Source organism: Scomber scombrus, chromosome 16, assembly GCF_963691925.1.
Source record: "Scomber scombrus chromosome 16, fScoSco1.1, whole genome shotgun sequence".
Lineage (NCBI taxonomy): Eukaryota > Metazoa > Chordata > Actinopteri > Scombriformes > Scombridae > Scomber > Scomber scombrus.
This window is the reverse complement of record NC_084985.1, coordinates 22,789,145-22,861,233: the sequence shown is the minus strand read 5'-3', so window position 1 is coordinate 22,861,233 and position 72,089 is coordinate 22,789,145. Positions and strand designations below refer to the sequence as shown.

Sequence of the window (72,089 nt, the reverse complement as noted above, 5' to 3'; positions counted from 1 at the left end):
TCTGACTGCTGCAGAGGCAGATCATTTCTGAGGGCAGGGGTTTTTTCTCCCCTGTCTGATGGAAAAGTATGAAGACAAGATATATAGAACTAATATAATAACTCTACCGCCTCTTTGGATATCTCAATGTTTACTCTTGGGGAGTTTATTGGCACAAATAAGTATTGACTTGAACATACATTGTTAAATAAGGACAATAATAAAACTGTGAACTTTTTTAAGAGTGCAAAGTGGTCTAAGACCTTTGGTTCCTACTGTAAATCTGCTTTATTGGATGATGGATATATAAACTTAGATAATAAAATAATAATTGCTGCTACAATAAATGGATTCTGCAAATAACACCACTGTAAAACAATGTTAGCAAAAGAAATCAATACATGCACGGTAGTTGAAAACATTACATAACCATGTGGGACATTATTGGATATACAGTATCTGCCCTCATATAAGGCAATTAGCGATGGAGGGAGGAAGAGGTGAGGGTCGAGGAATGTGGGATGGAAGATTGAGGGATGAAAGGACAGGGGAGGGTCGATGATGGATGTATGGTAGTTTATCACTGAGATGACTATGGTTGATGGTGGGTAGGTAGGGTGGGTGAAACTTGCAAACCGAGATAAGGTGTGCTTTTATAAATCTATAAACTTCATTAGGTGTAAAACATTTTTCAGTAGTCACATTTTCCCTTATAATTTAATGTGTGCTTTTAAGGGGCACATTTTGCAGAATAAATGACAATGTTCTTTGTCTCTAAGCAACACCTGGAGCCTTCCTCTTTCAGTTGATAGATGAAAAGCAGAAATGTTCGCTGTAGCAGTGGGTATACCTGACTTCAGTGAATTCACTGCAAGACAGCAGGCACTGAGGCTGACTCAGTTTAACCTGAAGGGAATATTGATTTTGAAGAACCAGATAAAGTCAGCGCACTGGAGCCCAGTACAAATCAGGAAAGGGTCAATGTTTTATTTTAAAAAATGTTCACCACTATAGCAAAAATTCATGCATCACTGTATCCAAGGATCACACTCTTTGCAAACGCAATGCAGAAGTAGTGTGCACTATATGTAGGGAGGCAGAGGGTAAAGGTGTTGTTAGGTCACAATCAAGATCATTGTCAGATGGCCAAGAACCTCTCCCGAAGCATCCTTCTGACATTGGAGATTATTTGCCATAGATAGATAATCTTTCCCAGTATGGTCAACAGTAGAGACAAGAGTCAAGGACCTGTCATTGTAGAAAGCAAGAATTTTAATACTCTAGTTTTAAGACCTTCATTATTTCAGTTTTATGGTTATATTATTCTTATGTTACATGGGTGCTGCTGAGGTCTGTGGCAGGTAGGTTTGAGACCTACAGTGAGGTTGAACCCATGGGAAGACATTCTGGGATAAGCTGAAAGAGGCTTATTTCAGTTAATCAAGACCAGTAGTGAGTCTGTGTCTGTTGGGAAAAAGGGAGTTTCCGTTTGCTTATGGCTTCAGAGGCGATTTACAGATTATGTACACATGATGAATACTTTGAGTTTTCTCTTGTTAAGTCTCATAGTACCAGCAGTTAGCATTCTATGTATTATATTTTCACTTTATTTTATTTTATGGTTTGTTAATATTATCAAGTGGGTTTTATTTCCATCTTACTATATGTGCCTTTACATGTTATGTTATGTCTTTTTTATGTAAAGCACTTTATTTATTTGTTGTGAACCACTTTGAGCTGCAATATTGTTTACGAAATATAAAATACAAATGTTATTAAGTTAAGTTAAGTTATCATAATAATCCAAAATGCATTTTAAATATCTAAGAGAGTTAATTGGGTCCCCACAGCTCAATTTTGGCCCAGTCCCCACTAGCAGGTTTATCAGGCCATGCTCTTTAGAGTTCAGAGCCCTTACCCTAAATTATTTCTTTGTAAAAGTGTTATTGTTGTTAAACAGATGTTTGTTTGTAAAATAATATAGTATAATTCTGTTAAATTAACTCGTCTTGACATGTAAATAGGTAGAAAAAATGAAGTCATAATATGTGATATTATATATGTGGAGATTATTAAACTATTTTATATAAATTAGATGAATTCGAGGTGAAAGGTTGGTGGCACTGAGAATAATGATGTCATATTAGTGAATTATGATATGTTTGTTTCAGTTTCGACTGGGGTTATTTTCTTATTTAGCTTTTTACTACACTGACGCCCTATCTCTCTCTCTCTATCTTTCTTTCTCTCTCCTTCTCCCTCTCGCGTGCGCGCTGTTGGCGCCGCCACAGAGGACGCGAGGGCACAGGCGCGCGCGTTTAGAGCTGGGGTCCTTTATGGACAAGCGGCTCCGTCCAATCAGAGGAAGAGGGTCCACCTTTTAACGGCACCCTGGCTAATCATCGCTCGAAGAAGGCGGTCCTTATGTAAATGTGTTGGCAAGGGAGACGCAGCGGTTCATTCATCTTCTTCCAGAGAGAGGTGAGTTAACACGAAGGTTATTTTACATGAGGAAGGAACTGTTTGGGACCAAAAACACTGCCGTGAGAGAATAGCTGGGAAACACAGAAGAGGCTTTTGTTTTATAGCTTGAAGAGGAGCTTATTCTTCTAGCAAACATTACAAGGTAGGTGGAGAGGAGCTTTGTTTTATTTGCAAATGGACTCTTTCACCATCATGTTAATGTGTACAAGTGTTTGTCAGTGTTTCAGATACTCCTTCACTTACCTTTAATTCCTAACTAACTGAAGCAATAAGTAATGAGAGCGGAAGCCATGGACATGATTTCACTGGTCTGTTATCCAAGGTGCACCATGAAGGAAGAACTGAACCCCTTAACCCTGTCAGTGTGATACACCTCTACAAATGAGGCAAGTTAAGGTTTCAATTATACTGAGCACTTAGGGTCTTGCTCAAGGACACTTGGGGCTGTAGAGGCAGTTGAACCTGGGATTATGTTTAATAGAAAAGAGGCAGGTTGGTACTATCAGCCATGGTGTCAGACAAATAATCCTGCCTGTGTTTGTTCTGGTATGTGTTACATTTGGTGAGTCATTTTGAATGAATGCTCTGTACATCTTGGATGGATTAAACAGGCGTTAAGTGTTTGCTTCCGCGTGGATCTGACAATGCAGCCGGGGGAAGCCGGCGCTAGAATGTCCTTCATGCTCTGGGAGAAATTAAAGGCTGAACAGAATAAGACTACCTGTGTGTGTCGCACCAGCAAAGCAAAACTCTGACTGTTTTGGGTTTTTTACAGAGAACAAATAAGCATCATTTGAGCATACAAAGCAAACCAAAGAAATGTGCTTATTTGTGCATGACTGTTACAAAAACACACGGGCGCCAGTGTCTAGAAAACAAATACAGCCGAAAGCTCTGAGTGGCCTCACAAGTGCATATAGATGAAGACTTTGCAGAAGGAGCCTATTGCTGCAACTCTCACTGTTTTGCCTTCAAAGTCATTTCAAGTTGACCTGCAAGAGTAAAGAGAGACAGACAGAAGAATACAGACTGCAGCCTGAACAAGTGGTTTAGTTCCATCTGCATAATCTGGTCCTCTGTGGATGACAGCAGGACCTGCACAATCAATAGGACCAGCTTTGAAATGTGCAGCATGTGTGCTGTGTGTGAGCACATTATTGGTGGCCTTCATGCGACTGTGCATCAAAGGCTTGCATCGGATGAGTTACTGCATCAGAGTAATGTACTTGCTGGGTCTATATAGTACGTGCTATATTGTTAATTGATTGTGTTCATACTGTGTATATATATAGGGGACAAAGCATAACAATGTTCCTATGTTCCGTAAAAACATATAGATGCAAACAAAACTCACATACATGTATGATGGGCACATGCATGACAGACAGCTGGTGACGGCTCAGTTTAATTGAACAGAAGCAGCTATTTAGTCCATGAAGGCTCTCAGAGCTAACGGGTAAACACAGGCTATTGTGTCGCATTTGATCTCTCCAGTGGTTTTGAAGCTGAGTCTGTGTCTCGTGTTCCTGTCATCAATCAAATAGAATTATAGCAATGTGACGAGCTGCTTTTTTATTTGTAGTTTTGACTTTTAATAAAATCATGAATCCATAAAAAAAAGTTTAAAGTCTTTACTTCTACTGCGACATACGTTTACTTTCTCAGTAGACATTGTAGAGTTCTCGAAAGCTAATTGCTTTATTGGCTTGAATATAACAAGACAATGCAAAATTGCCAAAGCGTCAACGAATAATGAGATTAAAATGAGAAAGGAAAAGGTTTCTCAAGTGCTGCTGAGCATCCCACAAAGGAGCTATTGTTATAGTGCCATAATTAGCATTAGGCACCTCATTCTCCTCCAAAATATCCCCAAAGACCATCACAATATAATACCCTCTGCTATTTTAATATCTTCTATTGTTGCTACCTTTAAATACCTTTAAATCAGTCCTTGGGGTTAAGTTTATAAGTTTGCCTATGGTTACCAACAGTACTGATGTAAGCCAACCTTTAACTGCATCTTAACAGTCCACGTCATTAGCTCGTGTATTAAAAGAGTTGTCAGTGTGTTTGGAAACGATGTCATATATCAACCTTGTGCTTTGAATTTTTCGGTGGCGGATCTACGCTTTGTTTACACTTGAATCAGGAACCGTGCCTCTTAAAGTGTTGAGAGCGCAGACTGCATAATCACCCCTGATTGTTATAGCTTTGGTGCTCCAATCCCCAAAAAAAAAAAAAACTGTGAATGTGCTCCGTCGAGTGATAACTGTAAATAAAGACGACTTTGTTTTCTTATGGAGACGGGTAAGTAAGAGTTTAAACGAGCGGGGTCTGCCGTTGCTGTTGTATACTTTCAATAAATCTGAGCGGCATTTACACAACTGCTAGACTGTGCTGTGTGTTGTTTAGTTTAAGCTGCTACAGATTGACTTCAGGCCCGAATCCTGCAACCCCACACGAAGACCCACATGCAGACGTTTCAAATGTAGGCTCAGCAACAGGTTATAGATGCTGTAAGTTGATAGCTTGGTCTCTGCAATGATTGCTGGTGTATCCCTGTTATTTACAACAGGAGGTGGAAAGACAGTGCCGTTACACATAACAGCTCACTGACAGATCAGTGGATCAGTGGATGGGAAAGCACATGATTACAGCTACTTCCTCTACACTGGAAAGACCTATTGATCCATATTCTGTAGAGTACAATAATATCAGGTTGGAACAACAATTTCCTGTCTGTGACTGTGCATATGTGTGATCTGTCTATTTTTCTATCTTTCTATTTTCCCTTTTTTTTTTATATCTCTCGGCAGCAATAGACAAATGATGCCATGACACTGCCGCGACCGCCGCACACTTTTCCTCCTCTCCCGTCATATCACTTCCATTTTGTCTTGAGCCCAGTGGCCAGGTGTACTATGCATCTGTCTCACGCATCGCTGCATCATTGTGAGCGTGTGTCTGTGTGTGTGAGTGTGTGTGTGTGTGTCTCTCTGCTGATTGATTCATCCATTCCTGTCACACGCTTTATTTCACAGGGAGACAGATGTTGGAATATAAAGATGTGTGTGTGTGTGTGTGTGTGGAGCTCTGATAGCGGTTGAGCAACAACAAAGGAATGTTGAGTGAAGGAGTTTGGCATCGCCGGCGGATAACTAATGAACACCCACAGTTATCAGTAGACGCCATTGACAGAGTGTCTTGGTGGATACAATTGAGTGCAGTGGGGAGGTTACACACTGTGGGTTGGTACTGATCTCAGAACTTAGAATAAATACCAAAATGATACTTTTTTTCCTAGTTCTCTCCAGTTTTATGAGACAAGAAACATTATTTTCCTTACAATATATTAGCACAATGATTCAGTGGTTTATTGGTTAGAATTGTCACTCCACAACAGGAAGGTCATGGGCTTCAATTTCCTCCTACACTCAAAAGAGATACAGGTTATGTGAACCAGTGGCTATAAATTATCCGTAGGTGTGAATGTTATATATATGTGTCAGCCTTGTATATCATATATGTGTCAGCCTTGTGATAGACGGCCAATTTATAATCTATCACACCTAACAAGTGTACCTTGCACCTCACTCAGTGATCTCTATGATAGGCTCCAGCCTCCCTTGCATAGGATACATGTTCTTTCTAGAGATATAGATCAATATTTCATTTTTACAGTCATTTAACTGATATTTTTTTGTATACTGGAGTTTCACCTGTTTCAGATGTTATCACTCAATTGAATGGGTGTTCTCAGTGGTTATCAGCCACACAGATGTGGGTTAGAAGGGGCCTGCTACATCTTCCAATTGGTGCATTTCAACCCAATGGAATAGGATTATAATTTATGTCATGGTGTCAGGAGCATGACCATATCGAGCCACATTGTCAGAAAGCAGGTGCCGGTGTAGATTAACGTTTTTCCGATGTCTGTATGCTGTTGATGGAAACTCAACCCTCGCTTCACAGCAAGCACTTCCTGGCAGATTTATTTTACTGTGAATTGGATGCAACAAGCAACAATGCTTAGTGTAGCTGTTTAACAGGTTTGAAATGATTCTAAATCTGTATTTGGTGAAATTTTTTGCCACTTTTTTTGTCAGCAGATCTTTATGCAAGTGAAGCAGTTTGAAAAGTTGGAACTTCATCTTTTCCTGTGTAATAATAGGTTTGTTTGTTTTTTACCTTTAAAGTACCAGCATGTATGATTAAGTGCCATCTTGTGGTGAGGTTGCATATTGCAATCAACTACCCCTAGTACCTCTCCCATCACCCTCCCCTTCCACAAATGCAAAATGCCCTCTTGGCCAGTGTAGGTTTGTCCATTCCGGGCTACTGTAGAAACATGGAGGTGTAACATGGCAGGCTCCGTGGAAGTAAGAATCCTACACACTTAAGTGCATTAAGTGGTTATTGACTAAGAGAAAGAGATTCCTAAACAAACTTATATAGCTATCATAGTAGTAAATAATTGCCTATTTAAACATGAAAAAGTGTTTTGAGCTTGTTTGGGCTCGTCTGTATGCTATATGGGGGCCAGGTTTGTCTTTTGTTCTTCATGTGTTTCTTTTGATTTGTTTTTATTAGAGCTGCAACGATTCATCAATTAGTTGTCCACTCTTAAATTAATGGCCAGCTAATCAATCAATCATTCCAGCTTCTCAAATGACAGTGAACTGAATATCTTTGTGTTGTGGAGTGTCAGTTGAGACAAAACCAGACATATTAGGATTCACTTTGGGTTCTTAGGAACAGTGATTGACATTTTATTTACCATTTTCTGGCATTTTATGGACCAAACAACCAATCGATAATGAAAATAGTCAATAGATAAGGCCCTCATTTTTACATTTTCATATTTTGAAAATGTCATATGCCTCTAGCTTTTTCCCCCCATCGCATTTGGCACAAACACCTTTATTTATCATGACCTAAACCATCTCAACACAGCTCTCTGTGCACAGTAGGCTAACAGCAGACTGTGAGGCTGACATCTGTTGCAGATGAGCGAAGTAGAGGTAGAAGGTCAGGGAAGTCAGCTGGAGCGGCTCGCAAGTGTGAAATAGTATCACAGTTCTGTTCTGCCAATATGAAATGACCAACTTTTTAATCATATAGGTTAAAGTCCATATAAGTCAAGCTAAGTCTGATGAATGCACATCAGTGTCAAAACCAAGTCCAAAACATAACTAGCAAAACCTCATGGCTGTAGACACTAAATACACAAATGTTTGAATGGAAAATAATGCTTGAAGGGTATATAATTGAAAAAAAGCTGTAATCTATCAAGTTCTGTGCTACAGGTTGATTAACATTCATCCAGTTAATGCACATATGTTTGTACAAGACACTTTAGGCTTCTACGTTTAACAACGTTTGGCTACAGTACCATTTGTTTAAATATGAATCTATTATAATAAACCATTTCCATTACATTATAAAACAGTATCCTTTAGTGCTTTGTACACATATTCCATATACAGCATAAAATGTACATTTTGATGTATTACAGACAATATTTCAAAGATATGGCAGTGTTTATGTCTGAAGTTCAAGTGATTAATTTTGAAGTGGTACACAGCATCTTTAAACACATTATTCTAATATTATTCTGTAGGTTTTTATTCTACCAGCCACCAGTCTTTGTTTCTTAAAACGTTACGCTCATGTTAACAAATGATGGTGATGAGAGGATAGCTTTCAGTACAGGAACAGGGTTAAATGCTGCAGGCCCATGCTCCGCTTCCTCTTGTTCCCCTTACGCTCCTTTCAGCACTACGTATTTGTGTGTGTGTGTGTGTGTGTGTGTGTGTGTGTGTGTGTGTGTGTGTGTGTGTGTGTGTGTGTGTGTGTGTGTGTGTGTGTTTGTGCGTGCGTGCGTGCGTGCGTGCATGCGTATGTGCGTGCTTACGGGACTTGGGTATAATATTTGTTCTTGGAACTGTTTTTGTCTGGTGCTGAAACACCTGAGCCTTACAACCAAACAACTCTCCACCAGGGCTTATGTAATATAGGAAGGTGTGTTTATGTGTGTGTGTGTGTGTGTGTGTGTGTGTGTGTGTGTGTGTGTGTGTGTGTGTGTGTGTGTGTGTGTGTTTGTGTGTTTATGTGCTCATGCTGGCATCTTTCCCCTTGTGTCTGAGTTTAAAAGGTGTCGCCTGAATATTATTAGCTACATTGTACAAGGCTGTGCAGGTTTGATAGGGTGCAGACAGAAACAATAGCTGACAATTAGAGCAGCACTCAGACATGAGTCACCCAGACTTCAGTAAATGTGTAACAACTGTGGCAATAAACAAATACTGAGACGAATAAATAATGCTTCGGAGATACGGGAGATAAAAAATTAGCTGAGAGGCTGACTCATAAGGGCACACACACACACGCACACATCCACACACACACACAGCCTTTATGTCTCCCCGGGCTCAACATGCTGCCTGGTCTTAAATTAGAGTTTGAACCGCGCCAAGGTGAGCTGCGTTTCTATAGCGATACATCTTTTCTGTTCCAGTCACTGGAGAGATTTATGTAGATTAGGATAATATGGAGATCACCCTGATAGGAAACAACACATCAGCACCAAACACATACTGTAATAACTCAATACAAATAAGTACATACATAACCATCGTCATATTAACTAGACTATCACTGTTTACTGACATTTTTTGGATTGAAGCTTCGAATTAAATTACACTTTAAATTATTTGAACATTCAAATCATGAGAACACAATCCTACAACTATCAACTATCACTCATACCACTACTAATGCTTCTGCTAATAGTTTTATACTACTAATTTAGATCTGCTACAACTACCAATTTAATACTGGGTGATATTTTTCTGGTAGCTGTGCTCATGATGTGTGGCATTGGCTAGACCATTTTAACTCTTTTGGGCCAAATCAAGTCCCAAGTCCTTAACAACACTAATAAATACAGACTTATTCACGTAAAGATTTTGATTCTAATACTAATAAGATTGTGAATTTATTTTCAACAAAGGACTTGATGAAGGTGGCTTAACTGAGACATATATAGATTTAATAAATGTAACTTTAGTGCTGACAGTGTGTGGGAGTCGATAGACTATAGAAAGAAAAAGGCAAGGTCTTCTTCCAGAAAGTGATTGAGCGCGATTTGGATTTAATAACTTTAACAATAAAACTAATCATTTATAAACACACATTACACCGCTTGCCAAAGTCTAATCAGGTAAGGAAAATAATTTGTCAATGACTTGTCGAGCATTGTCAAAAGTGATGGAATTCCCTGAGACTAGCGTTCCTGCAGAAATGGTCTTACACTGACATCCTTACACCCAGAACTTTTGATGCAGTGAATTACACTTTAATTTCATTATTCTGATACATTCAGAAGATTGTAAACATGCTTCCAAATGACTGCTAAGTATTTCAAATATAATAATATAATAATAATAGAATAGAATAAGTGCATACTCTCACATACCTTTCACTTTTTGTGTTTTCAGTGACCAGTTAGCTTAACTGTCAGTTATGTCTCATGTTGCATTTCATGGACTAAAAACAAGATTGAAGTGTTTGGCACAAAATTTCCCCTTGATTTTTTGAATCAAGTGATATCTTCCAGGTTGCAAACTATTACACTGACGATTAGAATGGCATAGCATCCTCACAAGGCTGCCTGTGTTCATTTGATTTAAATAATTGAGACCACTGAGACATTTTACTGAACAAGCCTGATGATTAAATATTCAAGTCGTGGTAATGCAGAGTCAGATTTTACCCAATCAAAACTTTAGACTTTCAAGTCTCAAGCGAATTGAAGTCTGTTGGTGGGTGAGGCTCAAGTGACGACTTACAGCATTCAAGGCTCAGTCGAGACTGAGGTTCTAATTTTTGTGACTCAACTGGACTCAAAACCAAGTATCACTCAATATAAATTATTATAACACCCAACCCAAATGGAAAATGGTAAAGTAATGTAATGACCTGTGTTCCACTGTTATAATTAAATCAGATAAAAACTGATATTATTGATCTTCAGTTACTGTAACATACATTAATACATATTAGTATACACAGGATGATACAATCATAATACAATCAATATTAAAATTGAATTAATGCTCACTCCTATTACTATCAGTGAAAACAATAATATGAAGCATACTCGTGCTTGTGGACATTGCCTTGCCATTGAATTAGATTGCAGGTTTCTAACAGACAACAAGTGTAACTGTCTGTTGTTAAATTCAACAATAAATATCTCATCTAAAACATGGCATTGTGTCAAATGAGAAAGACAGGGGCCGATATTTAGATTTCCAATAAAAAAACACCAGCATCAATCTCCTGTATCAGTAAGCCAATTGGTCAGGCCCAGTTGGCAGTGGGACAGTTTCGATTGGCTAAAAGCGTCATCTCCTGCCGCATAGCTTTTTGGCAGAGTGCCGGGCAACCGTTGTCAAGACGATGTATTGTTCTGTTTAACTTTTGATGGTTTGATGAGCTGCTGTGAAGACTGTTCAAGGTTTGATTTATCATTCATAACTCTCATCAGATTTCTTCTATACTCTTTTATGTCCCTCTCTAACACACACACACACACAAACATACACACACACAAACACAAACACAAACACACACACGCTTCACATTTGTAGTTCATGGAGAGGACTGGTATTGGACTGGTATCCTATTGATTGTTCCCCTATTGCTGCTACAGTCCATTGTACTTTTTCCACTCTCACAAAGGTTATTGCCACTGCAGACCCACAACACAAAGGCACACACACACACACACACACACACAGGAAATCACTACTGCATGGGTGGACCAGCTTCCCATTTCTGCGCTCTTTCCAACTCAATTACAGCTTTTGCCAGCTTATCATTTTCAGTCACGGGGACACCAACACATTTTCCCCTCCAGGCTACGTTCAGTTCAAGCCAGAATTCCTGAGCTTCATAATAATGACAGTCAGCCCGCTGCTTTCAAGCCTCATTCTACTCCTTTTGCAGTAGGTGTCCATAAAGGAACAGTGTATTTTTTATATCAGAAATATGGTAAATGATACCTGTTTTTGGTAATATCGTGAATTCACTGATTGTGTTACACAACTATACTATTTACCAGTTTTATCATATTATAATGTCCCTTAAATTCAATGTATGCTTCCAGTTAAGTTGTTGTATGTCCGTGAAGCAGCCAAACTTTAAAGCACCTCTCAGAAATGTGGTAATTAATGCAGGCCATTTAGTCTTTCGCAGCGCATTTCTCTCTTTATTCAGCTCTACATTTAAATTAGAAGTGTTGCACCAATGACCATTGATTAACAAATGTGCTGATAAATGTTTCCGTTAATTGAGCAATTAATTCACCAACTAATAATTTGAGCACAATTTTATTAATCGAAGCTTTGAATTGGATTAATGTCACCACGCAATACATCCCATTACTTTTTATTTCATTGGATGTATAATAAGAGCTGGATAGGGTGCCGCTGTTAAGCCTATAAGCCAATTTTCCCAGTGGCCACTCACGGTATTGCAGCTAAAAAGAATACTTGTGTGGCCCGTAGAGCATTTTCCCCATTGACCACAACTGTAAAAGTGTTGTCTGTAAAACTGTTGACAGGACACCTGGAACTGCAAAGAAGGTCAATTATGACTCTTTCAATTATGAATTGTTGACCCATTGAGGTTTTATATGTGTAAAACTTTCATCGAGCTGAGAAAAGCAATTTAAAAATCTGTGACGAATCACAATGTAAAGTCTGTGAGCCGAGTGGGGCCAGCAGGGGAAATACTAGTACACATTGGACTGTATGGGTGCCATTTATGGTCCAGTATCCAGCTCTTATAATACATCCATGCAACGGTCCAGCTGTTATGAAATGTTTGCAATATTACCAAAGAATATAGTGAATGTGACACATCTTCAAAGGCACTGTTACGACTTTCTCATAACATTCAATCCCGTGCCATGTGTTTGTTGATTGATAGTGACCAACAATCCACATTAAGCACCACCAGATTGCTGAATCCTGATTGGTGCACCACCTTTTCTAACTGAGCTGGAAAAAAGCAATTAAGAAATCCCTAATGTGAAAAAACAAAAAACGCTTAATTGTCAGCGAGCAGTGTGTTCATGTTAGAATCATCACTCATAGTAGGAGGTTGATTGAGAAATTATGTTTTGAGGGCCTTTAAAGAGCAACGTAAAACAAGTGGTTACATTTCTCCCCTTTTTGCTGTTATGTAGCGGTGTACAGTACAGCTTGTAAGAGTCAAATCAAACTGGTATTTGTCGTATTTGTTGTTGCCTTTTATGTAAAGCACTCAGGCCATTCATCAGCCTAATAACAAGTGTGTTGTGTGAGTTGGCAAAAATAGCCATCAAAACGTAAGCTTTATTACTGCTGACTGCGGCACGCAATCATGTTTAACTAGCTTATCCAACCAGCTAGATCGCCGTCAAGCCGGGTTGGCAAACACACAAACATGCACATCCACAGAGTCTCCTATGCATTCACAACTCAGATTATACTTTGTGTTTACTATCGGATTGACAGCTGGAATGAACACGCGTTAAGGCCCCTTCAGACTCAATAAGATACACGTCTTCCTCTATTGAACGCCTGTTGGGACAATTTTTCTACAAGCTCGGCTTATCTGCCCACCGCCTCCCATCTTTCCTCGTCCTTCCATCTTCATCGCCTTTTCGCTCTGCCTGTCCCCCCCCCCTCAAACGTGTGAATTCAGATTGAGTCATCCTCCCCCTCTTGTCTTTTTATTTATTTTTCTTCTACAACACAGCTTCTTCGTCATGTCTTGCTGTGTCTTTCCTCCTTTTTTTTATCACTTTTATTTCAGTGTATGAGTGTCTATATGTGTAAGAATGTCAGAGACAGCCTGTGTGTGATATAGGACTAATATGCTGGTTGAAGCTGGCATGTGTGTGCGTGCGAGTGTGTGTATCTGAATGTGCGTGCTGAGGCCTCCGCCGTGTGTTGACGTGAACGGACTGTCAAAGACGTCATCGTGCACAGCAGCAGCATGTTGCCACTGTTAATTGATCCCTATGGCAGGATGTGCTGTGCGTTGTACATTTGGGGGAAATTGCAGCATTTTGGGAATAAAAGCTATTCATATTAGCGCCAGAGGGAGTGACTTAAATGTGCCGGCATTAGAGCACATAAATGAGTGTCTCTTTGGATTTGATCCTTTGTTAGGCTGTTAAGGGTTTCTGAAAGCCAGAACTGATACTTGGATTAAGTGTTTAAATAGTAATGTGTGTGTCAAACAGTGATAGTGACAATGTGGCATCCTTTTCTGAGTATCTGTGGGTGGAACTACTTTCTTTGTCCGTTCAAACCTATCCTACAAATTATTCTTCTCTTCCTTCCAAACTCATCACTAACTGTGTACCACAACATTTTGATCATGATCTACATTTAATCAGCCTGGAGCTGGTTAATTATGTTTGGTCAGCGGGGTCATGTTTTATTTTTACACTCACAAGTCAGTAGCGAGTGACATAACACAGATTGGTTGCTACGAGCAGTTCACATATTTCATGACAATTCAAGAGCTTTTACAGCTGCACTTATTGATTTTGACTTTGGGGCCGTGAATCAAACCTAAAACCCAACACTGATAAATTATTGTTGTATAAAGTGGATAAAAAGTTGCCTATTCCCACATTCAGCAGACATAGACCAATTCAAGTCTTTGTAAAGCAATAATATATGTGTTCTGTCATCAAGTATTTAAAATTAGGTTTCAAAATCATGGAAAAACAAGCAGTATTTTGTGTTCTGAAACTCCCACACCTGAACAGTCTGAACACACATGCTTAACTCCATTGAAAGTAATGCTAGGAGATGCTGTTTAATTTGGCACCAATTTTGTCAGTTAATGTGGACTTATTTTTACTAAAAAATGTAACCTAAATAAGTAGTTAACAAGCGATCCTTAACTAATCATTATTATATGAAATTGTCATTTTGTCAATGAAGTGTCAATGTTATTTGCTTCTTTGAAAAACACTAGATGTAGCAGCCGCAGGAGCACATCTGTAGTGACCGAATGGAACTGCGGATGGGATGGTTAATTCTCTGTATGTTTGTCCATATGAGTGATTCCTTTCACATTACACATGTTCATTTGGATCAATTGTTAATAAAAAAAATATTTATATATATAAGTGCAACTTTAGAGTTGTTTCTTGTACAGGTGTAAGTTGACTTGTAACAACCCGTACAGCTTCGTCAATCACATCCACATTTTTTCTGTGACTATTTTTCATCGAGGCAGTTCTTTTTCTGGCTTAGGCACAGAAAGCTGATATCTGTTCACATACATAAGCATGTCACAGAAAGTGGAGCGGAGCAAGTTGACCCAAATGCAAGAGACGGGAGGAGAAGGCAGTGCTACAGAAAAAAGGTTTTTAATTTTCAGGCAAAAACAAAACTAGATAGACTTGACAAGACTAGGTAAAGGATCCAAAGAAGACTGAAGAGAAATCCAAGACAAACCAACCCAATCAAACAACAGGGAACAGGTGGTGCAACACAAGGGCAGGCTGGGAGCTGATGGGCTGGGGAAGACACAAGGAGCAGACAAGGGTTAATGAGGAAAATGAAGGGCAGGTGTGAAGTGGAGCACTAAAGGAAAACATGGCAGCAAACTGAAAATCAAAGCCAAGAAAACACACTAAGAAAACCCAAGTATAAATAAGCAAAACCAAAACGACTGAACACACACAAACATGAGGCCACGACAAAGCACATAAATGCACGTTTATGTACTCAAACAAGCATCACCTTTCTTCAAAGCAGCCAAAAGAAACTTGCATAAAGGCTGGTTCATCTGTATTATGGTATTAAAATGCCTCTCATTTAGCTCTGAAAGGCGTACTAAATAGAGATAGAGAAAGAAAAGAAAGAGTAAGGGTTATCTCCAGATAGCCTTTAACACCTGAATACTACAATAGAGTTCTGCCCTAGTAAGACATGCTGGCAGAGAACTGTGCACCTGACTGGAAGACAGCATCCGACCTGGGAACCAGTACAATGAACCCGATTATACCAAGTGCCTCTCCTGCCAGTGTGAGCAGTCTTTATTTTGGGATGGGATAAGTTTCCGATGTGTTTGCTCACCTGGTTAGTTGCGCATCTCGCTGTCTTCGGCAGGAAACTCTATTATCTGCTGCATTTGCTTCCCTAGCAGAGGGATAAAATCTCTTCTGCCTCAGTCAGAGGCAAGGAATGTTAAACCTCTGTGGAGTGTGTGTGTAGGCCTACGTGTTTGTGCCCAAGAGGGTAGAAGATGAAATAAACTGAATATTTGTGGCAGAGGTTGGTGTGTTTTTGGTGTGTTAGTTGGGCTACGTGACTCTAACATTTCTGTTTAATGGTGGTCTCTCCACACTGACCCTCTCTCCCTCAGGGGAAAATGGCACTACAGGTGTTGCTGCCACAACGAGACTCCCCTTATGCGATCCCTCTCGACACCGCCGTCTACAGCATCTGTCTGCATCCATCCTGCAGCAGTTAACCTTGTGAAACCGTGTGTTTTTCCCCGTGCATGTTTTTTGTGCCTGTGCAAAGACAAGTGCTGGTTTGTTTAAATAATGCATTGGATTCATCTTCAAAAAGGTTTGGAAAAATGTCGAATTGCTTCACAAAGCACGAGATGCCATTCTAACCCTAAAAAAAGTCACTTCTGAATGGATTCATTTGTGTTGCTGCATAAATACACTTTTATTGAAATGGTACATTTACAATTGGTCTTTTATGGCTGTCACATGCTGGGTTGTATTTTAACATGTTAAAGCTATTTTCCGGCAGCAACTGAAAAGAAGTTAAATATGTTCGAGTTTTGTTGTAGCAGGACTGCAGTGAACAGATTAATATCCAAATTTACCCACTGAGAGTTAACACATTGACCTTTGATAGCGCCTGCTTTTATATTTCTCATCTATTTTACAGGCACATTTCTTTTCATTTTCTTCTTGAACAGTGCCCTTTCTCTTCTCTGAGAAGGGAGAACATTCGTTTTTTCGTGTTTCAACTTGATAAGATCACTGGTGACCTTTTCAAAGCAAGTTAATGCTAGGATGGCCCGTCTCCTATTGATATCCTTTATTGCTCATGCTACCGTCTTCCTCTAAGCTCATGGGTCTCCTACAGTCCCCTTTCCCTTGTCATGGGAATACAAAGTCTAAAATATTTGTGTAGTTTGCAGTGACTTCAGGTCCTGCTGGCTCTTTCTACATGACTCACACGCCATAAAACTCGACTGGATGATATTTCATCCACTAAACTGTCCCCACGCTCTCCCTGCAATTTAGAGGAGGATTTGTGGCCGCTTGGCTCAGATGTGTCGGCTGTGTCCTGGTGTCAAAGTGCGAAAACTGTCAGACAGGGCTATGAGTCAGGGATGGCGTCATGAAGGCACTGCAGTGGTCCTCAGCCATGTTAATATGTGTGTGGTGAGGTCACTGGCTGATCAGTCTGGGTAATGGTCTATTTTATGGCCAAAATAGCAGCAAGGCTACCAGGGGTTTTACTTTCACAAAGCGATTATGGGATAGAATGATATGAGTCATTATGGAAATGAAAAGGTCTTTTGTAGCATGGACATTTTGTCTGAAATGAATGGGCAAAGGTAAAAGTATTCATCTCAACCACCTATTTAAATCAGGGATTCCACTTGTTCAATGCTACTTAACGGCTTTATCCTGATTAAATATTTTACACTTGGATCTACATCATTATGCATTTAAATAAAGTGATTATTATTTCACCTTACCAGTAAAATGGATCACTCATGCAGTCAAATGTATTATATTTTATATGTTTTTAATGCAGTTCCTTAAACATACACTCACAAGAAATCAAACTTACTGAAACCACTTGCAATTTGTTTTAAGATATGAGAATAAAACATGTTTAAATCAGCCAAATGAAGAAAGTGAGCAAATATATGTAGGGAAATTATTCCAACTAAGGGAAATAAACCTTAAAAAAAATCTCAGGGGACCAAGAGAAACTGATCATAGAGTCTTAGTGAGTAATTTGAAATATAAGGGACAAAGAATTGTTTTAAGCAATAGAGATTATAGTCAAAGGGAATACATTGAGAAGAAAAAGATTGGTTTTAGATGCATTTTGATGAACAATGTCAAAATAGTCTCTTATTAGTAATATGAATTGTGAAGTAAGTTTAATTCAACATTAAAGGTGCAATATGTAGAATTTAGTGGCATCTAGCAGAACAGACTTGACAGAAATGGAATATAATATTCATAAGTATGTTTTAATTGGTGTGTAATTACCTGAAAATAACAATCATTGTGTTTTTGTTACCTTAGAATGAACCCTTTATATCTACATAGGGAGTGGGTCATTGTTTACAGAGGCATGCCATGTTTCTACAGCAGCCCAGAATGGACATACCAAACACTGGCCCTAGAGAAGGCCTTTTGTGTTTTTTGCCAGTGTAGGGCCACTGTAGGTTCTCCCACATGCTTAAAAGGGGAGGGGAGGGGTATTCAGTCATATCAATGATATAATGTCACCATGTGGATCATTATCCTTGTTGCAGTGTGCTCCCTGGTTATAGTTAGTGAACTATCAGCTTCTACCTGCTCAGATCTCACAGTCAGCAGTAGGAGATGAGGAAAGCAGCAGGGGAATATAGCGCACATAGTTTGTATGGTAGCCTACTGATGGAAAAAGTAAAACTGGTTACTACAAAAATAAACCACAATTTATACTGTAAATATATAGTTTAACAGACATTGTTGTATTTTTTCTGGGTTGTGTGGGAAATCATTAAGAATAATATCAAACCAGTCTGTACACCATCAAGATGAACTGGTTAAGACTATTCTTGGTTAACACTGCTGGAGGGTAATACTGATTTATAAGTGTGCTCTATTTGTGTGACATAGGTTTTTTATTACCAATTTGTTATAGTTTGCGATAAATAATATAACTGAATCGCCACTGAATGTTGAAACAAATTCTGTAAACAGTTTTATAATTTTCATTTTTCTTTATTATTTATCTTTTATTTATTGTTCCAACAGTTCAGGTCGATTGAACAACAGAAAATACCTCTTTTTGTGTAGCATACATGTGTATGTTATTTTGTTAAAGCTATCAGACATTAACATTTAGTTGTTCTGTTTAAATTATTATTTATAATTTAATATTACTTTAACAACTCAGGGACGTCCAAGCAGCAACATGTTGTTTGAGCACTTTTTTGCATTGTCAATTTGAAATAATGTTTTGTTTTTGAATGAAGGGGTGTAAATTAAAAAAAATAAATGTTTATCTGATTCATCGATTAATCGAAAAAATAATTGACTGATTAATCAATTATCAAAAATAATCGTTAGTTGCAGCCCTACTTATCTCATCTTAATATGTCATTATGGCAACTTTCTGTAGAGGTGCGCCATCATAAAAACTGAAACCACGTCTTATGTAGCAATAGTTTATTAGCTGTCAGCTGTTTGTGAAATGTTAAGCCTCTTGAATTTGTGATACAGTTTTGGTATATGTATAATGGTATCATCTGCATAACTGAACATAACAATCAGAATAAATTAACAAGAGATTATTTAGAAAACAGATAACAGAAAGGGTCCTAAAGTAGAACCTTGAGGCACACCTTTTTGTTGAGTTAACAATTCTGATTTCACCGTGGGCATCGACACATTGCTTTCTGTTATGAAGGTATACTGATTGGTTACAATGCATGGGGAAAGGCCAATAGCATGGGTCTTATAAATAAAAAGATAATGATCCAGTAGATCAAGTGTTCTAGTGAGATTAATAAATGTTGCATCTGTAAGATTACTGTTATCTGATGCAAAGACATCATTACTGAATTATGAGTGCAGTAGAGAGTGGAAAAATGTATCTTAAATAAATCTGAAATTAAGATACTATTATTATTATTATTACTATTAATGATGATGGAATATATATATAAATACATCATTTGAAATAATTTGGCAACAACAACAATTATAAAATAATCACCCTGTAGTTACTGGGATAAATTATGCCACCACCTCTATGAAGAAACATTTGCTTGTTTGTGTATTTAGTTCTTCATTAGCTGCTGTAACAACAACAGCATGAGCTATCATTATCATACAGTGTATTTTGACACATAAAGTCAGTGCAGCCTGCCTCTGTGTTTTTAAGTCTGGAGGTAATTCCTTGTTTGCATCCGTCCTCAGAGACCTGTGCTGCACAACAACACAAGGACTTTACTGCCGTTGCTGTTGTTTGTCTAGCACCTCCTCACCCGAGTGTTCATCCAGTCTCTCTCTCTGTATTGTTCCCCCCAGAGAGGTGAAGTATTATGGGGAAACACAACAGCAAGCTGGCCCCAGAGGTCCTGGACGATCTGACCAAGAACACTGAATTCAACGAGGCGGAGCTCAAGCAGTGGTACAAAGGCTTCCTCAAAGACTGTCCCTCGGGCATCCTCAACCTGGATGAGTTTCAGCAGCTCTATGTTAAGGTGAGGTGGAGCATAGGAGATAGGCAGGAGGAGGGGAATGGCGGCTTTAGGTGCAGTTAGCAACTGATTTGCAGTCGTGAGGAGGAGGAGGGTCTACAGAAATGGATAAAATACTTTTTTTCATCGTTGTTACATAAAACAAAAGGTTGCCTCTTAAATGACTCATTCACAACATTATTGAGCTGTTATGTAGAAAGCTTATGTTACCCTGGCTGACTAATCGTCCTATGTTTGGGGCCCTGAGAGGAGTTGAAGCCTTTAATAATGCCAGCGTCTCTGTTACTGCCTGAAACTCTGTCAGAACATTCAGAGACCACACAGGTCCACAGAGAGGCTGACTGAGTTTTATCAACTTTTATTTTAGTGTTAAAAGTTCCACCTACATAAATACTGTGTGTAATAGATTAAGCTACAAATAAAAATAATATTGTTCTAAACTTTTCAGAACTTGGTATTGGCACGAATAATGTTTTTTTCAATGCCAACATTTTTACAACAGTTACTGATGTCTTTCAATATAGCTTAATAATCATATTTATATACATAGCTATTGTACTATGATACACACAGGCTATTGACTAAGTCTTAAGTCTAACCTCTCATAGAGCGACACTAACCAAACACATATTAGTCACCACAGTTATGACAAGTATGAGTCACTGTGTTGTGATTACAGCAAGATGGTTGTGTGCACTGCATGTAGCAGACCGCTGTTGTGCCGTCAAGCCGATGTCCTCTCAGCTAGCACTGTCATAATTATGTGTTAGTGTCACCAACGCCTTCCCATATCACAGCATGTTCTGCCTCGCAGTGAAAGTGACACAAATTGTGCACCATGATGTTACTGTGACAAGAAACTAGCATGAAGAAACTTTTTCATCCTTGAGTCTACTTTAATTAATGTAATCAGTGACACAAAATGAGGCGAACAAAGAAAACGAGATAATTCGTTTTCTTTGTTCGCCTCATTTTGTGTAATGTTTACTACCTGCATTCTGCACAAAAAGGTAACTAGAATATATTTTGAGACACTATAAATGTTTGTAGATAAACATCAGAAACAGAAAAAGAATCATTTTAAAACCAGAAATCTGTTAAATTGTTGAAATGATTGAAAAGTATGATTTTTTGACAATTAGAAGACACTAGGAGCACCCCATAGCCAAGTGATTACAGCGCAACGTCCCTGGTTCAAGTCCAGCAATGGACCTTTGTTGCATGTCATACCCATCCCTTGCTCTCTTTCCATGATAAAAACTGCCCCAAAAATTATGTAAAAAAGAAGAGACTAGAGGGTTTAATTGAAGAAAATTACAAAAGGTGCAATATGCTACCAAATCTCTATAAGATATGAGTTAAAGGGTAATCAAGTTTACCCAATAATAATGCTTAATATTAGAGCTATGCAGTTAATAATACAGTTACAAAAATGCAAATGTACATTACAATGTACATGCAAAAATATTAGTATAATTAGCATTTCAGAATACTTGTTAAATTAGTCAAATAAAACACCTTTAAACACTCCTGATCAAAACACTGGAACAACAAAACTAATGCAAAATAGTGAGTAAATACAGGAAATGAACTAAAATTCCACTCTGGCCCCCCCAGGGGCCCCTGGTCACTGAAGCTCATGTCCCCCAAACAACTGATATGATAACACTACTTCAACTTAACTCACATATTTTGTGTTGGACCTACTAGGTTTCTGACAGTGACCATAATTAGCAACATCAAGAGAAAAGGTCAAGCCTTGTGTCGTATTTTTGTAACAAAAACAATGTTATCATCAGACCTAGTCATGATCAACCATCTTGGTTTTTGTCTTCTATTCACCAACATTTAAAACAAGGAAGTGATGCAAGATGCAACTAATGCCTCGTTTTTGCCACCTTATGTTTTCATTTTTCAGTTTTTCCCCTATGGTGACGCCTCCAAGTTTGCCCAGCACGCGTTTCGGACGTTTGACAAGAACGGCGACGGGACCATTGACTTCAGGGAGTTCATCTGCGCCCTGTCCATCACCTCCAGGGGGAGCTTCGAGCAGAAACTCAACTGGGCTTTCAACATGTACGATCTGGACGGGGATGGCAAGATCACACGCATGGAGATGCTGGAGATCATCGAGGTGTGTTTGTGAGCAGGTAGCGGGCATAAGTCAGTGTGTGCCTGAGGAATCATCTTGTAAGAATAGAGATGATTCATGCTAATATACATTTATTCCTTTTTTCCCTCTGGAAGGCCATCTACAAGATGGTCGGCACCGTGATCATGATGCGTATGAACGAGGACGGGCTGACCCCTCAGCAGCGCGTGGACAAGATCTTCTCCAAGATGGACAAGGACCACAACGACGAGATCTCCCTGGATGAGTTTAAAGAGGCCGCCAAGTCCGACCCCTCCATCGTCCTACTGCTGCAGTGTGACATGCAGAAGTAGAGAGTGGTGGTTGGAGACGGGAGGGAGGGAGGGGGAGAGGGGAGGGACTGGGGAAGAGTTGAACTGAAACAAGAGAAGGGAGAAGGATGAGAGAAAAGAGAGGCAAGGAAAGAAAGGGAGGGATGCGGTTAGAAAGGAGGAGGAGGAGGGGGAGGAGAGAGGTAGAGAAGCCTTTTCTATTTTTTTTCCTCTTTGAGGCAGTGATGACTGGGAATGAGCCATGTTTGGAACACACCGGACCCCTGATTGATGCCATTCTTTTCTGCCAAACCTGCTGTACACTTCTGCTGTATTTCTGCTTCAGTGTAGCAGAAATGGTCTTTATAAATCTGGAAATCCCTCCAGCTCCTTTGGTGCAGACCAAAAAAAAAAAAAGTGGGGAATTACAGAGGAAATATGAGGAAGTATCCCTCACATTTTTACACTGTCAGACTCTGTGCCTGAGCCTGCAAAGTGCAAACATCAGCAGTCTTTTTAGATTCCTTCTACATTCGACTTTCTTATTTGCATAACACAGTAGGATTTGTCCACCTTGTGCATGATCTTGAACTAAGTTGTTATTGCAAAGCAGGTTCCTTCTATAATCTAACATGGAATCCTTAATTTCAGTGGGTATAAAATACATATATAACACGCACAGTCACCAGATGTCTCCACCATCTGGTTTCACCACTTTCCATCACAGAAAGCCGATTTCTTAACGCACCCACAGTGTTAATTTTCGGTGCACCGTGGGGTAGTTTGCAAAAAAGAAGAGGAATGATATCAAACCGAGAAAGGGGCTGCTGTGTGGTCCTCATGGCTCATTTCGAGAGACGAGAGAGGAGCAAATCTTATGAAATGGAATTATGTAAATGAACAATACCATGAGGCATGTGTGAGTCTGTGAGTGTGAATGTGAGGATATGTGTGTGGAAATGGGTTTGTTTGTGTGTATGTACTCAATAGTTTATCTTCAGCCAAAACCCCACACAGTTGTATGGCACTTAAAGAGAGCATTGCTAGCAGATTACAGCCTGTTGTTCACATGCTTTATTCTCCAAGTATAAGGCAGGCAGGTGATGAATGTCTCATGGTGGCAGCATGGTGAAGAATACTGATGGGGCTACTCACTGACTAAATCTTCCTCCGCGTATAATGGAGTCAATATCTTATCAAAATTATTACATGTGTTTTATTAAAACGACATGTAATTAAGTTAAAATAGAGGCTTGTCCTCCACATTATGTAATCTGGACCTTCTCCAGCAGATGATGCACCAAGCGCTCCCTGCATGGCTGTCTGTGATTGTATAAGATAACATTTGCATGCATTCAGTAGTCTGAAGCGACAGATAACGTGATCATTCGACAGAAAGCATCACATTACTGATATGACAATAATTTGATGACGAAGAGCCACTGTGTTTATCATTTTTATTTGATTATATTATCTTTCAAATGTTTATAATGGCATGAGTAGCAATGGCAACATATGTGTTTTACCTTGCAGCCTGCCAGTATTGTTTTAGTCTGTATATTTATTTTCACCAGGAGGCGCCAAAGATGGTTTTAAAATGATACACATAGTGGCTTTAAAATATTAGTTTTACAATTGGTAGTACTTACTGCATAAGATGAATTACCTTTAATAGATTAAATGTAATGGTTTTAACAAATAATGGGTATTAAAATTATAACATTCTTTATTGCTGGAGATTTTAACCAAATTTCACAAGACATTATAATATAGCACTTATAATATCAGAGACATTGTGCTTTATTCAGCTCTGTTTCACTTTACAGTGAAGTTTTGTTTTTGATAGTATGATAGATTTAAGTTGAACCAAAAATAGAGCAAACATACAGAAGTGTATAAAATGTGCTCTGGCTTCTCAAAGACCTGCAATCTGAGCAACAGAAGGAGCCACTAGAACAGTTTGGAGTGGGGATAATCAGGACAGTAATTACAGGCCATATGACAGAAACGGTATTGCTCAGAAAGGCCAAACCTGCCTCTATGATTCATTGTTGTTTCACATGAAAAGCTGAAATAGCCGTCTCTCTTCTTCCTCTCCCACTGTCCTGGTCTCGGCCCCTTTTTTGTCTTCTTCCTCCCTAAATGTCAGAGAGGAAGCGCTTTGATAATAGGTGGAGGGAGAGGAACTTTGCTGAACTCAGCTCAGATCTAAAATCAATGCGAAAAAGAGCAAAAGGTTGAAGAGGAAACCTGGGTGGTATGTGTGTATGTGTGTGTATGTGCGTGTGTATGTGCGTGTGTGCATACGTATGTGAATGAACGCAGATAACTGGCAAGTGGAAAAACACTTGTACATTACAGTTAAAACAGGCAGAAATTCCCAACTTTTGTCTTAGAATCACAACCTGTGTTTCTGAAGATCAATGTGAACAATCAGAGTGAACAAATCACACTTTGTGCTATATCCAATTTATATTTGGTATAGTTTTCATTAAATTCAGGCAATTGCAAGACATCATTGTAAATTTAAATATTTAACCTTTGCCACAGGTATTTCACAATCATGCAGTGTTTAAATGTAAGTTTAAAGGAATCGTTTTGGGAAATACGTTCATTCAGTTACCGTTAGCTTAGCTGAGCACAAAGACACAACATATAACAAGTTAATTAATGAGCCTTAGATGTGCTGGTAGGTGGATTTTCCCCCGTTTTCAATCTTTGTGGTAAGCTAACTGTCTCCTTGCTATAGCTGCATATTAAATTGACAGATACAAGAGTTCTCAGCAAAAAGGTGAATACATGTATTTCCCCACAATGCTGAAACATTCGTTTTAATGGAAGTTTCATCCATTACACTGCAGTTATTGTCAGTCTTGAATGTTGCCTATATTTGCCTGCAAAAAAGGTACAAATTCACCCAGTTTTTGCTGAAAAAAAATTATGTTTAGTCTTTTGACTGCGAGCACAGGAGAATGGAATGAAGAATGGAATGATCAAGACATCTGACTTGTTCAAAAATGTTCAGAAAATTGCTTTTTCTTGACCTGGATGGTAACAATTGATAGGTCAAGGAGAGAAAAGATGGAGAAATGACAATGTTACATACTCATTGTTCATTTACCTCAGTGAGGAAATACTGTAATTCTGACAAACTGGGTCAAACCATTCATAACAGATCATTCCAAATTTCCAACTTGAAAGCAGCAAAATATGTGGCCTCTCTCTTTTCAGCCAATCAGAATCCATCTCCTTCTTCTCACTCAGCCAATGAACGTGCTCCCTCCCTAAAAACTACAGAATGAGCCTCATTTGTGCGATAATGTAATGATAAAACTGTATGTACATTATAATACGACTGTAATCGTATTTATGAATATAAACAAATATAATATGTAAATGTAAATGTACCACTAGCTTAGACCTAATTTCATATGATGACACAGCTACTGTGTATGAGTGTGAGTGTGTGTGTGCATGCATGTGTGTTTGACAGAGCGATAGAGTGTGTGACAGAGTGAGCCTGAGTAACTGTGAGTGCTTGTGAAAGCTCAGTGTGTGTTGTATGTCTGGACACTTTTGCGAGTGTTCACACGTGTTTTGTATTTGTATCATTTGTGTAACAAGAGATGCCTCAGTCTAGTTTAACTTTGTAAAATTTGAGTGTAAACCCTCACACCGAAGCACTGAGTGTTATTACCCACACCTACACTTGCTTTTGTGGTCCGCTGGTATACAGTATGTACTGTCTCCGATATGGGACGTGTTGTTTCGTTTGCTGTAGCCTACTGTTACTGCAGTTCTACAAATAATACTCACATATACAGGTTAGCTTTCACCCAAATGGCAGAATTGACAGCACATGTCAGTAGACAGTCAAGGGGGGGAGGGGGGCTTTTGAAATGAAAGTGGATGTTGTTGGCAGGGGAAGACTGAGTTATGAGTGACGAAAGTGTTAAAAAAGAAAAACAGTAGTCCTGTGTCACAGTGTCACCCAGTGGATGGAAACATAATGTCACACCTTACAACAAGTCAACCACTGTACAGCTTCCCTTTTGTTATTTCTGCAACAAACATGCCTGGAGATCAAAACTTACAATGTTATAGGATGCAAACGACTTGATCGGGCCTTACAGTCTTATGTTTCTCCCAAAAAAAAAGAAAAAAAAAGAAAAGGCGCAGATATCTTGAAGTGCTGTGAGAAAAATGAGCTTGTTTTGTGGATTTTCTTGAATCAGTTAATATTGTGACATCTTGATGTTATTGGAATAAATGTCCAGAAAAGCTTCATTATAAATGAAACAAATGAGGCTAAGCATGTGGAAGTAAAAACAAAAGCCTTCCATGTGTTGACATCTTGGTCACTTACAACCAATTGTTTTATGCAGGTTTTATGTTATTAAATGAACTATTGGAATAAACTAAAATATTTAACTAATCTGTTATTTTTCCTCTTTTTTACAATAATGTATCAGATAACTGTGTGACAAACTGAGACAACAAGCATTATCACCTGACGCTGTTGTCCCTTTTAGCTCTACAGCGCTTTTAGCCTTCTTTAGCACCTTGTTTTGGTTTTATAGCCCCACAAATCCACTCTTATCAACCCTGATTTCAGCCGCAGGAAGCAGCTGTTATCATAGCTCTGATAAACCCACCAACATTACCTGTCCTGCACCGAACACCAGACAGGCTGACCAGATTTGCTAGCTGGTAGACATATAACTGTAGCTAGCAAGTTAAGAATTTCCTCCAGAAAAGGTTGGAGACCAAAACTTTCAAAGACCAAAGCTAAAATTGGACTTAAATTCATCATTTGGCTACAAACTAACTTTGTCTGCCAAATGTGTAAATAGGCAACTGTTAGCTAACACATCCAGAACAAATTTGTAAGGTGACAATGCATCAATATATATTGTTTATTTTTGACGCTGCCCTCAAGTGGTATAAAAAAGTGTAGTGTAATGCATCTTTAAAGCCCTTATATGTCAAATTTGAATGAGATTGTCTAATTTACGTCAAACGAACAATGAAATTTACACCACAATCAGAGTATTTTGAAAGTTGAAAGTTTAGATGATCTCATTTCATTAGCAGAGCTCTTATTGTAAGAAAAACAAAGAGACATGATGAAGATTGGGAACTGAGATCTTGTAAATGATGTGCAAAATGTCTCATTTTACAGCCCTGTGTGTTTTGTTGCCTCTTGTTTTGACTCACTATAATAATGTTATAGGCTTGGTTAATCATCCTATATAATGCCAGGCGCTATGCAGTAAAACAGTTTGATTAGAACAGATTGGCTCACAAAGTGGCTCCACAATGTGTTGATCTCCACACTCCTCAGCTGATTAGATTGTGTCCATCCTAATTAGCGCCGGCTCAGACGAGAGAGAGCCTCTTTGACTTTCCTTCCCCAAGGTACCGACACACACACAAGTGGTTTTTGTTATGTTGTTTGGATTTTTTGCTTTGTCACCTGATGTTTTTATTTATACTGTACCCAATGACAAACATCCAACATAGATTTGATGTGCCAAAGACAGGATCGTGTAACGTGTGGAACCTGAGATGTTTGATCGCTATGGTTGTATCAGGGAGTTGAACATGAAGTGATGCTGTGTTGATTATACATGACGCACTGAGCTGGGTTACATTAATACACAAATATGAACATAAATATTATTTTTTTGTTGTTTTTTTTTTTGTTTGTTTGTTTTTTGGACAGGGTATAATTTGTGCTCGGTTGTGCAATATAATTCTATACTTCAACATTTCTCTATGATGTTCATGTAAATGTCTATTTGTCCAATCACATGATTTTACTTTTTTGTTTTCAATATTGTTAGGCTCTTAGAACAAAGACAATGTAATTATTTTTGTTACATAGAATAAAACACATGGATGTCGGGAGTGACTGTTGTTGTCATTTTTTGCTTCTAGCCCCCCCAGTGTTTCCTCACACACACACACACACATACAGAGGGAGTGAGCCAAGATTATGAGTCACCGTCTCACAATGATGTCACATTACTGCAGTGATGTCACCATGCTGTTCTCATGGTAACCATGCTGAGGCCACAAGGCAGGGGAGACTCGGACATAAACACACACAAGCACCCACTTACATAGCTACACATGTTTATACATAAGCACACACACACACACACACAGTCATAATCCACAAGGAAATGTAATGACTGCGGAAATTAATTTTGCCTCTGGTATCTGCAGACTCTCATTTACTCAGCTGGACAACATTGGACACATTGCAATGAGTCATGAAGATTGAGCTTTGACTTCATGGATCATAATGGACATTCACTTTTAGACATTGGCCTCCCATGAGAGGTGGAAACACACATTTTGTGCAGAAAAAGGAAAATATCACTTAATTAAAGTTATTTTTTGAGTGGATTTTTTTTTTCTGGTGTGATTCAGCCAATATTTGTGAACATCAAGAAGATTGGTACCAAAGAGGACCCCAGACACACTGAATACACAGATTCAATGTGACATGGATTTATTTAAAGGCTTACAACTGGCCTATATCATAAAATCAATCCAGATTTGACACCTCCCATTTAGGTCTGGTTTCACCTCATTCTACTGTTTAAACTGTGTTTGGCCAGACCCATTATTTTCCCTATGCCTCTTTTCTAGCTGTTCATCACGGATCAATATAAATCTATTCTGAGCCTCGCTGTATCAGGCTTCAGCCCAGTGGAAAACCAAACATCACATTTGCCCGGGCAGAGGCTAAAAAAGAGAAAAAAGCTTACAACAGTGAATCACACTGCAGCAATAGAGGTCATTTTAAAGACGTGCAGTTTGCAGAGCGGCCACAGGGTGGGGCTGTATGCTCAAGTCACACTCAGAGGTCCCTTTACTATATCTTAACATGATGACACTGGCTTTTTAACTGTAAAGGTCAGATATAAAGTGCTCTTACAACATTCATGTGGGCATGTAATAGCCAAATGAAACAATAACTTTAAAATGACTTTTAACTGTTGTTAAATAGGTGAAGGTGAAAATAGGGTGAAAGGTTCAGCATTGCCTTCTCTTAGACACAAAGGCATTCAACAACACAACTAACCACACTGACTCACCATCACACTGGCCAATAGCCAGGCAGATACACATGGCTGCTAAGCAACCCTCCCTCACTGAGTGAAGGTCCGGCTGACAGTCACTTAAACCTAATGAATGAAGAGAAAACTCCCACTACTACTACTATTGCTACTACTATTGCTACTACTCCTGCTTCCATTACCACTAATAATCCTTCTACTACTGCAACTGCTACTTTGGACTTGATTCAAACACAAACATGCCATAGTAGTAGTGCTGCTACCTCTACTGGTACAACTGCTCGCATATTACATATTATGACTAACAATAAAACACTCACATTTCTATACTAATATAAAATACAATACAGAAAATACAGCAATGAAAAGAAAGAAAGTAAAACTGGCATACTAAAAGACAAATGTTCCACAGTGCAGGAAACTCCATCAGTCTCAAGTCTTGACAGAAGAAAGTTTAAAGCTATGGCATCAAGTCCCAAATTGCATACGTTCGTTTTGTTCAATCAGGAGAGACCAGAGAATGAAGTAAAATAATCTTTATTATGCAGATGATATTAATGATTAGGTATTGTCAAAGTCTTTGGCGCTTGGACTCTGCAGGGAGAATTTTTGAATCGAAGAACGTAAGTCCTGAGCATCAGCATGATAGATCCCCCCATGGAGTCCAGACACTGGTGGTGGTGGCTGATGACTTCGATCAATCAATCTCGGGCCAAATCACAACAAGTCATCTTGAGGCTGAAACTGATCGGGCTGATGAAGTTGAAGTGTTGCATTGAGGAATCTGAAGACTGGGTGGTGATGGGGAGGTGGTGGGTTGCGCAAAACAGCATCAAGAAAGCACCTGAGCAGAGAGGGAGAACATTTAAAAAGACAGCTGCAATATGATAGGCTGACAATGAAGGTGTATCACCGTGCTATTGGTTAGACTTGACCAGGTGATGTGAACAGCTGATGTGTCAATTGATGCCCCAGAAATAACAGCAAGGAAAATATGAGCTTTGACAGAGATCAGTATGAGCTGTGAAGAATGAGAAGTAAAACTATGACGTGAGCATACAAAAAGGTGGTCTCCCTGTCTGAACTTTAGGTAAGCTTCATTTTACCATGACATTTATTTAGGTAGGTGTTCAGTAAAAGTTTGAAATTAATTATCATAGTTGGGGGTTATTGACCTAAATATTTACTAAGAAATGACCTCAGTGCAATGTCAGCATGCTAACGTAATGGCAGTCAGACATGCTGATGATTAGCAGGTGTAATGTTTACCATGTTCACCATCTTAGTTTAGCGACTTAGCAGGATATTTTAAAATGACACAAATAATATCTGAAGATGATGTCATTAGCTTTGCAGGTATTTGATCATCAACCAAATAAAATAATGATGGTGCCAGATGAAAAGTTAATATCTAAACCAGGGGTGTCAAACTCATTTTATTTCAAGGGCCACATACAGCCCAATTTGATCCTGAGTGGGCCGGACCACTAAAACCATTGCATAATAACCTAAAAACAATATATAATATATATAATATATATAATATGTAATATAACCTTTCTATTAAAAAAACATCTATTTACATAACAGACGAACAGCCTGAAATTCTAAAGAAAAATTAGTGCAATTTCAACAATATTATGTCTCAGTCTTTGGCAGATTATTTTGCACAGAAGTCAAAGTCAAAGTCGGCTTTATTGTCAATTTCTTCACATGTTAAGGCATAAAAAGGAATCGAGAAGACGTTTATCACTATCCCACGGTGAAACTGCTGATTCACAACATTTTGCACAATGTTCAATATATGAATTATTTAAATATGACCATGATATGTACTAATTGTGTTTTTAGAGAATTGTATTCTGGCCATGGTGGAAAAAAAACACCACGGCCTAATTTAGCGATTTCAAATTTTGCAGGGTGGGTAACAACACATTTTTCGGTGGTATGTCAAACTCAGAACACATATTTATTTTCACTTTACACAGACTTTAAAGTCATTAGGGTTCATCCTCTGGGCACCATGAATGGCAAAATCTCATTACAGTCCATCCAGCAGAGATTTTACAGAGTGGACCAAAGTACTGCTTGTGTGGCTAAAGGTATCTTAGGAAGCATTTCTAAAGTGCCATTACAACTAATACTAGTGCTGAATAATCCTTAATATGAATAATACAAATTATACTATTGCTACTATGGTTATTACAATTAATTATACAAATAACAAAATAAATAAAAGAGTGAGCAATAAATATTAATGCAAATATCAAATATTAATGAACAAATTCACTGAATAATTAAAACCACAGAGTAAGATACTCCACCAGTGTTACTTTTCAGCTGTGAATATTGACTGTATTGATCATGCTGCAAAGTTAATAAGTCAATATGAATTCTTCACTGCACATGTAGGCAGAGAATGTTTGGTGGCAGCAGTTTAGACAAACTCAGTAGTACATCATTGGGGAATGACAGTAGCCATCGAGGGATTATAAAAAAAATTCATCAGTGTCCTTGTGATTAAAATAGCCTGTAAATGAATGTGTGAAGCCACCTTTGTATAAAACAAAACAACAAACCACAGAGGGGGGGCCTCTGGTTGTTTCAAGTCCTGATACTATGCCGAGTTCAGTATGCATGAGTAGGGACACTAATGGCCCTGTGTTTCACTCGGTGTACAACCTTTGTTTGAGATGAAGGTTACATCCATTATCTGCTACCTTTAGGCTAATTCAGCTCCCCATTGCCTGAGCTCCATCTCCATCCCTCCATGTCATTCTTTCCCAGAGTTATCAGCTACTATCTTTCCCAACTGATACTTGTTTTTCACTTTCCTCTGCATGTTATTTTACCCTTTAGGTATTTTTAAAATATGGTTAGGGATAGTGTGGGTTAGTATTACAATACAGAAACAATTTACCAATATGAGGACAGATGATTCATTTAATTTCTACGGTTGATTTGTTATAAATCTTAAATTAACATCTTGTTTATTTTTTTCCAGATTAGCATTATCAGATAAGCAACATGATCTCACTCCATCTCACATATTAAAAAAATGATTTAGTTGGAGATTAAATGGTTTAAGGCTATTTTTTGCTGTGTACTTAGTGTGTGATAGTCCCATGAGCCTCTTGGGCAAACTGCATCGTCAACAAGGCACAGCGGGGAGGGGGCAGGGCCATGCTGAATAAGGAAGCGGGGCTGTGATTGGTCAGACGGAGTACAGAGGGGAACGAAGCCAGGGAGCTGAGAGAGTGATTGAATGGGACAGGGTGGAGGTGGGGGGGGGTGAGTGTGTGGAAAACGAGACAGAGGGAGATAGCAGCAGATGGACTAGAGCCTGCAACACACTTAGAAGGGATAGCCTGTACGTGTGACAGTCTGTTTATGCATGCATAACAGGGATAATGGTTGTGAATGAGTGAGGGTCTAACAGCTAGCGTCTTTCATGTCCTCTGGAATTTGTGAGCAGTAATCCTCTTGAGGAAAGAAAAAAAGGGATACAGGAGACAGAAGAGTGAGCACTACTCTCCACAATTCTGTTGCTTTCTCAGGGCAGGTGCAAGCCCTCCAAGCTACTGTAGTGATCCTGTTGTCATGATAGGATAAATGCTACAAACTGTAGCAGGACATTTTGTTTATCCGGTTACACCATTTGACCCAAGAAGAGACTTGTGTGTTTATAACAGGTAGAGCATTCGGGGCAGGTCGAAGGGTACCTCTGGGAGCACAGAAGGGGAATTCTCTATGGTGAAGATGAGTCTGGACCCTGTACAGGTGATGAGTGGACAGGTCAAGGAGCTCAAAGTTTCCCCGTCCTCCAACGGGGACAGCAGAGGATCATGGGAAGTAAAAGAAGAGTTTGATCAAGACCACCTGGGCCTCACCACCAAGCCAAAGCCAGTAAGTCTAACCAAACTGTAGTCACTTTTTATGTCAAATCAACATCTATCAGCAGGTCTAGGTTAGGTTATTAGCGAAGTAAAGGCTTCTGAAATAACATTAAGGCCATCACTGGATACTTAAACGTCTGCTGATACTATTCCTGCATTATAGCGGATGACAACTTTCCACCCAGGTTCCTTCCGTCCACCTCTCTCCTCATCTTCTCTGTTGCCACTCTCGCCAGCTCATTACTTAGACTCAGATGTTTACATTGCTCATGTCACGTGCACCTTAAAGTGTAACTCATAAATGGGGGGCTGGTCCGGCAAAGTGAGGCATAGTGCATCTGTTTCAGTGGCCAAAGAGTTTGATGTCATAGATACACAACACCAAAAAAATGACAATTGTACTCATGATTTGGAGGCTTGGGTAACAAGTTGGCTTATAATTTTGTCTAGATTAGTTTGTTAGATTGTAGTTTGTCTACTACAAGGGGATATGTTTTCAATTGATGCAGCAGATGTTATGTTCAACGAAACCTAATGCTACCTGGCATACCCAACCTTAATCGATAGGTCCACAGTTCTGTTTCCAGAGCGACTTCGTGTCTCGAAAACGTTCCAAGGAGTAAAACTCCAGTTTCATAAAGGTTAACATGAATGTGAGCTGACAATTCAATAATAACTAGACACGCTCATTGGCAGGGTTTAGGGCTGTTTATAGTATTGTAGGACATCAACATACTGCATAGGAAACAGCAGCATTTCCTGAGAAATCAGGGCACAGGTTACTGAGCCAATATGGGTGACTTTGAAATAAAGAACAGCAACACAAAATGAAATTATACTGAGCATTTGAGTGGCACAGTATCACAGAATATAGGAAAGAGGAAAACACATCAGACAAAGAGTGAAAAAAACACTGGCAAAACGAAGTTACATGATAGCTAAAAGTAGCTAAAAGCTGTATTATCTCTACTGCTTGAGGATTAGTGTGGACAGAGGTGTATTTTCAGACTGTAAGCATCCATTACTGTATAGCAGTGATACTACTCAACTATCAATCCCTGTATCACTGCAGTACATTACCATTATAGAGCTATACATCTGGCTTAATGGATACACCTCTGCCTTCACTTGACTAAAAGCTGCATGCTCACATAGTTACAATATTTAGATTTTGAAGACACATAACAGCATTAGAATACATTATTAATCACAATAATGAAGCACACAGAATACAGGGCTTTTATTTAAATGAATATCTCTTGACTTTACATGATAGAATTGTAATTGAGTAGATGGCAATGATTTCAAGAACACTAGAATTACGACCCATCAGGGGATTATGCTTTCGGTAAAAAGCAGAATTATTACAAAAATGCTTGTGTGATTGTTATTAACATATAATAAACGTCACTATATTAAATGTGAAGTGTTTCATTAATCATAAAGGCCCCACTTTTTTATATCTCTCATATGTATATCTGGTTACCCTAGTGAATGAATAGGAAAGAATACTTAATGGATACTGCTCAAAGGTGTGACTTTTTGTGTAATGGGACCTTTTACTTAACAATGTGAGCCTCATTAATAAAAACTAAATGAGCAACTTATTCACTACCTATTTCATTTCATTTGTCAGTAATATCATTTTAATTCCCATTAAATCACTGGGCCAGTGTAATTAAGTAGCATTCATATTAGATTAAAGCCACTTCTCATCTACAGCACTTGACTCTGTGGTCAAAATCCAAGATGGGAATATGATTTAGGGTGCAAATGGAGTTTTGGGTAATTTATTGTAAATATTCAGTCTTTGGAGAGACAGTTTGATTAAGCGCTTTTTAAAAAATGCTCTATTTTTATTAGTTTATAGAGGGAATGATTGGAACAGGAAAAATTGAAATGTTTGGTATGTTTATCTTCAACTTAACCCTCCTGTTGTCCACAGGTCAATTTTGGCCTATTGACCATAATGTCCTAAAAATGTGTGTAAAACCTGTGGTAATAAGTTGGAATGAGTTTGGCTAAAAAGGTCTAACACAGAATTGGGTTATAATTTATACCGTATGATTTATAAACAGTCAAAACAAACCAGGTTTGCTACTTGAACAGATCTTGAACTAAAATAAATTACTTCTTTTATAGGTTTTGTGTCATTAGTTAGCAGGCTTATTTAGCAATGATAATGTTTACATGCTAGTATAAAATGGTGGATGGGAAGACAACAGGAGGGTTACACTGCAAAAAGTTAGCATGTCTGGCTAACTTGCTTCAGTACCTAGAGCATTATGAAACAATCTTGTAACCAAATATTACTTCTAGTTCTTCTTGATTAGCAAATCCACTGTGTTGTATTTCTCTACTGTGTGGCAGCTGGTCTTGTGATGAGTTAGGCTAACGTAAGCAGCTCTTTTTTGTCCTTTTACTTATGATTTGAGATAACTTAACTTTTGCCAAACAAAACAGCTATCATTATCCTATTCATGCTAACCCCTTTCTTGTTTCACCAGGAATGTAAGAGAACATTAAGCCAGCAGGCAAACAAAGTTATGTTAGAATGAACGAAGAAGAGTCTTATCTTAAATGTTTACTTATCATATTTACTGGGACTTAGTAGCTCTACAACAATGCTGTTACTTTACAAGACTTATATGGATCAAAGTTAGTTTAATTTACTAGTTAGGCACAACTTAAAAAATCAGCAATGGTCGTCATTAGAGTAAAGGAAAAGTTAAAACAGCAGGGTTAGGGTTGAGAGTCTACTATGTATCATGCTGCCTTAATTTCTACTACTACTCAATTTCTACTGCTATCTCTAAGTACCTCGACTTGTAATTTAGCCTTAATGTGGGCACTGTTGTCAGTTAACAGTCCTGTTAATCCTTCACAGTATGATGAGTATGGGTCAACTGATCTGGGATCTTTGAAGTTTATACTGATAAATCTGTGCTTTGTAAATGCCTCTCTCAGAAATAGAATGGTAGAAGTATGCCTGGAACAACATTTAGACTCAGGGACACTAATAGTAATTATGTAGACAACTAGCACCTATCAAATGTTTTAGACACTATACATGTAATCAAACAACATTATATCAGAGGTCTATGTCATTCCACTGCTCAAGTTGAGTCATGTGAGTTATAGCAAAACGCCAATATTGGCCTGATTCCAGACAAACCAGTATATTAGCATTGCTGTAACTAGCTGTGTGTGCAGTCACACTCTCATGCCACCATATCTGCCAAGGCCTGCATCATCGCTGGCCTTTCACTTATCTATAAATATCAGCCCCCACCCCCCATGTACTCCCATCCCGTCACTTTCTGATCACACTCACACCTCTTTATTTTTTCCCATTGCCTCCCCCTCCATTCTTTCTGCGTCTGTTGTCTGGAAATCCCTTCAACCTTTCCTATTTTCATCCACGGACGGGTGGAAGGGATGTCTCACAGCCTCAATATGTAAATAACAGATGAGTCATGCATCTGGGTTATGCACAGATACCAGTCCTGCTGATCTGGCAGAGCTCTAACAGTGACAGATTAATATATAGTGTTTGGAAGAGAGAGAGAGGGAGAGGGGGGTGGGGGTGAGAGGGTGTCAACATATTTTTTTAAATTTTTTTATTCCTTAAGTACAACTTAAAAATAAATAACAAATTAATGTTAAAGTTTGAATCCCAGCATATTTAATTATATTAACTTGCCTTTTCCAGAATGCTAATTAATAGAAAGAGGTAATTAGAGTTTGGTTGGTTTCGTATGTATAGCAACCTTGTGACCAAGGCATTCCCAGTGAGTAAGGGGCCCACTGAGAGAGGGCAAGCTGTTAACACTACAGGTATCAAATCACAGCACAGAACTGGACCCCTGCATTTGGATTACTTCCAGGATGTGTGACATGTTATTCATAGAGCAAACTGACTCTAATGGATAAACTGCACCAAAGGTCCCGTACATCTCGTAGCAACATTCAAAAGAGCACCACATTAAAAGTAGTTTGACCTAACTGTGTTTATACAACTGCGTCGTCATAGATCTGAAGGAATGTGTGGAAACTTTATTTGTGTGCCAGGCATTACAGGCATACCGTAATAGGTCATTTATAGTCTTTAATGGCGTTTTCAGACCTGCTTTGTTTAATCTAGTTGAATCTGACTGTAGTTTGCTTTCCTCCTTGGTGCAATTCATTTGGGCAGATTTGAACATAGTAATCATACTTAGGTGTGGAACAAAACAACCTCACAGAGACTCGGTACAGGAAGGGGTCTCTCTTTGGCCACAATGAATTCTGGAGTAGTTGTTTGTGATTGGAGCATAATCCAATCTGACCAAACTACAAGGTGTACTTTGCAAGTTAGACTTAAGCTGCTTCTGCACAAGGTGTGCATACTGGGATATGGATTAGTGAAATCATCAGTTGCTAGCAGTTAACCGAAGAATAAATCATGGTCTGACCTGGATTAGTGCAACAAAATACAATGCTTTGATTGATATTTGGGCAATCTGACCTGCTTTTTTCCTGTGTCTACGTTCTTGCTTCCACACCACATATGTCTGACCGATAAGTACAGTGACTGTTTACATGATTTTTTTCTGTGTAAAAACAATCTTAACCAAGGGGAAGTTCATTAAGTTTCATTAGCAAATGAACTATAGGTTTGGAAAAGCTCTTAAAATAGTAGAAACCGCTTCCTTTTATCAGCTCTATCAAATGTATTGGATTTTCTTCTGATGAATAAAAACAAACTGTCATTTTGCTAAGGTGACAGGAAGACGAGCCCGGAAGGTGGAGGGAGGCGTGTTCTTCGTAAGTATGTTGTTTCATCGTGTGAGGTCAAAGGTTGTGTCCATGGCTACAACCATCACTTCTGCCCTTTCACTTTCTTTTAACCTCCCCCATGATGGCTGTCAGTGTGCCTGCATGACCACGGACACACCCATTCTACTAATCAACCACCTGACTTGTTGCATTGTGCTGCTGTGTTTATTCATGTTGGACTGGATTTCTGTGGCTGAGCTGAGCTGATGAACCTCAGTATGCAGTGTTCTGAACATTGAACTGCCTTTTGATATGTAAACATGTGCTTCTGATGTTTGAGTTTTAAGGTCACTTGACAGATTACATGTTCTACTATGGTCCCCCATGGTGCCTTAGAGGTGCGACTCAAAAATTAAAGTTGAACCGACATTTGAATTATCCTTGCTATTGTTTGAGGAAAAACTATTCTGACATTTTCCCCCATTTTTCCCCCAATTTGTCAACAATCCAACATGATGTTAGTGATTTAAGATGTCTTTGAATGGAATAGATTGCCTTTATTGTCACTGCACATTGTCCTACAACGACATGTGTTTTACAGCTCTTAAAACGTTTAATTTATCCTTCTACACATGTACACACAGGCATACATAGATATGCACACCTGTCCATACAGACAGTAATAATACTAACAAGATAACATTAAAAAAAGAAAAACAATATAATAATACTATTATACATTGTACCAATGTTATTGCACCTTACACTAATGTTATTGAACACTATACAGATATTTACAGATGTTATTGCACATTTCCTCAGTTGTATGGAAATACTATTCTAGTTGATAGTCCTGCTGTGGAGTGTTATGATGATGTTGGGAAGGGGGCAGTGTTTTGTGGAGTTTATTTCAGTGATGACTGAGTCTGAAGTGCAGGTGTTTAAAGCCCTGTTGTCCCTTCCAGATAGCAGCAGAGAGAGTTGATGATAGGGGTGAGTTGAGTTGCATCCCTCAGAATGCTGATGGCTTTGCGGAGGCAGTGTGATCTGAAGTATATTCCAATGAGGGCAAGGGGAGGCCAGACATTTTCTGGATAGTGTTTAGAACTCTCTGGAGAGCTCTTTTGTCTGCTGCTGAACAGTTGACATACCATACTGTAATACAGTATGTCAGTATACTCTCTATAGAGCAGGGGTAGTGAGACACAAGCATCTTCATGGTGCCTTTAGAAAGTACGGCCGTTTTTTAGCTTTTTTTTAATCAGAGCAGCAGAGTAAATTGTCCATGTGAAGTTCTCTTTGATGTGGGTCACTAGAAGCTTGAGGCTGGAAACCTTCTCAACTTCTCTTGATATTTAGAGGAGAGAGGTCCTCAAAGTGTCTCCTAAAGACTATGATGAGTTCACTGCTTTTTAATGGTCAGTGATAGATTGTTTTCTGTACACCATCCGTCACTATTTGAGATCAGGCCTTGTGAGGGTCAGGCTTGGGGAGGGTTGGGAACGGAGTCTGATTGTCTGTGGGCAGTTCGAAAAGAAGTCTTCGATCCACATGCACAGGTTACTAAGACCCAGATCAAGCGGTTTGGTGGCAAACTTGCTGGGGATAATAGTGTTGAATGCAGAGCTGTAGTCTAAAAAAAGCTTTCACATGTGTCCTTTCTGTTTGAGTTGGGTCAGTGCAGTGAGGACAGCCATGGTGATGGCACCCTCTGTAGATGCTCTGTAGGCGTACTGATGCTGGTCCAGGGTGGTGGGTTGAAGATGTGAATAAACACCTCCTCAAGCTAATGGGAGCATTTTCAGAGCACTCTTCCTGGAATTCCATCAAGCCCTGCTTGACAGTGCTGAAAATTCACCTTACTTCTAGTGTCTTTATGGTAAGTATGTAATTGGTAGTAGCTGGTGGGGATGTAGCTACATTATCTAACCCTCCTGTGTCAAATTGGGCAAAGAAGCAGTGATGTTCTTCTGCCAGCGAGGCATTGTTACCTGTAAGTGGGTCTTTGTTCCTCTTGTAATTGGTGCTATGCTGGATTTGTGTTGGTGAAATGGTCCTCAATCTTTTATTTGTATGTGGGCCTAGCACATTTGATGCCTTTCCTCATATTGTGACTGGCTGTACGGTTCTCTATCAGCAGATCAAGACTGTGTTGTGGTCCTTCAAAAGGTCCTTTGTGATCCATGGTTTCCTGTTCGGGAAAACGCAGCGTTTGTTGGTGGTGACATTTTCAACACAGGGCCTGATGTAGAAGAGCACTGTTGAAGTGTATTCCTATATGTCTTCATCAGAGAACAGGTCCTAGTTGGTATATTGGAAACAGTCTTGCAGTTGTAGAGTTGCTCCTTCAGACCAGGTTTTAATAGTGGTGGTGGTGGGTTTCTTTTTCTTAATGACAGGACAGTAAATTGGATTAGAAATAGTGATAGATAATCAGATTGTCCAATATGTAAAAGAGATTAGGCTCAGTGTCCTTTGGTGATTTGAGTAGACGTAGTTCACTGTGTTTCCCCTCTCGTATGTTGGTCGAAATGTTGGTCAAATTTTAGAAGCACGCTCTCCAGATTGATATGATTAAAATATCCAACAACAATGAAGACCCCTTTTGGGAATGCATCTGTTGTGTGGTTATTGCTTTTAGCACGTAGCCAAGTGCGAAGTAAGCAGTGTAACAATAACAACAGGGAACTCCCATGGTAGGTGAGCAGTGCTTAGCAATGATGGCAGTATTTGTGCACCATTTATTATTTACATAAATTCAAAGGCCACTTGCATGGGTTGAGTGGCCTTGCTATCTCGGTAGGAGGACTCCTGGAAGTTTAGGTAATAACCATCACACAGTTATTCTGAATGGGCGTCTGTGATGATAGTCGTAGTCTGAGTTCATCCATTTTGTGAATACCATGTTGGATTAATTAATTAACTATGTTACACCGAATATAAAGTAATAATACATTTATTTCACTCACGATAGAAATTAGGCAAACTAGCTTCCACTGAGGAAGATGAAGCTAGCACTAATTCCCACCAGACTGACCTTTCATCATCACATTTGACATTTAAACCCCTGCTTAATCACAGCAGCAACATTGCATTACCCCGGGATTCAAATGACAGGGTGATTTGAATGACACAATGTGTCATACAGGGTAACCAACTAATGTACAGAGTATCCAAATGATGGCTGTGACTGGCAACTGCTAACATCAGCCCTCCAGCTAGTTAAAGGGATACTTCGGTATTTTTCAACCTGAACACTATTTTCTTTTTTCTTTATCTTTTTGTGTCTAAGTGAGCATTAAGTGAGAGCCCTGCAGCTGGCAGCCGCAAAACAGGCTGCGATATACTTTGACGTGGCAATAGTGGCCCGTAAATGTATGTTCACTAAAAATGGTTGATTTTGCCACTGACAGGCTCAGATTGTTATTATGTGTCTGATAACATTATGGAAAGCACCATACAATTAAGTTTTTCTTTACCTTTCGCTACATCCTGCCTGTTTGTTGTTGTGTCTAACCAAGTCTCGTTCAAGGAGAGATTTTTTTTTTTTTTTAAATCTCGCGAGAGTTGAGTTGTTATCAATATCAGCTAAATATCCAGCCATGACAGAGTTGGAGAGAGGAGTGCCAGGATGAGTTTGTTGTGTAGGAGCTTAGTGTTATCTAAAAGATTGTTAGAGTCATGTCCTATTTAGCTGAATTCGTTTTTCCAGGTTGCAAAATATAGAAGCTACCCAACTACATTTTACTACCTGTCAGCTCATTTATTGCAGCTGTCATCTGTTACAATTTCACATCATGTAGGGGGCACTATCACTACAGAGAAATAAATTAAACTTCATTTCTTTCCTTTTGAGTTGACAAATTGATGACTATAAAGTAAACAAACACCAAAGTTATGCATTATGTATTATTCTTAAAATGAATCTTAATTGAATTTGACTTAAAATAAAGCAGTTTTTGTTGCTTCCCAAAGGTTAATTTCAGTAAATGTATATTGTCATAAAATTAGCAAAAGTTTAACATTTTGCCATTCTTTGTGAATATGTGTGTTTAATTGTGACTAACTGCAACCTTTACACCTAGAGGAGCTTTTACTTTTGACAAAATAAACACAGTCTTGTCAGTGTGCAGTACAAACACCATCTTTACATGTGTGTGTAATTGTGTACATTGCCATATTGTATGTAGGTGAAGCCTGCAGGTGGGTCAAGTATGTTCTGCATTCTTCAAGACTTTTTGTGTCACATATATCTCATACTGTGTCATATATGTACTGTACATAATAATGCATGAGAAAAATGACCACATATCGTAAAGTATGTATGCATCTATCTATGTGTGTGAAATTGCAATTCAGTTCAATAGACACTTATAAAAAGAGAACTCTGAGTACTAGAGAAATCATTCAACTTGGATTATATTTGAATGATACTGTACAAATTCCCCTTTTAATCCGACAAGGATTACTCCTGACTAGGTGATGTGTGTGCATGTGTGTTTGTGGTAAGAGGTATTTAAATGACATGTGGGAAGCTGTGCTGTGATGGAACACAACTAAACTAAATAGAGAGACAATGGCTCAGAGCTCCTGTCAGAATGTGGCCTATTTACCAGTACATATCCAATGAGGCTCTGATATACAAGCATGCATCTGTCCTAATACACAGATTCTATGCCCCACTGCAAACACACATGAATGCAGACATATATTGACTCAAACGCATGCATTATTTATTATCATTTTATGCCTTTGCTCTTTTACATTGCACAGATGTTTATTTTTCCAGAAAAGTTTCCCACATTTTCTCTTCGTTCTTGTGTGCATTGTACTTACAGTGATAATAAAGATTATTATCTCTATAATTCGATTTATTAGATTATTATTAGATCTGTCTCATCATCATATTATTACAGACAGCATGCATGGTTTAGAGTTTCTTTTCCAGAAGACATCTCACCTAAATATGTTCTACTAATGCAGTACATTATTGTACTTAAAATTAGTCAGCCCCTTCTGCCCCATCAACCCCCGACACCCCTCTTCCCGTTTCCCACCACTCTGGCATCATCAAAGTTCAGCTGCCCGCTGTGGGCACTAATGCCACCTGCCCTGGTCGGAATGCCGCCTTCCCCCTTCAAGCACAGGCACCCGACTGTAATCAGACACATTAGGTAATATGAGCACAACATGAGGCCACATAGTGCCATCTCGTACTGGTCATTTGAGTCCATGGAGGAGAGTCGTGGATAAAAAGACACAGACACACACTGAGCTTTAAAATCATCAGTCTGACGGCAAGGCTCTGCCATTCCTTCTCCATGTCCCCTTAATGAGTCATAGCCTACTGTGCAACATTCAACACAGCTAGAATAAACAAATAGTGGAATCCCATTTCAATAGTATGCAATACAATTTCAAAAACAACTAAGTTTATTGTAATATAGTCAGTGTTTTCAACCCAACTGGAATTTGTGGGCAATTCCAATAACCAGCTGTAAAGATTTTTTTCAAATCACTTGATTGTAAGTTACATTGCAAGTAACAGATTTTGTTTGGCTATAATCATAACCAAAACCATGTCATGAAATATTGTATCAGAAGAAATTGCAAGCTTTTGTAAATTGTACTCAGGTAGTTGTAGTTGCAGTTGTATGGTATTGTATTCTTCTTGCAGCTTTGAATGAAGCTTTGGGAATGCATGGTTATGTGGCTGAACATATGGAATCTTCCTATCCTATGATTAGACATCACACCATTCTACTAATAATCCCACTCCAGCATTCATAGATAATGTGATGGTATTACAGTAGATAATGGGCATGAAATGTTTCAAATGTCTTTGCATGTAGCATGAATTGAGATGTGAGAAGACAACTGTAATGATACCTTTTACTGCGTCCATATAAAGTTTTAACGATGTTTCCACTGATGTCTCTTGTAAAAGATGTTACAGCAGCACTTGTATGCAGCAGTTAAAAGGAAACATTCAAACACGTGCAACTCTGGCACCAAATCGCCATCAATCTCTCCTTTCACCTCTTATCCCTGTGTTTTCACCATGAGTGGCTCATCACTGTTCCTTTCTTCAGTTGGACTTTCCTTTCTTCTTTTTATGTGTTTTATATCATTCTCTGTCATCCTTCCCTCTCTGTCCACAGCCTAAGCCAGAAAATGCAGTGACCATTGCTGTTTCATCTCGGGTGCTGTTTCGAACTGAGCGGGAGCAGAGGGTGTTTGAGCAGGAAGGCGTTGAAGAGTATCTGAGATTCCAAATCGAACATGAGAATGAACCCTTTGCCCCCGGACCCGCTTTCCCCTTCGTCAAGGTCAAAGTCATCCCACACTGCAAACAAACACATACCTACACACGGAAAAAATCCAGTGAGCACTTGTAAACTTGCATGATGTATGTTTTTACATAATCCTTTTGTACCCTGACAGGCTCTGGAGGCAGTCAACAATCGTCTGCGGGAGCTGTATCCACAAAGTGAAGAACTGTTTGACATTGTTTTGGTGACGTACAACCATGCACATGTCGGTATCCGGCTCATCAACACCATCAACCATCACAGTGAGTCTTATATTTAATCAGATCTAATTAAAAAGTAGATGAGCTTCAGTTGCTCTAAGTAGAGAAAATGTGTGCTTTGGACCACTAAATGTACGCTAACCCATTGGGAGTACACTTGTTATATCATATGCTTTAGAATTTCCAACTATGGTGCCCCTTCAGTGGTGCTATAAAAAATAATGAACTTAGACTGGTCTGACAGTCCATTGATAGGTTAACAAGACTTTAAAGATGAGTCTACAGCAATCAAGCAGAACTTTATTGAATGGTAATCCATCCAATGGTTGTCAAGACATCATGGTGGTGCTAGAGGAGAAGTCAAGGAGTCATCAAAGTCATTGGGATACATCTTCTAGAGATCATGAATGTCTGCACAAACTTTCATGGCAATCCATATTATACTTGCTGAGATGTTTCAGTCTGGCATTCCAGCACTTTGGTCTAAGGTTTTGTGGTTTTATGAGCTCAGCTTTTCCCATGGTCAATTTATTGGGTGTTGTGTAATGTGTCCACATGTAGCTTTAAGGGGAAAAAATAGTAGAACAAACAACTTTCCAAGATGCAGGAGTTTATGGGATGAGATAATCCTGTTCTTTCAGGACACCGAAGCTGATGCAAATTCAGCTGAGACACAAACAACAAAGTGTATGAACAGCTGACTGATAGGACCCCTTCCCAGGAAAATCTACGACCCTGTGATGACATTTTCATCACAGACCACTTCCTGCTCAGTGCTTCAAACGTCAGATCCTCCAAGCTTCAAGATTAGGGAGTTCAAGATCATGTCCTGTGGGATGCAAGAATAATCCAAGAGGCCCGAAACAAAAACAAGTCCGAGTGGAGCCACCGGAGCAGCATACAACCCATCCATGTTAGATCTCTCCGGTGGTACTCGGCATGAGAGGCCCAATGCATTCAAATAGTCCCCTGAACCCCTGACCTTTCCTACGGAACTAAAGAAAACACAGCTTCTCTGATGTCACAGGGATAGGAGTTTGTTTAACATCATTCCTGCAGGTCGCCATGGATGACACTCAATATCCTGTATATTCAGCGTATATATATCCTGAATATGAACACCTCATAAAAACATATAAACGCTTATTCATCCCTCAGCATTTGCTTACATTGTTGCTATATTTATCAGCTGCAGGATGCATTTGGATGACTGGGGAAAACTACAGTTAATGCATGGGTGTGAATGACAAGCATAGGTGCCCATCAGCTATTTCATGCCCCTACTTTGCATGACAGGACCCAAGGGCTGAGATGACTGGCAGGTCTGTGATCTATATGCAGCAAATTGAGATTTCATATCATGAAATTATCATTCTCTATGGAAATGAGAACTGAAGCCACTGCACAACCTCATATACAGTATGCACGCAGTATATTGTATGGACATACACCTTGCTGCTATGAGGGTAAAATGTTCAATAACTGCTCAACTGCTCAAAACTGCTCAATAAAGCCGCTCATTCTTTGATGTGAAAGCAGTGTCCTCACAGTCCCGCTGATTTCCTGCTTTCTTATTACCATGTTTCTGATCTTTTGTACAAACAAATAAATCATACAAAGATAGACTATAACATTACATTTATGCAAGGGGGTGAAAAAAACGACATCAATGGTGAGGACTCGTTCCCTCTAGTGACTCCCACTCCTTGGCACCAGTATTAAAGGAAGCAAATGCTTGGGAAGTTTGAGATGATGAGGTACTGTATAGGGTGGGTCAAACTCACCAGGGACCGACTACAAAGCTGAATTAACCTTTGAGGAACTCTGTTGAGCACAGTTGGTTCTTTGAATGGTGTAGAGATCACCCAGGGGGCTTAAAGCAACACTATCCCCCTGTTTCATTTAGTTACTGTCTCCATCTGCCTACAGCCTGTTCATGATTTTTTTTTTTTTTTTTTTCCATCTGTTTCACCGTCTTCTTTAAAACTGCACTACAATACGACAAGCAAGGATCAACTGTGTGAATTGTCGGACTAGAAAAACGTCAAATCTTAGATTATAGAGTTGACTGCTCTGAGTTCAGGTTTTCTTGATGGGGAACTGACTCATGCTAATCTAAGTGGTCATGAGTTGATTAATGGGACAGGAACAAGAACAAGATCACTCTACTTTTCAAATTCAGTTCCTTGTGAAATATAGTGTTATTTTAACTTCCTCAGACAACTAACAGTTAGCCAAATGAAACAATGTGAGAGGTTTGGTAAAATGTGTTGAGTACTCTGTCTGGTAAATATAAGGCTCCTTCTGCAGCCAGTTAGCGTGGCCTAGCACAAACACTGAAAATAGCAAGTCTCTGTCTCAATGTGTGTTCAGACAGAAAGCAAAGATAATTTTTGCCTTGTGTTATTTGCACAATTTGACTGCTGGACTGCCGGTGTTTAAACCACCGATGACCAACTAAGCATTAGCTACAAGCTAGCTACCAGTGGACACACTGTCTTCTGGGGAAATGTTTCTGTGTGTTCATCTCAGCCTCTGTTTGAACTCAGTTCTCCAGTCTCAGATTTCGTCCTCTTGTCTCTCCACGTTTATGAGGCAAACCTAGGAAATACGCCAATTTTCACTCAAGTTGAACACCTTCAATTCATGAATCTTAACTGACTTTGTATGCAATTGCGCCTGTCACGATGAGTAGCGTGGATGGACCCAAAAATGCAGACAGTCTCGGGACAAAAAAAAGGCACTTTATTGGCCAAACCCAGGAATAAACAAGAACAGAAAAACACAGGCCGAATGAATTCTGGCAAAATACTACACAGCAGAAACACAGAGACTCGGACAAAGACTGAACAGAAAACCAAAACCTATATAGACGTAGTAATCACTAACAGGACACAGGTGAGAGACACAAGACAGGTGAAACACATGAGGAAATCAACCAAGGAAGGGGAAACACAGGAAGTAAAACCAACGAAATACACAAGGGGAGAACAACTTTCAAAAATAAAACACGAACTAACACAGGGTGTGACAGTACCCACCCCCCCCACCCCCACCCAGGGAAAGGGGGTAGCCGCATGCCAGCCGAAACAGGGAGTAGCTGCTTGATAGCAGGGACAGGGGCTGGTTGCACATCTGTCGGGGAAAAAGGTGACTGGGGCTGAGGCACTGGCTGAGACTTGACCCGGCAGCGAGGTGTCTGGGGCTGAGGCTCTGGCTGGGGCTTGACCCAGTAGCGAGGTGTCTGGGGCTGAGGCTCTGGCTGGGGCTTGACTCAGTAGCGGGGTAACTGGAGCTGAGACTCTGGCTGGGGCTCGACTGGGTAGCGAGGCAGGGGGGAAACACAGGAAGTAAAACCAACAAAATACACAAGGGGAGAACAACACAGCTAAAACACAAGAACTAACACAGGGTGTGACAGCTCCGCCTCTAATATTCACTTTGCATTCGGTCTCAACATAATTAATGTATTAAAATCCACCTACCAGCACTTCTAAAGCTTACTAATTAGTGTTAACAAGTTACAATTTCTTCTTTTTTTGTTTAATCCAAAACTGAATTGTAAAAACAACAAAAAAAGGCAAACTATTCCTTTATGTTGTCAAGTGATCAAGACAACAATTAACTATAGGTTTGACTCTGTGTTGTATCTGCAGAACAAATGGGAAACTTTTGTGTTGATGAAAAATTTCATAGATGATTATTTTAAATATGACATATTATTTACTGTCCCATAGATTCCCCAAACTTCCCATCTTGTTTAATCACTGACTTCAGAATTTAATTTGGACAGGTGGTGTGAATCTTCAGGGTTTTCTTGTGTGGGATCCAAACACATTTGTATAATGTCTTCAGTGACTCTGGTGGAGCTCTGTAAAAAGAAAATAACTACGGTGGTGTCAGAGTGATGTCATCTGTGTTACTTCAACCACACACAAAATACATTTATAACAGAAATGTTGCATTACAGAAATTGGAAGAGCAGAGTTCAAAAGATGTTTACCAGGAAGGGATGGTCTAATAAAAAGATGATATTGGTCTTTTAAGAATATATATATATATATATATCTTATATGTCACCAAACAATATAAAAGTAAGAAATTGCTGCAGTGCCCCTTTAGGGTGGATGTAGTCTAAGATAAGTTTTTTTGCCTAGTGCTGCTTTAAATGAATGCCTTAACATAAAAGTCTGTCCATACATAACCAGCACATCAATCTCCCATCCGCACTAACCTTCAATTTGACTATATCTCCATCTATCTTGGGTGTCATGAACTCATTTTTATTGTACTATAACCTTCAGCTCAACTCAGACTCATTCTATCACATTTCCTCCCCAACACTCGTCTATTACATTACTCCTGTGCCCTTTCTAACGCTCCCTCGCCTCCTCTTCTCTCTGCCCCCTCATAATATCAGCTCATTTTACCTGTAGAGACAGATAGGATCCACAGCTCCGTAATCATTAATCGAATTACCTCATATCAGTCTCCTCTCGGTCTCAACATATCATCTCTCCTCTGCTCTTCGGATCAGTCTGGAGCCTCCCCTCAGCCAAAATGCAAACAGAAACTTTCCCACCAGTCTTAATTCCTTCTCTCATCTACACACCCTCCCCACTTCCGCAGGCTTTCTATCTCCCCTTTTGGTTAATCCCCTCTCTAGACCCCTCTCCACCTTTTAAAGCGTTAGTAAATGTATCCTCTCACCCCGTCCAAACCCCCATCTCCCCTCCACTTCACCTCCCATGACTCCCCACGTTTCTATTCATGAACTCTATGATAGGTCACAAAATGTACACTTGTAAGAATATTACAATGGATCTTTAATGTGCTGTATGTTGACATCCAACACCAAAACTAAATCTCTTGTTGCTATTTGTTCCTCTTGTCCACAGACCTGTTCATTGAGAGGTTTTGTATGACAGGGGGAAGCAGTCCTATTGGCTACCTGAAGGCCTGGCAGACTAACCTTTACCTGTCTGCAGACGCTGAAAAGGTCAGAGAGGCGCTGTCTGAAGGTGAGCAAACACACACACATTAAAGGTAAAGAGTAGTTTGTGTATCTTTTACCTCAAAATGAAAGATGTATGTTATCTAACAAGAAATCCACATTATCAGACAGTATGACTGGGGGAAAAAAGGCAGACTTTACCTGATGTTTCATCAGATGTTTCTGATCATATACAAGATACAACATTTATGTAGAACATTATAAACCTGGTCATTCATCTATCTGTATACATGACTCAGATCCAGAGCTTGTATTTATCAAACTTCTAAGAATTACACTCAAGAATACCTGAAAGAGCCAATTTAGGAGTTAAAGCATTCTTTGCTAAAGGTGAAGACACATTTATCGTTCACCTCACTGCTTACAATAAAGTATTGTAGGAACCTCTAAGAGCAGCTCTCAAATGATCACATTATTGATCATATGTATGATACCAATCAGATACAAGGATCATGACCAGCTGAAGGCACCTCAGGCTGTTGAGAGATTTGGAGAAAGACTTGGGACATTTCTTTTTATCACAACCTTTGTCTTTTGATTATTGTTTTATGATGTTCTGTAGCACTTTGACATTTGTTTTCAAATGTATAGTGTGTTACAAATCAAATGTATTATTATTTATTATTATTATTATTATTATTATTATTATTATTATTATTATTATTATTATTATTATTATTATTATTATTATTATTATTATCATCATCATCATTATTATTATGTCCCTATAATGAGCCAATAGTTATCAGAGATCATTGGGAGATGCTTGATTAATGAGGCCATACATATACATGGCTCAGCCAAGCTCAGATGTATTTTTTATATTAGTTTTATTTAATTTCCACATAATGAACAAATAAGTAGGATCAATCATGCAGTGTTACAGTTACATTTAGGTGACAGTAAAGCACACATTCAGGAGATAAGAGGGTTGATCATTCATGATTTACATTTTGATTGGTTTATGTCTGATAACATTTTAAAGGATGAAATGTATGAGAGGATATGATTAAGCCAGCAATATACAATATTATTCTTATCAGTGTCATGCAGTGTCTCAGTGTCAAATGCCTGAGAAGATGTGTGCTTGCCTCTTTTTGTACTGCATCCATCTACAGTAAGACCCTAACAGGCTATAAACATCTATAAAAAACCTCTTTTTATCTTTTATGTCAAGATAATTTTGATAAATAGCCTTACTTTTAACCTTACTTTTATTTTTTTATTTCACTCAAGTCCAAAATGAATTTCTTAGCAGTTTGACAAATTTGACGGTGACACAAACCTAACTATAACCAATATATTAGTGTGCATCTAAACACATAGTGCTTTTACATGCTTTGGTAAATTTACTGCACATATACTTGACATTACTGTTGGCCAGTTTTAAATGTCTTTTCTACCTTCCAGGCATACATAGATTTTTATGCATTTCAATATAGCAAAAAAGATATTTAATCCATCACTGTGTTTTGTTTTATTTCTTATATTGTACTTATAAGTTCAGTTTAAGTGGAATAAAACTTGCACAAATTCAGTTCTGCCTTTAAACATAAATGGAAATCGAATGACACACACACACACACACACACACACACACACACACACACACACACAGTAAATGCTGAATTGTGAGAATGGGTTGCTATATTTCTATCCCATTCGCAAGATGAGTAGCGATGACTGACATCTTCTCCAGTGCTGCAGTGACATTACCATAAATCAGCATATTGATTATTTTCTCTTTTTGTATTTCCTTCATGGATTCCTGCGTGTCACAGCATATCAAGACGTTCACTGAGGGGAATACCAGCAGGCAGCAACATCCCATTTGCTCCTTGTGGCCCTGAATAAATGTCAATATTTGAAAACACACCGGTCTTTGCCAAAGAAATACATGTCGTTACAGTAATATGCTGCGCTGACAAGGACCTAAAAACATATTGATGTGAAATCTGTGGGGACCTGAGGTGACAACCACTTCTGAAGGTTTAAATTTGTTCAGTGCAGCATATGTCACGCTGCATTATCGCCGCTGTCAAAAGAGGAGAGCACATACGAAAATAGAGCAGAAAATCTGGTATCTAGTATCTAGATAAGATACATATTATCTTATTTGATCCAGAATATTTAAGATTGCTTCAACCTTCATTTTTTTTAATAATCAGAAGCAGAAAACAATGCTGTGACTGTCTGAATCTCTAGAGAGCTAAGAGGGAAAATTAACTGCCATGCTGATTGATCACGGCAAGGCCACATACCTCTCAACGTGACCCGAGGGACAGCCTTCATGTGACTTACAGGCTTAATGTCAATAATGCAGTGACTCTGTTGGAAGCCCACACTCACCAACAAGCCCCCTCCCACACACACACACACACATACACACACACACACATACACACAAACATGACCAGAGACGCAACACAAGTGTCCTTGACATTTTACTTGAAAGGTATTAATTAGCTGTGCAGCGATTTGTGGCTGTTATACTTCTCATAAGCTGAGGGCCATTACAAGTGTCTTCTCTGAGAGTGCTTTTTAATTACTGCCACAGCTGTAACAGCCTTGAAAAAAAACACCTTCCTGATTGCTTCTGTTTCTGTTGTTTAAGATTAAATTTAATTAAATGATGTGAAAGGTTTCAAAGTATCAGTTAGTTTAAGTGCAGTGAAGTTAACCAATTCAAGTCAAGTCAAATGAAATAAAGTGAAGTGAGGATAGCAAAGTAAAGAGAAATTACATTTAAAAAAGCCAAATCAATTGCATTTACAGTAGATGTGGTGTGGTAAAATGAATGAAGTAAAATAAAATGAAGTGAAAGAAAGTAAAATAAAGAGGACGACAAGGATGACAAAGGCCAAACCAGATGAATGAAGTGAAGTAAAATGAACTAAAGTGAAAGTGAAATGAAGTTAAGTGAAGAAAAGAAATACATTGAAGTATAGTAAAGTACAATCAAGTAAAATAAAGTGCAGTAAAATGAATTGAAATAAATAGATCAAATAAAGTAACTTCAAGTGAAGTGAAATCAAATGAAATGAGGTTTCCTTGGGAGTTTCTGGAGTTGTGCAACATATTATTAAATATTATTGAATCCCTTATTAATGGTTTCTCTGCCTGTGTTTGTGTTCAGGCATTGCAGCGGCCACGATGTTCATGTCAGAAAAACTGACGGAAGTATCACAGACTCAGCTGAGGGTGGCGTTCGACGGTGATGCCGTTCTCTTCTCTGATGAGTCCGAGCGCATCTTCAAGGCCCACGGGCTGGACAAGTTCTTTGAACACGAGAGGGAACACGAAGACATACTACTGGATCATGTATGTAGTTTCCACAAAGTCGGCACATTTGGGCATTTTCAGATAAACTGAAGCAGTTATTCTTCTTTTGAAATAAGCCATTTAAAACTCATGGGATCATCTGAAATATGTACTGTACACCAGTGCTGCTTTTCTTGATATTTTAGAGCTAAATTGTCATTTCAAAGGAAAGCACAGAAATACCACCACCATGAATGTCTCATATCCTCTCAGTATCTCATATTTTATTACCTGAGGCTAAAGGAAGAGATGGAGTCAGTGCATTTCAGTCTCACAGAGTGGGTGAGATTAGATTGTTGTGTCATTTGAAAAAGATAAAGAAAGAAGAAAGACAAAGAAAGGGAAAAAAAGTTTATAACAGAAACTGAGGCTACAAAATTACCCTGTTAACATAACGCTGCCATTTCCACCATTTCCATGCAGCCCTAATCACCTGTAAATTATTATGCAGATTTTTCTCGATATGAAATGCATTTGATTAAGTGATTATTCTAAGAATAAATTATTCAAAATTATATCCTAAATTGTTTTAAAAGGCAATGGGACTATAAATTGGTGCGCTGTTCTTTCAGACAGCCAACAATTTATAAAATTAGCTGTAAGCTTTGCTGGCTTCTAACTGTCCTACATTAAAGTAAAGTGGTGCTACCTTAATAAAGATTGTTGCTGTTGCATACACATTGGGATATAGCATGACAAGGCAACAACAATTGATAATAAAAGGCTTAAAATACACAAGACAAAACAATGAAGTCCACAAAAACACAATCTCATCTGTTCTACCTCCTTGCTCTATTATGATATCTCCTCTTCTTCTCTGGCAGGGTCCACTGAAGGGTTTCCTGGAGGCACTTGGGAAGCTCCAGAAAAAGTTTTATGCGAAAGGCCAGCGCCTGAATTGTCCGATCCGGACCTACTTGGTCACAGCTCGTAGCGCAGCCAGCTCTGGGATTCGGGCGCTGAAGACACTCAGGGCCTGGGGTTTGGAGATCGACGAGGCTTTGTTCCTGGCGGGGGCACCAAAAGGTCCCATGCTTGAGAAGATAAGGCCTCACATCTACTTTGATGATCAGATGTTTCATGTGGAAGGAGCAGCAGAAATGGGCACCGTTGCTGCACATGTGCCCTACGGCATTGCACAGAAAAATAACCCCAAAAAGAGCACTAGTGTTGGGAAGTAAACAGAAGCACTTCAGGTGCTACTAGCACAGACATCCAGCCAGAAACATACCAGCAGAAAAGGGATGGAGAAACATCTTGGAGAGGAACAAGCTGTGCAAAGAGGGGTTTCAGGGAACGAGGAAAGAAAGAAACTTGAAAGAACTTTTACTGTAAAGTATGTGGAAATGCATCATTTCCATATTGTAGCAATTCTATTCTAAGTTTGTTTTATCACAGTGTAAACTGTCTCAGCTTAATGCTATCACGTTAGGAGATGGATACAGGTCTGGGTAGAGGTCAAGTAATGGTCTGGAACCTGAGATGACCTGGATGCCTCAGTCTACTGAATACTGAAGTGTTTTATCAAATTTCGCTTTGTATGAGACTTTAAAGGTGCTTGATTGCCGTCGTGACCTGACTCTTAAACTCTCAAAACTTTTCTTCATAAAGAAGACACCTCTTCAGTGAATTGCTTTAGGATACCGAATGAATGGTTTCACTGTCCTCTGTATTGAGTAAAGCAAAAAGACTGTGATGTGTGTCATCAATAAATGAGCCATAAGCAAAATGTAGAGATATAATAAGGTAAAAGTTATAGTGATGTACTGTAGAGAGTTATAACTGAAATGTGTCAATCAATTTGACTTCACAGGAATGTAAAACAATGTGTTTGCTAGTATACTAAATGTACTTCATATTATTGAGGATAACAATATAATATTTTATTATTCTGTTAGTCCAAAACAAATAGTAGAAAGCCATAAGTTTCAGTTTGTGCCTTAGTTTCAATGAATACACTGTTTTAGCCATGCTAGCAGTGTGGTCGCCCCAACTCTTTGGTCAGTGCAATGTCTTGGCAACTATTGGATGGATCACCATAAAACTCAATATAGAGATTAAAACCTGATGAATTTCTGTGCCCGCTCAATTTTCATGTAACTTCAGTTCATAAACCCCCCCCACCCCCCCCCCCCCCTAGCCTCAGCTGTGCACAATAATATTAGCTTGCTAAGTTTTCTCCTCTCAGCATGTTAAATGTATTTCATATATCTGGGGATAGCATGTTATTTTGCTCTTATGTCAGTCCAAAAACAAATATAGACAGCCATGACTTTCATTGGGTGCCTTTAGTTTAAATGAATACTATATTCATAGCCACAATATTAGCATGGGTGTAAGTAGTGTATTCATTAAAACTATCTTAATATGTTGATCATTTGGATTTGGTGTCTCTCCGAATTTCCATGTACCACCAGGAACAGGTCAAAACTGTACAAAACTTGAGTTCAGCACTTAGCTCTCATGCCAATTCCAGCTTTGCCATAAACCTCACAGTTTGGTCTGGGCCATGTTTTAGTTCTATAGTCAATCCATCCAACAATTTAACCTCAACTTAGTCCAACAATTTAGTGTCACAAGCCTGCATGACTAGTCTTCTTTATAAGTCAACTGACTGGCTAAAGGTTTTGTGGTTCCTCACAATACAACAAGTGAAGTCACATTAACTATCTTGATTTTACTGCCCTCTCCTGTAGCTCAAGGCAAGTACAAATGCTAGATGACAATAATTTATGTTTTAAAATGTTACCAATGTCACTGTCTGGCAATCAATACCTCATTGGCAATGACAACCTTATTTCAGTTATGAAATATGTTTATTGAAAAACCTGAATTTGTCTCTTATTGACAAAAACGGCTGCGGTGGCCTTTTGTAAATGTCAGTCCACTTGACATCACTTTGTGTCTGCCGGCGACTCCTCAGATATCTTCTACCTATATTTAGCGATGGTTCATTACACCTCATCAGCCGTCTGAAGGCCTCAAAGTGACAAGCAATCACACAATAATTTCACAGCCAGAACACATAATTAACCAGATGTTTCTTTTGGCAGACATTTGCCCTGAAATGATGGCTGACGAAAAAGTCAGTAAGCAGCACAAACTAATCTGCGAGGTGCCAGCGAGGAAAGGTTGAAGTCCAGAGTGACATTCAGGAATAGATACTGAAGCAATATTTAATTAAATCAATTCATGATGACTTTATTGATCTTTGATTATAATGGCTTTGCAATAAGAAAATGTACATGTACAAAAAAAATAAAGAAGTAAATTATCATACTTGTTTTAGTCAATACATTACAGCAATGAAACCAGACAGAGACTGAATATCTAACATACAGTGAGAAGAATACCTGGAAAATCCCCACATATTGTAGCTCTTACAGAAAGAGTCAGTGATGCACTCCTTCAGTCCACCATGGAGTGGCAGCACTGGAATGATAAATGATCTGCTGCAGACGCTTGTCTCCATACATCACATATTGTTTTTATTCAGGTTGAAAAAAATTGTGAGAAACGATTACACTGATATAAAAACTCCAAGTACATTAAACTTTGATGCTGCAAAGGCTAAGCTTAGCATCTTCTGTCCTGTCTCTTTATTTCCTCCTTGTGCACACACCTTACCATCTTTAACCCCCTTTTACTCTAATTTGTCACTTTTCACAATGAGCACAATCCTATTACCACCCACAATTTGGTCCTCCACACCCGCTTCGCATTTCTGTGATAAATGCGTTAATATTCCCAATCATTCCCAGCAGAATTGGATCTTCCCAGCAGAGTCTTGTGTGATAAAAGCCAGAAAGCGCCAACATCCAGCGCTGGTCTACCTGGCGCCATATTGCTAACAATACCACAGGGACGGCAATGCTGGTAAATGCTGATGGATTGACATTCATGTAGATTTGCTGGCAACATAGAGAGCAGGGACGAGATAGATAAAGATATGGCCAGCTGGTGAACTCTACAAACCCTCTGCACATAATGGCACACATGCACAAGCTTCCAGCTGTATCCATAAACAGACAACTATCAGCGTGATTGGGGAAGAGCGCAAGATGATGGTGCTGTGCTTCAGTATGCTTAAATGAGATGGCGATTATAGGGACAGAAATGACCACCATATTCCACAATGCTGCTTAGTAGATAAAAGCTTGAAGGTGCTTAAGTCAAGTAGAGGGGAAAAAAAGTGGATCAAGTTTTTGTTGTGATAGATTTTCATTTCAGGCGTTAAAGTTGGGGATTTTCTTTGAAAAGAAGGCAGAGATCATAGGGTGGTTGAGCCCTCCTGTGATGGGAGGACAATCACACAAGTGCAAAGAAAAGAAATAGAACAGCGTGAGGAGGGAAGTTATTTTATAGATTAGGTATACATTCCAGTGACTGCAATTGATGGCTGAATGTGGGACATTACGTAACAGACCATAAGCTTAAATATAAGCTGTTTCACTGCCAGATGTGACCTAGAGAGGAGAATCTGAGCAGGGGATGGTGTGGAAGGGTGGTGGGGGGTATTGCAGTCTGGCTTTATCAGCACCGGATAACAACAAAGCACACTGCAAGAAAGACCGCAAGAGAAAACCGATGAGGATAAAGAGAGAGACAGATGGAGAGAGGACAGAAGCACTTGCCCCAAAGACACAGATATGAAGATTGTTGTTTTCCTTCTGCTCAGTCACAAAGCGGAGTGGCACCCGTGGAGGGAAAAGATGGGTGACTCACTCTGTCTTGGCAGTAACTGCTGGTCAGACTCACAGGGAGTCGGCAACTCTGCAGTAGGAGGCCAATCCACAAAATGTTTTTGATCTCTTCCAGCATACTTTAAAAAAAAAAATCTGCTTTGTCCTCACGCTTTGTAGTTCTTAAAGTCGACACATTCTACTCCTCGCTAAAGTTTTTAATTAGGAGGCTGAGTTGAGAGCACCTCTCAGAAAGGTCTCACCGTACAGTCTCACTTTATCAAAATGAAAAGGAGGTCGGCGGAGTTAATAACCTGGCTCATGGATGTTGAGCTAATTTGCTGAACTTTATCAAATTTGTAGCATGCAGGATCCTCTGTGAAATCAATAAACAGCTGATTCAAAAATGTGCATCTGCATGTGTGGATGTCTTTGGCCTCAGTGAGTGAGTATTCATAATTGCATCACGGGGCAGCATAACAGAGGCTCTGCAATCGCCTCGGTTGAGAAGCAGTAGGGTGTGTGAGAGTTCAAGTATTGTACAGTGGCGATGAATAAAAGTGTCAATTTCAATCCCACAAACAAGTGTGTGTGTGTGTGTGTATGTTTTGTGTTGGATACTACAGATGTGGTGTCTGGATTGTTATCTAATCATCCAACACCTGACAGAAACCACAAGAAAGACATAAGTTTCCGTTATTATATCAAGCAAGAAATAACACCTGCAGTTGATGAAAGGTCTGGTAATTTATCTTTTTTTTTTAAATCACTCATTTTTTATTGAACATTCATTGTATTACAGAAGAATACAGAACATCATAACAAGTCATCATTGAGCTAATGTAAAACAGGGTTCTTCAGAAAGTGTGCGTTTGTCTGTTGGGAGATGGTCCTGACCAACAGAATGAGTCAAATGTCTCATGACTGCAGATGATAGTATTAGTCTCATCTGATGTCTCGTCCCAGGAGTAAGGTACCACAGAATTTCATATTGGTGATTTGGGTTCTTGGAGGCCCTAGAAAATGATTTCAAACTGCATCCCAGTCCAATCCCCTCCTTATTAGAGACAATTCCTGCAGTTCAGTATGTGTTATTGGATACATTCCTTTGAGGGAAACCTGAATCGATTCACTACTGGCTGACCTATATAGAACATTATGGGCTTTATAGGTTGACCTCAATCAAAAAGAAAAACAATACTGCATCTTGAAATCAATTCTTGGACCTCAGTCATTGTAGTCATTGTATTTCTCACATTTATATCTTCCAAAACTCAGGTGTCTGGTGACATTCTATATATGTTTCTTACTACTAGTACTATTAAATGACCACAATTATTTTCTGTCTATCCAAAACCAGATTGCTTATTTCTCTACGTACATTGAGCTCCACCATTGTCCAGTATTACTAATAACATAATAAAAGAGTCAAACTGTTGCACTCTGTCATTATGATGAACAGGGGGCACTGTGGTTTACTTTTAGTCAAACACACACACACACACACACACACACACACACACACACACACACACACACACACACACACACACACACACACACACACACACACACACACACACACACACACACACACACACACACACACACACACACACACACACACACACACACACACACACACACACACACACACACACACACACACACACACTTTTTTACTTAATTACATAAGAGAATAGTCAGAAAGAATGGATTGACCGGATTTATTGACAAAACCCACCAAAGGATAGATTCTTTTCTCCAACAGTGTGCCATTGACTTTTCTTTTTTTAGATGAAGGCACACAAAAACTCCAGAAATCACAAGTAGGTTGTTTAATGGCTGATTATTTTCTCAGAAACACTAAACCGTTTCACGAACTTCAGACTTTATTTTAGGCATTTTAATCAAATCGCCCACTGTTAAACTGAGAGAACACCTGGCTCAAAAGACTAATCATGAAGACAGACACGCACATACATCCAGGGGGGGGTAAACAACTATGAAGCCACCATAATCTCTATTTTGTAAGTGCTTTCTGGCCCAAAAATCATGGTAAACCTCCTTCTACCCGTTGACAGGGTGGAACTGCTTTTGATTGCTGCTGCCATGTGTGGGCTTTTTTTACAGTAACCATAGCAAATGTATAGCATGTTTATATATATGTTTATATAATTGTCTCTTTCAGTCAGTGCAGCATCTCTGAATTACGTGTATTGGATTGTTAGACGAACCTGCAGTAGAGCGTGCAGGAGCTCCTCAGTTTGACTGTAAATACTAATAGTGATAGATAAACTGTGTGAATGGGTACAGGGCAATTTCCTAAAAACACTCAATGTTTCATGTTTATTTCTTTTAAGTGCTTCAAAAGTTGCATCTAGAAGGTTTTAACCCTTATGCTGGTATCCATAGCAACCGGTTACAGCTATCCCTCCAGAGAGATAAGAGGAGAGCTGAAGTCGAAAGTTCTGATTTGTTTGTTTGTGTGTGTGTGTGTGTGTGTGTGTGTGTGTGTGTGTGTGTGTGTGTGTGTGTGTGTGTGTGTGTGTGTGTGTGTGTGTGTGTGTGTGTGTGTGTGTGTGTGTGTGTGTGTGTGTGTGTGTGTGTGTGTGTCGTAGGTAAGTATGGATTGGCCTTTACAAAATCCATTTAGTCACCAACACACTTCAACTGTGTTTCCATGGGTACCTTATCTAGGATGTTGAGAAAAGGAGGGAAAATGGATGAATGTAAACATGGAGATAAAAAAAGGGGAAAGAAAGAAGATATAGGAGAGTAGAGGAAAGTAAGAAAAGAAGAAAGAAAGATAAGAGAAACTGAAGGAAAAAGTAAAAGTAAAGAAGCATTGATTTACAGTATAGTGAATGTAGAGTGCACTTTATAAAATAACAGATTTATGGCATTCGCAAGACTTCCTGCACCCACTTGAGGCGATTCAAATTCATAAAAGTGTGACATGAATTACACGCACGCACGCACGCACGCACGCACGCACGCACGCACGCACGCACGCACGCACGCACGCACGCACGCACGCACGCACGCACGCACGCACGCACGCACACACACACACACACACACACACACACACACACACACACACACACACACACACACACACACACACACACACACACACACACACACACACACACACACACACACACACACACACACACAGTGACAAGACAGCGAGTGGTGGGGCATGTTGCTAAGCACAGGAAGATCCTCAGAGATAAAGGAGATTGAAGTGTGGGCAACAAGAGGGACTGGAGGGATGAAGGGAGGACAGACAGTTGGAAAGCGAGCAGACGGCTGGCAGAGATGTTTCACTTCACAGAGCTTCATCAGATGGATTCACTTTCTCTTATTAAACATATGAGGAGATTTCAGCCAAGCCAGCTTAAACAATATCCATATAACTCCACTACACCAGCTCTGTATTGTAGTCTGAACCGGAGTGGATAAATGATACTAGCCAATGTTCACACTGAAGGTTTAAGAAGGCTGTTTTAATATTTGCTGGAAGTATAACTAAGACAAACTTACTAACACAAATAAAGAGCTCAACCATTCTACAACTGACCAAAAAAAACCTTTTCATTTATTATTCAAGTTTATTAGTAGTAATAACAAATTAGCATTATGTTTTTCTATCAGGATGTATAAAGATCATAGGCTTTGACAAGTAGATGTTTTTGAAAGTAGTTGGAGAATAATAGCTAATATATTGAGGCTATTGTGAGTCATACTTCAGAATCAAGTGTTTTTCGCCATACACTTGTTTCATGCCAGGATGTTACATTAAAACCTCTGATGCAACATGTGACATTAGGAGTCAAATAAAAAAGCTTTTTGCACCCAACAGCTACAGTAATGCAGCTAATAGCTTTTAATTTGTCATTTAATTTTATTAATAAAGGAATGCACTGTAGTTCTGCACTTTGGGAAATACGCATATTCAGTTTTTTTGTTAAGAGTCATTAATGTTACTCTTGTCTGTCCTTTAAGGAAATAGCGCTGAAAATTAGCCTTGCGTTTGCAAAGCAGGTGAACTCAAATGCAGAGACCAGAAGCAGAGCTATAGAAAACTTGCTTTATTACTGCAACCCGCAGGCAAAAAACAAAAGCTGGCTGAGCTGAAAGAACTAAATATGTGGCACAAAAGAACAGGCTGAATGAAACAGCACAGACATGACAGAACATAGCATAGCAGAACAGCGCAAACTAAGAAACACTCGACCGAAACTGATCTGAAAACTGGACTTAAATACAAAGCAAACTATTCAGGTAATAAGGAACAGGTGGCACAACACAAGGGCAGGCTGGGAGGGCTAACGAGGAAAGATGGAGAGCAGGTGTGAGAAGGAGCACATGAACACACAAGGAAAACACGGAGCTAACCAAAACCCAGATAACACCACGTCAAACTATCTCAGAATACAATACTCAGGTACACAATACCACAAGCTAGCTAAGACTGCAAGAAAGTCCTTCAAAGAAAAGTCAAATAACATAAATGAGCAAAACCAAATGACCCACAGCTCTTGGCAACATAAGTGTATTACAGTAAAACCAAAAGAATAAAACACAGACACACAACAGGCCAAACCATGAATCCATGACAAGTGCCAAGACCTCAAAAGCTCTTTGTTTGATACAACATTTCAATTATGGAGCTTTAGAGTGAGCCAGGCTAGTTGTTTTCATGTGTCAACTTTATGCTAAGCTAAGCTAATCATCTGCCTTGGTTCACCTCCAGAAGCAAATATCCCTATTTGCTACTCCTTTAGACTATAAATAGGCTGACAAAGCAAACAAAGAGGCTGCAATGACATTACCTGCATATGGAGCATACAGTAATGACCAGCTCTAATGAAATAAGCAGATGTTATGAAAACAAATCTTGTCAGATATATTAATAATACTCTTCATAATTATTCCTCTCTGATGTGTACAAAACAAATATGACCACCTGGAAGGGAAAATAGTATAATTTGTATTTGTGTTTGTGTATGTATGTAAATGCTTTACTCTCTGACTGTGCATCAATTATGCATAGCAGATTTTAAAAAGGAATGTGTCCTTTTATTAATGTGTGCCCTGAGTACAGCTGACTCACAGAGGTGCTGGTAACAGCAGGTAGAAAGTCCATTCAAAGAAAGGAGTGGTGTTCTACATGCACAGTATCAGACTGCAATTTCTTCAATAATAGCTACAGTTAAGTCTTTAAAAGCAGTAAATTACAGTGATGCATGTGTATAGCACAGCAGCCGCTTTCCTAATTACTATATATTACATGTCATTACAATGTACACATTACAAACATAATATTATAGACAATCTTGTCAGTAAATGTGGTCAAAAAGTTGGCTCCTTTTACAGAAACAGAACAAGCTTCCCTGTGATCAGTAGAAAGAGGATTGTTGAGGTATTTATAGAAATGCTGCTCCGACTGCTCTTAAACTTCTAACAATGGTCTACCATTCTGTTCTCAGATTTATTGCTGCAAACAATTATGGTACCCATCATTGTGTATTGTATGACAAAGCGGGTTGGTCTTTTCTAGCAGAACGGTGTAATATTCATTGGTAGGCCTATATATTTATCTTAAAATCCATGGTTGTTAAACTACCACCATACCTATCAATGATGCTGGATTGGAACCTTGGAACATATCAAACTCATAGACATGACTGGATTATGCTTACGGTCCCCCAAGCAAGGACTGAATTTGGAAAATCAGACTTTTCCTTCAGTGCACCAAATTCTTGGAATGACACTCAAACACATTGAAAGTCAATAGCCTACAAATACTATGGACAGTTTAAAACCCTCATCACTAACCTCCCTGCCTCCCCCTTTTACTGTTTTTTGTGTGTTTTTTTGTGTTGTTCTATCTTCATTTTTTAACATGTTTGTAACTTGACATCATTGTAAATGAGTGCAACCTCAATGATTCTTCAACTTTAAAAAAAAAAAAAAAAAAAAAAGGTTTGATATGGCTGTGATGGCAGCAAAAACAGGCAAACACTGCATAGGAAATAAATCCAAGATTCCAATTTTCAGTAACCATGTTTGGCCTCTGTTCTGGTACATTCTTGCAGAAGAAGTTGTAAAGAAGTGTGTATTATACTTAATGGTTTAATTTGAAGCATTGAGGCTGGAGGTTTTCAAGATGAACAGTGTGTGCAGAGCCACTGCAGAGGCAGCAGGGGTGATAATGTTAATATGATAACTGACTCACAGTAATAGCAAGGGGTTTTTTTTTCAACCACAGCCATCACTGAGGCTCAACAAAGAAAAAGTTATTGGAAAAAGTGACAAACTCTGGTCTATCTTTAGACATCTCTCCACCCTACCAGCAGCTGAAACCATAGCTGATGATAAATGTGAAGAATATTTATTGAAATGTAGTGAAGAAAGGCCCTTTGGCTGTCTCAGTGTAAGAATTTCATCAACCACTGTAAGATGTAATAAAGAATGAGCATTATTTTCCTCTCGGGATGTAAAAAGACCATAGGCTTTGACAAGTAGATGTTTTTGAAAGCTTGGAGTAAAATAGCTAATATATTGAGGCAATTGTGAGTCATACTTCAGAATCAAGTGTTTTTCGCCATGCACTTGTTTCATGCCAGGATGTTACATCAAAACCTCTGATGCAACATGTGATATTAGGAGATAAATAAAAAAGGCTTTTTGCACCCAACAGCTACAGTAATTAGGCAGATAGGCATACGCTTGACAATTGTAGTTGAAAGCAGCTCACTAGCATGACTGGCTCTAACCTTTTGTTGATCCCTTAAGCAATATTTTCTTTGGATGTCCCATTTAGCCTCAACTTTAAACTATCATGCACATTCAACTGAGTTTTAGCATGGTGTTTAAAGCAATGTGTTTAGTTAAAGCATTTTTTTTGTCGGACAGAATGTATACATGAAGATATGAGCTACAAGCATCTCAAATACTAATAATCTACCACTAATAATCCTCTAGGTTTTGCTTATTGTTATTTCAGTCAGAAGTTTGGGCTTCACTGTACAAATTAATGTATATGCAGAGTCTGACACCAGAAGGCTGTTTTCACTTTAATCTGCTGAAGGGAGAAAGTTTGTTTACTGAAAGAGGCATAGCTACAGTATAAGCATGATTTATGACATCATCAGTGGCTCTCATTTTAAGGTTTTCAACAAGGTAATTGAACTTTTTGTGTGTGCAAAAAACACATCAGACACTAATAATTCAAAGTAGAGTATTTTCCTGGTCTGGGAGAGGAGAGGGAAGGGAGTGTAACAAAACCTTGGTCTCTGCCAAACATATTGAGCAGTACCTGTGCTTTGGAAGGACCTCTCCTGAATCAACACTAATCTTTTTTTAATCCATCATTTGCATATAGTGTTGGAAAACAAATCAAAAGAGCAGCTAATTACAATATGCCACTACTTAAATACTGAGAAAGACTAAAGGCTTTACAAGGAAAATCTAAGTTTGGGTTTTCATTACAAAGCACAAAACAGGACAAACACAATTTTTTTTTTCTTGTAATCTTATATCATAAATGAGATACATGCGATTTTAATCTCAAAGTTTTGCCTGATTTGGAAAAAGGTAAAGATAGAACTGGTTATCTTCTAATGCAAAGGTTTACCAAATGTTAAGATCCACAGGAAGCAAAGGAGCTCAACTCATTACCTTTTTGCTACCAGGATGATTGATTTAGGAACAATTGTATTTCTAAAGCTTCAGTGGTGTCTTTTCTGTTAATGGCAGACTGTTTGGGCCCAATCTCTACTCTTTTCCTTCATTATATTTTTTAGTATTTTAAATAATACTGATTTTACCATTTAAATGTAAACGTTTGACTTGATCTTTACTATCATGACTCACTAATGTTCCTGAATGTCACAATTAGTGTTATATCTTACAGTACATAATGTAATAAAGTTTTTTTATGGAAGAAGTTGCAGTTTGGGCTTGCATTCTTCCTCAGACTTGTGAGTAGGGGGGGACAAGATTGCTTCCATACTGTACATTTTGTTATAATCTGCACCAAACGTAGATGTATTAATTTGAACACATATTCTTTTTTTTAAATCTACTGTATATTTCACTCATTTCGGTTTGTCCCTTTGGTTTGTCACTTTGTGCCCTGAAAATCTCCTCCCAGTTACTATAGCAACATCACAAATTAATCTGGTTAAATTGGATGAACCTAAAACGCCCCAGGTAAGTGGAACAGGCTGTCTTTGTAGATTGCAGCCATATTTGTAATTTAACCTACAAAATCTAAAATAAAGCTGCAAGCTGCGATTCTGGAGTTCCAAGCCAACAAAGACTGCTGAAAGTTTCAACAGCTTTATTAAAAATATCCACCAAGTTTGGTGATGTTTGGACAAAGTGTTATTGATGTATGGCGAAATTTGCGCCCAGGCCTATGCCTGTGTTTGGAACTGGTGGTGCCCCTTATTGAGCAATTTCAAGTTTTACACATGTGGTTCAACATCGTTATGAAGATCCTATAACAATTTTTGATTTATAGTCTGATCTGTGTTATGCCATGCCCATTTTTGCATTTGTAGCGCCTCCTATTGGCAATTTGAATTACATTTTCAGGGTGTTTTCCAGGTACTTATATGGGCATTTCCTCCAAGTTTATTGATCAATATCTTGAAAACTAAATAATATACCAACAAGATTTATGCAACATTTAATAAACTTGGTCCAATAATGATACAAAGAAAATGTGGTAGCTATTAGACCTATGGTTTAGGTGAGACTGACAAATCAAATGTTATAGGCCACAATGTCAAGTTTGTTGTCATGGCGCCAAATTAGGTAATATCTCTTTGGCAGCACTTCCACACCACTTGGAATCAATAGGCAAAATTTCATGTCACCATTTCACCATTTACCATCTTATTGGAATCTTACCATCTTAATAAAAATTGGATCTTAGAAACTGTAGCAACATAGAAAAAATGCTCAGTGTTAAGAGCTGAGAACCCTTTGGAGAAATGAGTAGGGTAGCATGGTATGGAGTCAATCAACACCTTTAACTTTGAAAAAGTACCATCTGGTGTTGTCTCCTGAAACACTGTCATACAACTCAGGCTAATTAAGCTTAAGTGGGTAGTGTGACTTTGCTTCTCACTATGCTGGGCTTTGGAGATCAGTGGATTTCTCTGCTCCTTTAGTGTATTGGCAATTTAATCTAACATTTCCTCTAATGGTAGTGAAAAAAGGTCAGCTGCCCTCAGATGATCTAAAGCAAAAGGCTTCACCATAGCTCTTGTATATAGCTATCATCACTGATCAAAGAGAGGATGTTTCTACTAATAGCGTTAATGTGCACAAATTAGCCAGAGTAATCTATATATGTTTGTGCTGTACACAGGGGTATACAGCAGTATTGTATATGTCTGTTTATAATATGGTAATTTATACAGTTTTTTAAGCACATTTTCTGTGTGTGTTTGTGTATTTCACATGCATGTGTGTGTATATGCGTGTGCATGTGTGTTGCCTGACAATTAGGGAGACTGCCAGAATGGATTTCCTGTTTGAGCAATAAGACGACACAGCCATTCTGCACTGTGTGACACATACACACACTCAAAGCCACACCAACACACACGTTTGTTTTTCAACCGTTGTGAGGACCGAGAGTTTCAGGCCAATCAGTCCTCCCTCAATGTTACAATTTTTACGTTTCTATTTCTAGATTGTGACAACATCATTTGTCCCTGTTACATTTGAATGTATTTCTTGCCATACTTATCATTTCTCTGTTTAGTCAGAAGAACACGACTTTCTGTAGAATTGCTTTCACATACTATCCTGGGCTTTGTTTATGTTTAGTAACAATATTACTTTGGATATGAAGGATTCAAAGTGTGTGTTGAGGGCGTCCAGCAGTTTCTGCTGATGCCTTGTACCAAGGCTTGCTTCATTTTCATGTGAGAATCATGTGACTGATGATAAACGAGGCCTTGTTTTTGGCAAATGCAGGTAATGTTTCAGTTTGAAAATTGATTTTTTGATATAAGGAGTGAGAAACCTTTCGTAGGTGTACGTCCCATGGGGTGTAGTTGGTTGGCCTGTGGAAAGTGCAGAGAGTTTTACAGTTTGCTGAATTTAAATATTGAATAGTTGGTGGAGGTGGAGGTTAAAAAAAAAAAAAAAAAAACCTTGCTTGCTTCTAAATAAAAATCTATAAAAGCTTCACTTTCCTCTTTGTTACACAAGAACTCTCGATCCCCAGTCGTATAACCACTTTCCCAAAATAACTATTTCAATCTCCTGCTGTCCCCTAAAGCTACAACATATTCACTCAAAATTCACATAACTTAATACTCCAACCATCTATCCATCCCCTCTTAGCCATCCATCCACCAAAGTGAGAAATATGAAGCCCAAAACTGCAATTCTATCAGTAATACAAAGTAATAGCAAAGTAGAAGGAGATGTAAGAATCCTTACTGGATACAGGAGTCGCAAAAAGTAAAGCAACATATCAGTGATAGCAGCGGCACGGGATCATAATTTGGCTGCTCTTAGTTACTTTTACCAGTAGGTGTCACTAGTGACAACTGTTAAATGACACTTTGAGGAATTAATGTTTTGGTGATACAACTAGCAGGAAGACCTTGTTTCGCCATTATTAGTGTTCACCATTGTTTTGTTATATTAATGTCTACATTCCAGACAACTATTGTTTAAATTTAGTTGTTTCTCGAATTTATATCAGTTGTTCACTTTCCTTGATGCTCTGGCTAAAAGCCCTAAACAAAGATGTTAACTGAAAAGCCAGAATTAAAACATGTAAATAGGAAATATGTGCAAATGTTATAAATGTATTTTTTCACTTGTGACAAAGCTTTGCTAGCAGTTTCTCCATGATCCCAGTCTTTGTGCTTTGCTAAGCTAATCAGGTCCAAGACCTACAGTATCTCGCTAATAGACACACAGAAATCAAACTGATATTGCCTTTCTCATCTTCTCTTCTGTGTAGACATCAAATAGGAGTGTTTCCCAAAATGTTGGATTGTTCCTTTAATCCCTGAACTAAATCCTGGACCTGCTGTGTTTCTATCCCAGTCTCAAAGGCTGTAGGAGAGATGTGATGAAGTGAACCTCACTACTGTACACAAACTGGCACTGGCTGTCCAGACTCCAAGGCTGCTCAAAAGGTAAACTCTTTAAATGCAGAACATTTACCATTTATCGTCGCCTACAATGCACATGGACAGCAACTAATGGTGTGATTTTTAATTGTGTTCCTATGCAGCTACCGCTCCTGCACCAGCTGATAGTCCTCAACAAATCTTTCATGAGCCTGCACAACAGGATGTGTCCAGACTGAGTGATGCCAGGACCGGAACCAGCTTGACTGCAGTGCCAATCAGACTTGCCAGCTTGTGGGTCTTTGTTGTATTAACAACACATTGCTAGGTAAATACACTGCAAAGCTAGGAGCCATTCTGTTAAACACCATCCGGAAATGAACTACCTTGTAGCTGTGCCAGTAGTGGCAATGTCAGAGAACACCTGTTCATTTGGAGCTGCTTATGACAAGTTCAATGCTGAACATGCTGCATCTAACCCTAACCCTACTCCTGCTTGTGTTACTATCAACAAATCCCAAGAAAAGACCAAAATCAACAAAACCCTGTCAGTCGCTCTCAGTTGTTCCTACTGAAGTTGCGAATGTTGCTGTCGGAGACTCAAGCGGATATACGGACATAGTTTAACTTGCAGTGACTTTATTCCACAACAAAAACGAGACAGAGTATGATTGCTGTTTTGTCAACTAGCTGTTTAAGAATAATTTTTTAAAAACTACATTCTACCACCAACTGCAATACACAGTTATAGAGGCGGGACAGTTGCTCTTCTTCTACTACTTCTGCTTTAAAAATCGTTTTGACTTCCTCTAAAGCACCACCTAGTGGCAGAAGGTGTGCAGCACATTCACAAACATCAATGTTGCATAAAATATGAAATTATGAACACTGCAGTCAAGATTAACATTGCCTACATATACATGGATAAGAATGCAATTGCAAATGAACCCCTTAGCTGAATTAAATTGAAATATACTCTAAAGTAAATTGTGGGGTCTTTTATTAACAATAGAAACTAGGAAATGCCAAAATAGTAAAAACAAAATTAGCCTCACATACATCTTCATCAAACAACTATTTATATTTTAATTTATTGATTCATTACAATAATTTCTTAAACAGCTGGCCACTGTAGTTTTTTTGCAAATGTTAGTCAAACTGAGTTAAACACTGTTTTTGTTGGGGATTGATTTGGTGCACTAATATTTTTAGCTGGATGATGTACGTGAGTGACACTAAATAAACAAATTCATATATTTTTTAATAGTTGTTGGACAGTAATGTTGCTGCACAGCACAGAGAAATAAGATATATCAGGCTTTGGCTACACAGGTAAAACATGTTACAAGGATTAATTGATGAGTGTACCAGTAAAAATATTTTTGGAGTGCTTCCCTAATCTTTACTATTACTGTGAAAACAACATTTGCTCCTCGCACAGATAAAGTACAAGATCATCCAAACACAGATGCATACACAGTCAGTGGTATGAGTCACAAAGCAACTGGATAACACATAGCACAGATGACAGATAGAAAGAGGGAAATGGAAGGGCACAGAGATGTAGACTGTAAATTTGCAGAAAAGAGGAGAGGCGTAGAGATGTAGAGGGATAGAAGAAAAGATAAGAAGTCTAAGGGTAAAAGAGAGCAGAGAAGGTGGATTATTAAAGCTCTGTGTTTGCTCTGCCGTATGGAACTGGGCAGCGTTTTATCCCAACAGAGCAGATGAAGCAGCCAGCTGTCACTTCAACAACAACTAGTAAAACCCACCAGCTACAGTATGCACATTCATTCATTTACATGCACATTCACACACGTGTTGTACACACACACATACACACAAAAACACATACATAAGCTGGAGTACACCTCACTCCGTTGCTGCCATACTGTGTCTTTCTCTCCCAAAGGGCCACCTGGCAGCGACCGCTCTCACCCGCCGCAGTACAGGGATTCAATCATGACTGATGGCCTGTCACACACATGACAACACACACAGCAAACGAGCAGATGCACAGCTACGCTGTGAGCACACACACGTACACAAACACACTCATTCACTACGTTATTGGGGTCAGCGGGGTCTCAGCAGAATGTGTTTGCTGAGCTGGAAATGCTGGTGTGCACTGGTGCTCAGGTTGTGGAGGGAATTTCACTCTGCAACTTCCTACAAACACTATTGTTTTACACAGGACTCTTAACACCTGGTGTGGACTTCTATTTTTGACTTGTTGGAAGATCAAAGCCATAGCACAAAAAGTAATAATTAATCACTAGTCAATCACTATAGTGATACACCCTTCAGGGAGGATTTTATGTTTGTGGTTCAGAACCCTGTCTTGTTGGTCTTTACTTCAATAAATGTACAGGTAAACATGATGCAATGTGTTTAAATGTACAGGTTTATAATAAATAAGAGTACTGGGTAGTTGTTATGAGCTGTCAGTCAGTCCACTGATTTGGTCCAGACTGAAATATCACAACAACTACAGAATGGATTAGTATGAAATTTGGAACACATGATGCCACCTCCTGTGTGTGAATTGGCTGTTAACAACCACGTTTGGCTGTTCACTTAATTAAATCAGCCAGTTTATAAATGTAAGTAGTGTGGTGCCTGTGGTTTAAATCGTGCATGTTCGGAATGGGCCAATTTCTTGGCCTCTGGTATTGCTGCTTCAAAGCATCAAAACAATGTTACTGTTGATGTGAAGTGTGAATGAGTACACACCAACAACTTGTATATACAGCTACATGAGTGAAATAAAGGACTGAAAAGGAGGATTGTGGAGAAGGAAAATGAAACAGAAACCAAGAGCATTTGTCTCCCCAGGAAATCATATGTTGAGTGTTTGATGGTTGGTTGTGCTTTAGAATATAACCGCCGTGAAACAATCAGAGAATAATGTTGTTTTTCTCTCTGTCATAGAAAGCTTTCCACTACTGTCTCTCCTCAGTGCTGCGTCTCTGAAGCTCACTCATGCTCTCAGCTCACTCGTCTGCTTTCTCTCTTATCATTTTTAAAACGAGTCAGGAAGCTGACAATAAAGCCTAACTTTTAACATCATCAAACAAAGAGAAATGTCCTCCCTTGTCTGTCTCACGGCAGGGTTGTACAGTTCTGATCTCCGCCTGTGCTCATGATCTTGACATGAAGTCCCACAGCCCTGAAGTGCCATCCTGCTGCTGCAAAGTCGAGTGGCTCACTGATCGCTTGTTTATTTGAAATGTATTAATATTGGACGTGTCACATGTTGCAC

General features: G+C 39.0%; 2 protein-coding genes across 5 annotated transcripts; both read left to right on the top strand.

Annotated features, from left to right (window-relative positions):
* The first annotated feature begins 19,845 nt into the window (after positions 1-19,845).
* On the top strand, positions 19,846-22,449 carry LOC133996347 (hippocalcin-like protein 4). Of its 2 annotated transcripts, XM_062435900.1 has the most exons (3): positions 19,846-20,007; positions 21,923-22,138; positions 22,252-22,449. In XM_062435900.1, exons 1-3 carry the CDS (start codon positions 19,846-19,848, stop codon positions 22,447-22,449), a joined length of 576 nt encoding a protein of 191 aa, XP_062291884.1. The 2 variants fall into 2 exon arrangements, with proteins under 2 accessions (XP_062291884.1, XP_062291885.1); XM_062435901.1 differs by lacking the exon at positions 21,923-22,138.
* A 10,799-nt stretch (positions 22,450-33,248) lies between these two features.
* On the top strand, positions 33,249-54,321 carry nt5c1aa (5'-nucleotidase, cytosolic IAa). Of its 3 annotated transcripts, none has more exons than XM_062436164.1 (7): positions 33,249-33,404; positions 38,156-38,200; positions 44,314-44,481; positions 44,597-44,726; positions 49,583-49,705; positions 52,835-53,019; positions 53,844-54,321. In XM_062436164.1, exons 1-7 carry the CDS (start codon positions 33,249-33,251, stop codon positions 54,198-54,200), a joined length of 1,164 nt encoding a protein of 387 aa, XP_062292148.1. In that variant the 3' UTR covers positions 54,201-54,321. The 3 variants fall into 3 exon arrangements, with proteins under 3 accessions (XP_062292148.1, XP_062292147.1, XP_062292149.1); XM_062436163.1 differs by having other exon boundaries at positions 33,249-33,421; positions 38,167-38,200; XM_062436165.1 differs by lacking the exon at positions 38,156-38,200 and having other exon boundaries at positions 33,258-33,404.
* Positions 54,322-72,089: the final 17,768 nt, after the last annotated feature.

Coding starts and splice junctions, on each gene's coding strand:
- nt5c1aa (XM_062436163.1), top strand. CDS start 33,249: ATGGTGAAGATGAGTCTGGACCCTGTACAGGTGATGAGTGGACAGGTC. Junction 33,422..38,166: donor CCAGTAAGTCTAACCAAACT/GTAGTCACTTTT, acceptor GGTGACAGGAAG/ACGAGCCCGGAAGGTGGAGG. Junction 49,706..52,834: donor CAGAGAGGCGCTGTCTGAAG/GTGAGCAAACAC, acceptor GTTTGTGTTCAG/GCATTGCAGCGGCCACGATG.
- LOC133996347 (XM_062435900.1), top strand. CDS start 19,846: ATGGGGAAACACAACAGCAAGCTGGCCCCAGAGGTCCTGGACGATCTG. Junction 20,008..21,922: donor TTCAGCAGCTCTATGTTAAG/GTGAGGTGGAGC, acceptor TTCATTTTTCAG/TTTTTCCCCTATGGTGACGC. Junction 22,139..22,251: donor AGATGCTGGAGATCATCGAG/GTGTGTTTGTGA, acceptor TCCCTCTGGAAG/GCCATCTACAAGATGGTCGG.